Raw genomic sequence first — 72,089 nt, 5'->3', positions numbered from 1 at the left:
TCCGAACAAAGATCTACGTTTACAAACAAATCTTTTCAACTTATGCACTCGGATTTATGCTGCGATGCCACAGATCGCTGTCCGACTCAAAGCACGAAGTATCCAGCGATGGCAACAAATCCTTTCCTTATCTATTGATTATTTGCATCGCTCTAGTCAGCGATGACAAACAATCGTTGTATTTGTCTTCGCCAATACTTTGCGTGCTATTCTTTCGAGGCGAAGACAAATACAGTGATTGCGAGGACAAAGATCTCTGTAATAGTAATTTCAATTGTAATCATTGCATTTTTGGAAAAATGAGAAGCTTGACTTCCGAACAAAGATCTACGTTTACAAACAGATCTTTTCAACTTATGCACTCGGATTTATGCTGCGATGCCACAGATCGCTGTCCGACTCAAAGCACGAAGTATCCAGCGATGGCAACAAATCCTTTCCTTATCTATTGATTATTTGCATCGCTGTAGTCAGCGATGGCAAACAATCGTTGTATTTGTCTTCGCCAATACTTTGCGTGCTATTCTTTCGAGGCGAAGACAAATACAGCGATTGCGAGGACAAAGATCTCTGTAATAGTAATTTCAATTGTAATCATTGCATTTTTGGAAAAATGAGAAGCTTGACTTCCGAACAAAGATCTATGTTTACAAACAGATCTTTTCAACTTGTGCACTCGGATTTATGCTGCGATGCCACAGATCGCTGTCCGACTCAAAGCACGAAGTATCCAGCGATGGCAACAAATCCTTTCCTTATCTATTGATTATTTGCATCGCTGTAGTCAGCGATGGCAAACAATCGCTGTATTTGTCTTCGCCAATACTTTGCGCGCTATTCTTTCGAGGCGAAGACAAATACAACGATTGCGAGGACAAAGATTTCTGTAATAGTAATTTCAATTGCAATCATTGCATTTTTGGAAAAATGAGAAGCTTGATTTCCGAACAAAGATCTACGTTTACAAACAGATCTTTTCAACTTGTGCACTCAGATTTATGCTGCGATGCCACAGATCGCTGTCCGACTCAAAGCACGAAGTATCCAGCGATGGCAACAAATCCTTTCCTTATCTATTGATTATTTGCATCACTGTAGTCAGCGATGGCAAACAATCGTTGTATTTGTCTTCGCCAATAGTTTGCGCGCTATTCTTTCGAGGCGAAGACAAATACAGCGATTGCGAGGACAAAGATCTCTTTAATAGTAATTTCAATTGTAATCATTGCATTTTTGGAAAAATGAGAAGCTTGACTTCCGAACAAAGATCTACGTTTACAAACAGATCTTTTCAACTTGTGCACTCGGATTTATGCTGCGATGCCACAGATCGCTGTCCGACTCAAAGCACGAAGTATCCAGCGATGACAACAAATCCTTTCCTTATCTATTGATTATTTGCATCGCTGTAGTCAGCGATGGCAAACAATCGTTGTATTTGTCTTCGCCAATACTTTGCGCGCTATTCTTTCGAGGCGAAGACAAATACAACGATTGCGAAGACAAAGATCTTTGTAATAATAATTTCAATTGTAATCATTGCATTTTTGAAAAAATGAGAAGTTTGACTTCCGAACAAAGATCTACGTTTACAAACAAATCTTTTCAACTTGTGCACTCGGATTTATGCTGCGATGCCACAGATCGCTGTCTGACTCAAAGCACGAAGTATCCAGCGATGGCAACAAATCCTTTCCTTATCTATTGATTATTTGCATCGCTGTAGTCAGCGATGACAAACAATCGTTGTATTTGTCTTCGCCAATACTTTGCGCGCTATTCTTTCGAGGCGAAGACAAATACAGCGATTGCGAAGACAAAGATCTCTGTAATAGTAATTTCAATTGTAATCATTGCATTTTTGAAAAAATGAAAAGCGTGACTTCCGAACAAAGATCTACGTTTACAAACAAATCTTTTCAACTTATGCACTCGGATTTATGCTGCGATGCCACAGATCGCTGTCTGACTCAAAGCACGAAATATCCAGCGATGACAACAAATCCTTTCCTTATCTATTGATTATTTGCATCGCTGTAGTCAGCGATGGCAAACAATCGCTGTATTTGTCTTCGCCAATACTTTGCGCGCTATTCTTTCGAGGCGAAGACAAATACAGCGATTGCGAAGACAAAGATCTCTTTAATAGTAATTTCAATTGTAATCATTGCATTTTTGGAAAAATGAGAAGCTTGACTTCTGAACAAAGATCTACGTTTACAAACAGATCTTTTCAACTTGTGCACTCGAATTTATGCTGCGATGCCACAGATCGCTGTCCGATTCAAAGCACGAAGTATCCAGCGATGGCAACAAATCCTTTCCTTATCTATTGATTATTTGCATCGCTGTAGTCAGCGATGGCAAACAATCGCTGTATTTGTCTTCGCCAATAGTTTGCGCGTTATTCTTTCGAGGCGAAGACAAATACAGCGATTGCGAGAACAAAGATCTCTGTAATAGTAATTTCAATTGTAATCATTGCATTTTTGGAAAAATGAGAAGCTTGACTTCCGAACAAAGATCTACGTTTACAAACAAATCTTTTCAACTTGTGCACTCGGATTTATGCTGCGATGCCACAGATCGCTGTCCGACTCAAAGCACGAAGTATCCAGCGATGGCAACAAATCCTTTCCTTATCTATTGATTATTTGCATCGCTGTAGTCAACGATGGCAAACAATCGTTGTATTTGTCTTCGCCAATACTTTGCGCGCTATTCTTTCGAGGCGAAGACAAATACAGCGATTGCGAAGACAAAGATCTCTGTAATAGTAATTTTAATTGTAATCATTGCATTTTTGGAAAAATGAGAAGCTTGACTTCCGAACAAAGATCTACGTTTACAAACAGATCTTTTCAACTTGTGCATTCGGATTTATGTTGCGATGCCACAGATCGCTGTCCGACTCAAAGCACGAAGTATTCAGCGATGACAACAAATCCTTTCCTTATCTATTGATTATTTGCATCGCTGTAGTCAGCGATGGCAAACAATCGCTGTATTTGTCTTCGCCAATACTTTGCGCGCTATTCTTTCGAGGCGATTTTGTTGGATATACTACCTTAAACATAAGCATGAAGTCTTTGCATTGTTTAAGACATATCATATGATGATTAAAAATCAATTTAATGATAATTTAAAAATCTTTAGAGTTGATTCCGGAGGAGCGTATCTTTCAAATGATTTTAAAAACTATCTTGAAAACCATAGAATAGTTCATCATAGATCTTGTCCAAAAACACCACAACAAAACAGTCTAGCTGAAAGAAAACATAGGTATATTATTGAAACAACTAGAAGCAAAAACCCGCTATCTATCTATTTTAACAAATTCAACCACGAACCGCAAGTCGTCAATGACAAACGACTATAAACTCTCCAAAAACCTGGCATTGTGGAGATCGGGTCATGCAAAGAGGCATGCCAACTAAGTTAATAGCCCACACGAGATTCCTGTGTCCCAAACCAATCGGTCGACTGCATCGTAGCCTGTCATGAAAGAGAAAATATTAGACACTGAATTAAGTTTCGCAAGAAATGCCTACCTCCTCGCAACATCGATAACATACCAAAAGCCTTGTAAAACTGTAGCGATCGTTGCCGGAAATCTGGTCAGGAGGAATGTAGGTTTGAACGTTTGCCGGTACTTCTGCAGGGTATTGTTGCATGATGGACATTACACGACTTAGCTATTTGACAAGCTTCACGCAATGGGGAGCAATATAATGTTTTACATACCTGTTCATTCGAAGGGCTTTGTTATTTTTTATTACAGGTTGGTTGTTTCTTAGTCCTTTTCTTGCCAACCAATTCTAGTGCACCCTTTGCCCTCCGACGACTGCGATCAGAGGCAGGTTTTCTTTTGATACCCTTTGCTTCATGAATATGTCCATCATAATCAACAACGTTCACTACTGACTTGTTGAAGATAATGTTTACGCTTCGGCGCAACTTCTCGGGAGTGTCAAGCGAGACATGATTTTGACCTACGTTGTTCGATCCCATTTTCTTCGGCTGGTATTCATTCGCTGCAAAAGACTTAATGTGAATTAACTCCACGTTTTCAAGTAACTCCATTGCAGCTTTTCTCGCACATGCATAGCCTTCTTCGCTTCTCGATGCCAAATCAGCAACATGCATGAATGACCTACACAGTTGTTGGTAACGGGAGGCTATGTGGCACTTCTCGTCAACACCAGATTTACTCGCATTGTCCATAACGAGCATTTCAATCTTCGCGCGTCTCGTCCATCTTCGCATTACGTAAGACTCAGGTATTTCTTGTATCTTCTCTTGATTGAGTGCCTTTAATGTATGACAGCATAGGATACCTTTGAATTCATACATTTTGCACGAACATTCTACCCTTCCGTTGTCGACATTGTACGTGACATGCGCTTCTTGCCTTTCCTGATGCTTTTCGCCCTGACAAAAAATATGGTATTTGTGCATATTCTCGGTTTGCACCAGTTCTTCTATTCTGCAATTCATGACATGAAACACCTCTTTCTTGATCCATTCAAATACAGTTAGTGTATACAGAGCTGCAGGTCGCATCAATATTTTCATGCCAAAAGTTAGAGGTCGTGTATTGGAGCATTTCACGTCTTGTTCAAGCTCATTCTGTCTTAGACCGTCTACAAATAATTCATATTGTTCCATGAAACGAAACATTGTTAAACATGAATACAGGGTTTTCTTCAGCGTGGCATGCATAGATTCGGCTCTTTGTGTGCTTATCATACCTGCACAAAAGTATTGTCTTCCATATGCCAATGCCCACTTCTCTTTTTCTGTATATAAATTTTGTAACCACAGACAGTCAGCAAGGTCGTATGTCTTAATCATTTTATCCCAATCTGACTTAAAGGTGACCTCGTCTACGCTATGAAGTACACACCTTGTAAAATGTTTGTCAAACTCTGTATTCTGATTAAATATGTGTCCTATGTTCTTTGCTTCATTTTGAAAGATATGCCACAAACACAGGCGATGATGTGCATTTGGCCACACATGAAGCACTGCAGCCGCAATTGCGTGATCACCATCTGTGAGTACAGTTTCAGGATGCTTCCCGTTCATTGCCTGTGTAAATACTCTGAACAACCACTCAAAGGTTTCCTTGGTCTGGTCATACACAAAAGCACCGCCTAATATACAACTCTGTGTGTGATGGTTCACTCCCACAAACTGCGCAAATGGCCACTGTTCAGTGTTAATCTTTACTGTAGTATCAAACACAAGCACATCATTGAAGCATTCATAATCTAATCTAGACCTTGAATCTGACCAAAACATATTCACGGCATATCCATCTGCGTCCACTTGTATTGCACTAAAGAAACCATGTTCATTGCTTGATTTATTCTGTAAGTAACGAACCAAACAACATATTTCTCCGTTCTTCATGTTATCTGTCCTCTTCCTGCTCAAGTGGTTTCTAAGATCCAAAGGTGTGAATGGCACATTTTCGCGACCACCATCTATACGGGTAAACAAATTGTATGTCTTCCTTGGTGCAATGCCGGCGCTATCGGCTATTTCAGCCATTGCAACATGAGCTACAGTTACTTTACGATGTGACCTTAGCATAGGAGTCATAAATGATGCAGATAAATCATGATTATGATCACTGATTAAAGTACGCACGACAAATTTCCCATTCGGATGTCTTCTCAAAACCAATCTCGACTGACATCCACATCTTGATTCTGGCGTGCTCCTAGTTGGATTTCCCATTGATTTCTTCCAACCTTGCTTGGAACAGACATATGTCTTTCTAACCAAGACACCCTGTGCATTTTTTGACCAAGAAAACCTTCTCACACTGAAGCCAACTTTTAAGGCATAATCATTGTAAAGTTTATATGCATCTTCTTCGTTATTAAAATGCATTCCTTCTACAGGAACATAGTCAAGTGCAATTCCATGTACATTCCCAGTTCCTACGGTTTTCTTAAGTGTACTGACATCAAAATCAGGATCATTACTGAATTGCATTTCTTCTCCTAGAACATTGAAGTCAGGTGTACTTCCGTGTACATTCCCGGTGCATACACTTTTATTATGTGCGCTGTCATGGTAGTCTACCTCATCATTGAATTGCATTTCTTCCACTGGAACATTCAAGTCAATAGTGGGTCTAATGCCTGCACCTTTCTTTTCATGTGCATCGTTAGTGCAGATGTTCAATTCTTCAGTTGGGTCATAAGTATAGATATTCAATTCTCCAGATCTTTCTATTGATTAAGCTACATCGTCTTTATTACAACCTGATGATAAGCTCAATAATGTTTTAAGCAATATATCAATTTGTGTTTGCAGTAACATGGCAAACAAGTCGATATTATCTCACAAAAACGAGAGTCTGTTACTAATACAGCGATTTGAGATACAATGCATATGATGAGTGAATGTAGGATACCTGATGGGGTAGAGGCCCTTCCTAGCATCTGCAAACAAGCATTCCTGTCAACAGGTCCCAGCGTCTTACAAATATCGATAAGTTTCCAACCTTCGTAAGAACAAGATCTACCTGCAATAACCAAACAAAGCCTTAATGACACACAAGACGACATGCCTTCTTCATCGATAGCATGATGCTGGGAAGCTACTCACGCCGCCTTGATGGAACTGGTTGGAATGTTTGTGCATCATTGCTTTCTTCCTTAATGCCTAACAACAACGACAAATAAAAGACGACAGTGGAATGTTTTGTAAGCAATATATCAATTTCCGTTAGCAAGCGGCATAGGTTTACTACGATTTAATCAGGATGCATATAAGAACGGATACCACTAGGGTTACGCAAGTCAAAGCAACAATTTAATGAATGAAAGTATCAAAGCAAGTGCCGTTTGATGTTTGCTTGTGCTGAGCATCGACGTGTCGCTTACCATGCCAATAAAATAAACATGTCGTACATGTGTGTTGACGATAACGCTCTCATAATATCCACGAGGCTCTAAAGCGAGTTCAATAGAAGTCGCTGAGAGAGCAACGATATGCATGCGAAAATTGCCCCGCCATGCGTGCCAAGATGTGTTTCTGCACCCAAACGTTTTCAAAGTCTGTGTACAAATATCTTACAAATACATATTACAAAACATATAATATCTTACAAAACGATATGTATAGCGATTTGTCAGATATTGAAAATCGATACAGCAGTTCAGTTTTTATAACTTATAACTCGACGATACAAAAACATACTATCTAAAAGGTCGATAAATATATCGCACAATAAATTACAAATCGATAAGGAAGAACTTGAACATAATAGCAAACAAATCGATATTAACTAACAAAAATGTATCTCACAAAAACGAGAGTCTTACTAATACAGCGGTTTGAGATACAATGCATATGATGAGTGACTGTAGGATACCTGATGGGGTAGAGGCCCTTCCTAGAATCTGCAAACAAGCGTTCTTGTCAACAGGTCCCAGCGTCTTACAAATATCGATAAGTTTCCAACCTTCGTAATAACAAGATTTACCTGCAATAACCAAACAATGCCTTAATGGCACACAAGACGACGTGCCTTCTTCATCGATAGCATGATGAGAAGAAAAGCTACTCACTGTGCCTTGATGGCACTGGTTGGAATGTTTGTGAATCATTGCTTTCTTCCATGATGCCTAACGACAGCAGTAATGAAGAGAAGACACTGAAATGTTTTGTAACACTGGAACGTTGATAATGAGAGCACCGTTACAGCAGATGGCGCAGGCGAACGTCTCCACTTTAAATGGTTAACATCGAACTTTCTGAAATTTCTGCTTTTTTGTCCTTTTCCCCACCCGTCGTTTCACAACTTTTGAATGGAGGATATTTTTGTCATTTCCTCGAACCGTCATTTCAGGGCAAGAAAAGCAAGTAAGGGTGATTAAGTCTTTGCAACATCACCAGAGTCCGATGCAAAGTTATGTCAACATACACGGGAATACGAGCCCCATGTGCTTGTATACGTGGTGCTCATTCAAAGCCCCGAACACAGACGTGGGATTCAGTGAATCATCGGGGGCGAACATACACAACCCTCTCCAGGAACATGGACGGCAGAACATACTTTAAATATATATATATATATATATATATATATATATATATATATCGGATGAAGGGGTCTCCCCAACCCCCCCCCCTCTCTCTCTCTTCTTATGCATCTATGGATGCACAATGAACCGATCTTGCTTGGGCTTGTTCGTGTTGTAAATAAGTTGAGCTTGAACTTTCGTCTGAAGCTTGAATGACCTGTTGTTGAGCTCGATAAGGCTTGGCTCGTTTGGTATCAGCATTTCGAACCCGACCCACCTCGCTTGGCCCTTTACATCTTCTTGAGGATTCTCGAGACTCATCCCTCAGTCTCTCGTTCTCATCCACATTATTCCTCTTTGTCTCTTCTCTCTCATCCCCCTTCTTTTCTTTCTCTTCTCTTGTTTTCATCCCCTTGTGTTTATCTCTTCTGTGACTCCCACCCCCTCTCTCTCTCCCTCTTCTTTGTAGAGTAGAAGTTGCACCAGAGCACACAACTCCCTCCCATTCGCTCACCCTCACCCACCAGACTCTACATGCCAAACTACCGCTGGACTCTCGGCATCTCAGTCGGTGAAAACCATCCTCCAGACAACTCTCGTGCCAACGCCCTTTGCTGTCCTCCCCCACAATGCCTCCTTCCTCTACGCCAGAGTGACAAGCTCTTTCTGCTGAAAAAGTCCTCCGTCTTGTAGGAGAACGGCCTACTCTGACTCGGCTATAGCACTTCCGCTGCATTGTTGTTTCTTCTCCTTTCCCATTTTTTTCCTTTCTCGCTCTCTTTTTGTGTCAGACCGAGCCCAGGCCAGCTCTGTTGTGTTCATAAGTGTAAAACAATAAGTGACCTGGGCTTGGCTCAGGCTCGGCTAAGCTCGCTTTGTTACACTTAGGACAAGCTTAACAAATCTAGCCAAGCCCAAGTCAGCTTGGTTTGTTGTGCTTAGGACAGTCGAGCTCGGCATGAGTCAAGCCTGAACATGTTAATATTCCTGTTAATATTGGCTCATGTGCATCCCTATGTGCAGCGACCAAAGACAAGGACTGTAGTGAGCTCTCTCTCTCTCTTTGTATCTCTATCGTCTTCTTTTTTCTCCTTCTTCGTTCCTCTCTCCCCTTTTTCTTTGTTATTAGTTTTTGGTTATTCTTTTTTTTTTAGGCTTTTTTTCTTTGATTTTATTTTATTAGGGTTTTGATTTTTCTTTATTTTTTATATTTTTAGGTTTTTTAAAAATAACTAAGATTTTTTCATTTATTAAGGTTTTTTTGTTGATTTTTATTGATTAGGGGGGGGGGGGGGTCTTTGATTGTCATTGATGTTTTTTATTTGATTAGGCTTTGGGTTTTTTTTCTATGATTAGGGCTTTCATTTTTTTTTCTATGATTAGGGCTTTCACTTTTCTTATCTTCTAAAGTTTTTTTTATTGGTTAGGGTTTTTTTCTTTGATTTTTATTGATTAGAGATTTTTTCTTTTGTTTTTTTTATTAGGGCTTTGATTTTTTCATTGATTTTTTTATTATGGATTTGATTTTTTTATTTATTTTTATTTATTTATAGTTTATTTATGATTTATTTTGTTATATTTTAGGATTTTATGATTTTTGCATTTGCATAAAAAATATGAATTCTTGTTTTTCTCAAATTACTCAAAATTAAAAAAATTTCCGTACTTGAATCTAGTTTGAGATCCATATTTGGGGTTAAAATCCATAACTTTTTTTTATAAACTTCCATAATTAGATCCAATAAAATATTGATTAAAGTATTTATATATTAATAAAATATCAACTTTTATTTTTTTAAATTACCAAAATTTTAAATATTTTTTAGTTTTTAAATCCAATATGAAATTCATATCCAAATTTAAAATCCATAATAAACATGTTAAAATACTCATATGGTTGGACCGATCCAGTCGTATAATCCAAAATGAAGTTATCTAACCCATTATCCAAATGTGTTCAAGTTGTCTCCCGCATAAAACCCAAATAATGAACACAAGGAACATAACTTATTGTTCAGTTGAAACTAACTTTAGACGTAGTACAGCTGTGACAGAGCAGATCCAACCTGCATTATATTCGTTAATGTTTGGCTATTCTTTCCAATCTTGGACGCAAGGCCAGCTGGCCTCTTTGATATTTAAGGCCACCGCTTGGCGCTTAGGGCCTCACAACAACAACAACAAACAACAACAACTACGCCTTCATCACATATAATTGGGGTCGGCAATATGAACCAAAAAAGAAAATCATTATGGGTCTTCCACCATTTGGCGCATAGGGCCTCAAATGAAAAAAAAAATATAACCCTTATATTTCACATGCTGAGGGCCTCACAAGGAAACATGTGCATGTGCCTCATGTCCAGGGCCTCCAATGATAAAAAAATATATATAGAGAAACATGGACCACCAATGAAATATACCTAGGGCCTCAAACTTCTCTTGAGCCCGCCGCCTCTGCTTTTGAACGAGCCACCAAACATACCTTAATCATGTCACTTGTAAATAGCTCTGGCATTATTGAAGAATACTGTTTGTTTCAGTGACTTTCTTATAAAAACTGGCCATTTTTTCTCACATAGGGTGGAAACAAACGTCCCCATTAGATAGAAGTAGTGGGGCTCCATCGTTACATGCGAAAATCTCCTTTCCAATAGAGGTAGTGGGGTTCCATCGTTACATGAAAATCTCCTTTTCCTATCAATTGTCTCTAGGGGTGTCAATGAACCGGGTTTGACCCAGACTTGACCCGTACCAGGCCATATAAAGCCATAGTTTGGTGACAATACAAACAATGGTGTCTACCTAAAATCTAGGTGGAACTCTAAGGGTTCGATTAATATATGGAGTCAGGTATGGTTTGTGAAATTTCATACCATACTTGGGCTCGACCCGAGTTCCTATTAACATCCGTTTTTTAACCTAAACAAGATAAAACTATCATTTTACCGTATAAGGTTTGGGTCTCGTTGATGTAATCCTTAGGGCCCTCACGGGCCGGCTATCAAACAGCGGGTGCACGTCATTGGAAATACATTTATTATAAAAGTGTCACATAATCAATGGACATAGTTTCTGCTTCAGTATGATGCGTGTAGACGTGTTATTTCAAAAGACTTGCTTAGTCTAAGACATTGATTGTTTGTAAAATATAGTTTTTTATAATAATAAAAAATTATATGCTCAAAATCTTAAAAAAGGAAATAGCGAATATTTAATCAAAGTAAGACGCAAACTCAAAAACAATATGATTTCAGCATCCATACGGTGGGGTTTGACTCATAGTTTGTTCGTTTTTTGAAAAGCAAGCTGGGGTTAGGCAGACCCCTGCCAGTTATACAACTATACCATTAGATTTTGAACCTGCAACGTCCCAACACAAGGTGACATGCACTAGCTGCTCTTACCAGACAAACGGAGCCCCCAGAGACAGATATGGGTTCGGGTGCGGGTGCGGGTGCGGGTGCGGGTACGGGTATGCAAGGCACTCAAAAGTTTCAGGTACATTTTAAATGAAACGTGACTCTTATAAATTTTGATACAAGTTTCTAATAAGCGTTGATAATAGGTTTTGATATGTAGTTTTCTTAACAATGGTATGAGTTTCTAAAAAATATATAATGTCATTTGCCTTTTAAGAATAATATAATTGGTAGTGTTTAGCCTAACTTAAGCTCGCCGATAAAAAAAATAACAATGATGTCATTTTTATTAAGATTAAGGGAATGCTAAGAACAAAAACACAACCACCCTTCCATTTGTGTGAAATCTTGGCATCCATGGTAGATGGGAAACTAAGTATGAAATCCACATTGGGAGTACCATCAAAATTCGGGCAAGCCCTTACCAAATCTATTTTGAAGTTGTTTAGGAGGATGTGTGGATTTCATAGTTGCATCTTCAGATATCAGTTTCCAACTAGACATGAGAATATGGTATTTTTCTTTCTTGAGAAAAAATATAAAACAAAAAACAGAAAAAATTATATTTTCAGAAATGAAATATAGAAAAACATAAAACAGAAAATCAAAAGAATGTAAAACAAAAAACAAACAAAACTAGATTTTCAGAAATAAATCTCAAAAAGCATAAAAAATAAAAACAAAAAAATATAAAACAGAAAACATAAAAAATTAGATTTTCAAAAATAAAATATCAAAAAAACATAAAAAAAAAAGCTCAAAAAAATAAAACAAAAACAACAACAACAAAAAAAATCTCACAAAAGCATAAAAAAAAAAACTAAAACACAAGATTGATTACTTGGTGACACAAAATGGTAGAGTAGGCAATGTTATGTTCTACCAAACGTGGGTTAGTCGTGACTCAACTTGGGTGGTAATGACTAACTTGTTGTGAGTATAATATTAAGGTATGATAAAAGCATGGACAAGGTATTGGCCATATAGTGTAGGTTCGGATTGCATCTGATACATTTAACATCCAATTCTCCGACTTTATAATTCCCTCGTGCTTGGTAGGTGCTTGCTTGAACTACAAAGAAACTTCTCCACTACTAGGGATGGCAGTGGGGCGGGGCGGGGTGGGACAAGGTCACCACCCCCGCCCCGCCTCAAGATTTTATCCTCCACCCCTGCCTCCATCCCCGGCGGGGATGGATTTTATCCTCCACCCCCACCTTCATCCCCGTTTCATGTCCTCCATCCCCGGTTCAAATGGGGATGAGGTGGGGCGGGGCGGGGATATTGCGGGGAAAAGTGGTCAGGGTGGGGTTGGGGCGGGGATGGGGCGGGGCAGGAAAAAGTGCACGTCCATCCCCGCCTCTACCCCCGAACGGGGATGGAATTTAACCTTCGTCCCCGCCTCCATCCCCGTTTCATACCCTTCATCCCGGTCCACTGCCATCCCTATCCACTACAATGCAATGTGGATGCTTGTATCATATATTAAGCTCTTATTGTTAAGCACAAGACAAGGCCTGATTTACACATCAAATCAAACTGATCTTTGCTTTTTCTAACTTATATTTTATCAATTATAAAATAGAGAGAGAGAATTTGAGGTTTTCTGTTTTTTATGTGTAATGATCTTGGAACAAGGGAGAGCTTTCCTGCTTTTACGTGACCTTTTTTTTTGGGGGGGGGGGGGGAATATTTTAGCTCGTCTAGCTACTTCACATATCTTAGACATCCAAGTCATTGGGTATCGGACAATTTCTTTAGAGAAAGAAAAACGGGAAAACCACAAATGAGAATTTTCGCCAGAGAGAAACGGGGAGGGGGGCTTGGAGCAAGGGAGGCCGAGGGAAGGTTGCTGATGGAGGCCGCCATTGCCTCCTCCATCTGCATGCAGAATGGGAGGTCGAGATCAAACTCTAGGGTTTTGACCATCCTCAGCTCCTCCACCTGGTGTAGGAGGCCAAAGCGCCAGGTTATCCATTTGCGTCCAGTGGACAATGGAACAGGTAAGGAATTGCAATCCCGCAACCAATTCTTAGGCAGAGGCATCTTCAGCACTGTGACAGTGAGCACTCTGTTCTCAGTTGGCCTCCGGCTCCTCCTTCCTCTTCCTCTCCCCGCTTATGTTTAAGATGTTTCTGTTCTCGTCCTGGACATTAAGAAAGAATTCTAAAATTAGGAGCCATAAATGAAGCACTCTTATGCTGATGGTGGTGGCGGTTGGCATTTGAACCATCACCCATGATGACAACCTTCGTTAAAAAGAAATATCTTCTGGAAGAAAACTCTGAGTCAAGGGATCCACACCATTCAGGTGAATCCGCCGATACTATACTCAAGTGAATTGTTCTTAATCGGTCAAAAATAATAAAAGAATATTACGTGTTAATCAGAACGTGACTAATGTTAAAGTCATTAAAAAACTATTAAAATTAGTTTTAAGTAATTTTTTTTGTATTTCAATTCAGGGGTAACTCAGATTTTCTGCCAAAAAAATAATTAACAGATACTGACAACATTGGTCTTAAGTGATCCATTTTAGGGTGTCAACAGGTCGGGTTTACCCGGACCAAACCTTATAAGGTCAGGGTATGATGACAAATAAGAAGAGCCTATTAAGATTCAGATTCAGATTCAGATTCAGATTCAGATTCAGACTCAGACTCGAAGGTAAGTTTATAAAATTTTATAACAGACTCAGGCCCAACCCAAGTTCTAATTAAAACCTGCAAAATTTTCAATATAAAAATGATAAAAAATTATGTAGTTCTTGTCAGGACCGAGTATGGTTTCTCTTATAGTAGACTCGATTAGACCTGTGTCACCGGTACCATCCATCCAGAAAATTCTAGTCCAAGTCTGATTACACTTGAGTCCAAACCAAACTCGACCCGTTGACACCCCTACTAGAATTCTAGCTACGCCCCTGGTAATCATGTAAACAATTTACAGTCTTCACGGTTTGCAGGATACCTCATCCTCAATCTTGTACTCTGTTAATTCTTAATATATATTTTTTTCTCCTTTCCCCCCAAGAAAGAAAAGAAATCACTACAGTTCGTGGCCTTCATCATTGATTGTACAAACGGTGGATCCCACCAAAAACTGCTGATATCATGCTTACACAAAGATCTTATCTCATCTTCTGCTATTCATCCACTCACCCTATGTCATCCCCACGTCTTCGTATCCTTCATAAATCGTATTACGCATGTTTTTGCCTTATTTTTTAATCAAATCTGGCCTTATAAATGGATTCAATATGGTCGATCCCATAAGAATCTCTCTGAGCATGCCTCGTTCTTCCCGACCCTCTCTGAGCTCGCTTTGTTATTCACGATCCTCGAAGCGAGCGATTCTCTCCATCTTTCTCTCTGTGTAACGCCGCACGCTAGAAGGAAGAAGTTTCTGCTTTGAACTGCGAAAAGCCAGAAATCGGGCGGCTTATCTCACGGGATGTGTGCATCGCTCCTTTTCTTCGCCGGGTAATCTTTTTCTCATGCTAATTTCCCACGTTTCCTTGCATCTTGCGGTTTTTTCGACGGGTTTTCACGCTTCTTCCTTGTATTTTTTCTTATCGTCTAGCTCTTCTAAACTCAGGATTTTCTGCGATTAGTTTTCCGTGGATCTTGGTTTCCGCGACGGAGACGACACGGAATTTCTCTAGAAAATCTGGAGTCTTTTGCAAATTGTAATTCCTACTTACTGTGGAGTTTCAGTCAAACGTCATAAATATCGTCCCCGGGATCATATCGGTGAGGGAATATTTCGAGAGCGTAGAAAAAGGAAGTTTTAGCTGGAAAATATAAACAGTATTTAAGAAACAAAGAAAGCTGGAAATACAAAACGAGAAATATCATAAGTCTCTTTTTTCGCCAGACTTCCAACACCGTTTTTTCTTTTGGTTTATGATTTTCTACCGTGAATTTATCTTTTTTACCCCCCCCCCCCCCCCCCCTCTCTCTTTCTCTCTTTTCTCTTTTGATTTTCTGTAAAATTTGAAAGGGCTCTTCTAGCTGTACTTCAATTTCCGGATATTAGCTCATTCAGTAGTTTTGTCGACAGTCAAAATACAGATTTTGACTTTTTTGGTGAAAATTTCAGTTTTTGATGATGTCACTTGGGTAGATCTCGCTGCTTCTAATAACCAGGATATCTTGAGATTTTTACTCAGTTATAAGTGTTTTTTTAAACTATTTTTTCGTTATTCTCCCCCCCCCCCTTCTAATTTGTATGTGTGTGTGCGCCAAACTCTAGAATTAAATAGTTTTGAGCCAAGTTTCTCTTCAGTTTTTATTTGATAATTAGTTACTTGTTTTTTATGCCATTTCGTATCATGCAATTCCTTTGTTGTGGGATCATTTGCCTGTGAGGGGTAATCAGAAGAATTGTAAATTAGATTGCAAACGATGCCTAGATCTTGGATATATGGAAACTTTATTGATTAAACCTCTTCAGTTGCGTAAATATTTGAATCTACTTATGCAAATATTTATGTGTATATCTGTCTGTATATTTGCCTCTCTCTCTCTCTCTATATATACAGAGAGAAAGAGTATATATATTTACAAAGATTATGAGCCATTGATTTTAAAGCCTTAAAAAAATTTCGTTTATGCATCAAAATTGGACAATTCAATAGCAGGTTCTTATAAAACCAAGCATGCAGATCACATCTGTGCGGTTAGATTCAGTTGAAAATAATAAAAAATCCATGAAAATCACAGTTCACACATTTGTTCTCATATTTCCAGTTCTCCTATTCTAGTGATTATATATATATATATATATATATATATATATATATATATATAGAGAGAGAGAGAGAGAGAGAGAGAGAGAGAGAGTTTTCATAAACATTCAAGCATTCAAAAATCACTTTTTTCATCGAGAATAAATGATCCAACAATCAATCCCTAGCAAATGGACCGTGCTGAATACATATGCAGGGCTGGATTTGCATAAAAAGTGTTATAAATGCTAGTTCACACTCGGATTCACATATTCTAGTGGTCATATATATAAAAAGGGGGAGAGCCAAGACTTTAAACTAGTGTGGGCACTCTAATGAAAATGAGAAAAACAATACAAAAGTGTGTCTCTTATGGGCTTACAAGAACACAAGAGCATAAACACAAAGACCACTTATGGGTCAATAGAAAAATACAAGCACAAAGGCTTTTTAGGAGCCAAAAACACAAGTAAAAATAATGTCCTTTATTGGAGCAAATATGCTTGAGAAAGCATAAAAGAATAAGAACAAGAGGTCCCTTTATATAGAGTACAAGAGACCAAGGGAGCTCCCAATAAAGTCGTTCGACAACTATAAATGTGATCGTTGCGGACTCCCAACGACTCTATGGTTTAATGACCATATAGCCCTGAGCCTATATAAAAAGGACAAACATATAAAATAAGAAAATTATAAAACTGTCCCTAGAGGACATGACCTATTACAATTAATAAAAAAGACTAAAATGCTCCTAGAAGAAATTACCGATTACAATACAAAAAAATATAATATATATACATATAAATGTATATATATTCATATACATAATAAACAATATATATAATGCATATATATTCATATACATAATAAACAATATATATATACATACAACTTTAACACTCCCCATCAAACTTATAATGTAATCACCGAAAGTTTGCAAGTAAGAAATGAAACTGAAGAAAAAGAAGTGCTTTTGTGAAGAAATTAGCTAGTTGAAATTTTGATGCTAGAGATGACACGATAGTAGTCTACTTAAGATATTCTTCATGAACATAGTGACAATCCATTTTGATATGCTTGGTGCGTTCATGAAATGTATGATTGCCAGCGATGTACATGACGCTTTTATTGTCACAGCATAACCTTGAGGGTGACTGCATATACACCCCCATGTCTTCTGACAATCTTTTTAACCACAAGAGTTCAGATGTCGTGGTATCCATGGCGCGATACTCTGCATCAGTTGATGATAGAGATATTTTTTGTTGCTTTTTGTGTTTCAAGGATACGAACGAGTCACCTACAAATACACAAAAGCATAAACACAAAGACCACTTAACACTTACCAATGAAGAACATGTACTAAACCCTACAAGGTTTGGTACGGGTTGGGTCCAGGTCAAACCCAACCCATTAACACCCCTAGTGGGCATAAACACACAATAAAAAGAAAACATAGCTACTAATAAACTATATTAGTAATATATTTTCAAAAAAACCAAGCATTAATTATTCATGGATTCATGCTTAACTCAACATTTATGTCATTTTAGAAAACCAAATCAAAACCCTAAATCCTAACAAAATTCATAGATATGTTAAATGAAAAAAAAAACCCTAAAATTTTAACCAAAACCAAGCATACATTCATAGAATTATGTTTAATGTTGATTGGAAAAAATAAAACACAAAAATACCTAGAAAGCCTAATTAAATATTCATGCCATTCGAAAAACCAAAATCAAATGACATGAATATAATCAAATATGGGACCGAAATCGGTTCTACGGTAAGATCTGGCTGGAACTAAAGCTATATAAGTTCGGACTGATTTGATTATGTATTTTTGGAACCGGGTTTGGAGTTGATCTCAGAACTGAATTGCTAAAAAGCGCCATAGTTGGTGCTAGTGAGGGAGGATCAGGTGCAATGTGATTGCACACTTTTAGTCAGCCGCTGCGCCTGATTGCCCTCCATCATTTCTTGGGCCCCACAACTGACAGACCCTATCTCCAAGATGGATGATGATCAGGTGCAGCGTCACACTAAAAGTGTGCAATCATACTGCACCTGATCTTTTTTTGGCACTAGTCGGTTTTGAACACGCAACCTGGAAAAGCCAGCATGTTTATCTTTCGCTTACTTTACACATTTTGTAGGTATTTGTTTCGAACAGTATCCAAAAGAAGTTCTCTTCAATATATTTAGCAGCTTTCTAGGAAAGCCCATGTAGATTAGGTAAAGGGCATGCCTTTCATCCAAGACAATTAATGATAGATCATAACGTTTCTATTCTTCATTTTTAGTATTTGCTCATCTTGTGGCTTCCTAGCTGAAAGTTAGTTCCATATCGACTGTTCCGGGCTTGTGATGGTGTTCAGTTTGCTATATAAATGGGTGAAAGGTGCTTTACTCAAGATGCAGTGTCTGGGCTAAAGCAGCTCAAGGATTGGGTCAGGGTGGGCACAGCCCACCCTGACTAGTTGAGATCAAATGAGCGGTTAAATGACATGGCTTAGTGCCATAGCCAATCACATGACGCATTGCATGGGACCCACAGTTACAGAGTGCAGGCCCCACATGAAATGCTGTCATGTGATTGGCTATGGCACTTAGCCATGTTACATAGCCGCTCCCTGGATCCCTGCTCCACCCTGACCTGACGCTGCTGTTGTGGATTTTTGGGTCAGCATACCTAGCTCCACCCTTATATATATCTCTCTATATATATGCGTGTGTGTGCAACTGTCCACATCTACCAAAATGTGTGTGACACAGTGATGAACTGTTGGAGTTTTTACTGATATTCATGATGCATTGCAGGATGTGCAAACAAGCCTTTGTTTCATGTTTCACTGTGCCTTGGATCTTTAAGCACCTTCAGTATAACATAGGGTCTCGTTCTCTATGTGGCACCGAGAGTTTTTTTATCAGAAAAAACACATTCTGCCTTACATTTTGTTTGAATCATTCATGAGTCGGTTCATCCAGAAAAGTATTTCTTGTTGGCAATTGCATTGGACTCCACAATGCAATTTCCTGAACTGCCCTGCTTTTCTGGAGATCTTGTGATTTGTAATGGCTTAATACGTTGTGGGTCTGCGTACCATGTAAGCTCATGATGTTAAGTTGCTTCAGATTGTCATTTATTAATAGCTATGTTTATGCCTGATCCTTTACATCTTGATTTTCTGTGCAATTCCAAAGCAGCGAGTTTCCTTAATCTATATTTTGGCTGCTGCAATACTGCTTGTCTTATTTTTGATGGAGGAAGAATTGTGTGTTTAGTATGTTTCTTCACCCCTTACATATCTTTGCCAATCATCTAGTTTTCCACAGTGTTTTTGTAGTGTTTGCATTATAAAACAGTTTAAATATCTATTTTTTGGATTAAAATAGACAGGGAAATCCATTTTGCAATCGGCAATTAGAGTTTCAACTTCTTTTTTCATTATTCCAGTAGTATTTGATCAAGATATTCTTACATGTTATGCAGGATCTTTTCTGAATCCATTTCACAGGATGAATTTTAACTTCATCTTTCCAAGGCCTTCTGCATGATTTGGGCTACATCACTTCAGCCCCTTTGTTAAGTTAATTTAGAGTAAATGGAGTCCTCAACACACAAACCTTATGTGTTTGTCTTTTGAATTATGATGAGAATATGATTAGTTTTTGCTGTCTGTCTTTCAAATCGGAACTTGAAAATACGGATTATGTTGTGCTCTGGAGCTACTCATTATTGAGTTAGTGATAAATTGTATTAGCTTTTCATGTGCCCCTCGCTGCAATCCTCTGCCAGTTGCTTCAGTAGATGACCAATATTTTTTCTGCTTTCTACAATTCAACTGGTAGTTACAGATAGTGGTCTAGCTCATTCAAAAAGTTTTGTCCATTTCACCCTCATCCCCTGTTTTGCCTTTTGATCTTTCCTCTGCACCAGTCTTGGTTTAGTCTTGATCAGTTTAAAGTCTTCCAGTGGAAATGAGAAACTTCTTCCCTTTTATATTGAATTTACTTCTCCATTGGCTTTTTCATGTCATCCTTACAACTGCCAGCCCACAAACTGTCCTCTTAAACAAAGGCTGCAGCCAATACAATGTAGCCAACACAGCCAATTTCTTCAAAAACCTCAACTCCTCCGTCAGTGACCTCCGGGCCAAACTGAGTTCAAAAAAGTTTGCTACAGCTCAGCAAGCCCAGGGATCAGACCCAGTCTATGCCTTAGCACAGTGCAGAGACTACCTCTCTACGTCTGACTGCTTGTCTTGTTTCACGACTGCGGAACTTCAAATACGCAACTGCTCATCTGCAAATGGTGCTAGAGTCATCTATGATGGTTGTTTTATTAGATATGAAAGCAATTACTTCTTTGACCAAACAACATTACCGGGAAATGTTCCATTATGCGGAAACCAGACCGTTACCCAGACAGGGTTATTTACTAAACTTGCTGGTGGAGTTTTAAGTGATTTAGCATCTGCTACTCCAAGAATTCCAGGTTATTTTGCAGCTGTAAAGTCTGAAGGAAGTGGGAATTCTATTGTGTATGCTGTTGCTCAATGCATAGAGACTGCTTCTGAAAGTGGATGTGCAAATTGCTTGACTGTTGCTTATACCAATATACAAAGTTGTCCACCTGAAGCTGATGGAAGAGCTGTGGATGCTGGGTGTTTTCTGAGATACTCGGATTCAGCCTTCTTTTTGGACAACCAGACTATTGATATCGCAGCATTTCTTGGCAAAAGTAAGTAGGAGAATGGCCCTTTTATTTCCAACGAGCATTATTTATGGTTACACATGGATCTGAATCTGACGTGTGACCACAAAGAGCTGTTACGACAGTCCCATTCACATAACAAGACTGAGAATTAGACATAGCATTCCTGGTTGGTTGCTTCATTGCTGTAACTCCATTAAAGATTTGACTAGCATGTGTGCGTTAGGCCCATTGGGCGCTTGTGGGTCATGTCAAAACTTGGCAGGGCATACAGTTTGCCGTTCATGCTTAGGGCCTATCATTCACTAAATGGCCAACATGTTTGCTAGTTCCAGTAGGCCTAGCCTCTTTAATAAAACAGCCAATAGTTTAGGCCTTGCCAAGCCCATTAGATCTGCATTTCCAGCACAAACCTGGTACAGAAAGGGACATTTTGCTTATCCATCCCTGTTTTTTTCACAATTAGCCTCTCATCGCATTCTAATAAATTAGTGAACTATATGAAAGGCACTAGTTACAATACCTTCACGTGTGTATTTATCTTGGTGCAATTATGAGTTCTGTACTTCTGTCTCATAGGCGGGTAAGAGCTCTTATCTGGTAGATGCATTTGCTGGATTACCTTTATGTTTTCCATTGCGCGAGAATATGCTTATGTGACGTGTATCTTGGAAGATGTGAAACTAACATGGGCTTGTCTGCAGGGGCTTTTCACATTGTCAGTTGTGACTGAGCTGAGGCAAAATATTTGTCACTCATTTTGAGAAGTTGTGATTTTTGCAAAATAATGAATTTGGTAAAAACAGTGAACATCTGCAACATTTTTAATATATTGTGATCTTATTACAAAAAATGATAAAGGCCTGATAAAATCGCAATTTAAGACTTTTAAGTTTTTTCAGTACATGACAATATTATTGAGATTGAACAGGTTTCTAATGTTTCTTTATACTTTTTCTTTTATATATTTCTAGCTTTCTATCTTTTTCCTGTAAAAATGAAAATTTTCAATTTGTCAAATATTTTTCTTTGCTGAGAAATCCTGATACCAAGATCTGTGCCATTGATAATTACCAGATATCCTTATGGTTTGTTAGTACAATCAGTTTTGGGCTACATTAGTCATGTGCTAGAGAGGTTACCTTTTCCAACATGGGAAACAAATCTCTATTTTAAAGAAAATATGTTATGAAAAACAAGATTAGACAACAATCTCTAAGGAATGATCCCCCCAAAAAGAAGGAAAACAAATTTCTTCTTTATTTTTCTTGGGAAGCATGTGATATCATGAGGTCTTCCATGTTACCATTCTTCTCTATTATACTTTGGAGTCTTTGAGGGAGTCAGTCCAGTAGTGTAACTGCTATAAGGTTTTAAAAAAGTGTAAAAAGAAGAGCAGAAGTCGAATTGTCTCCTATATTTGACACTTGAACTTAGATGTGTAGTGAAGATCTTGTTTCTTGTTAAGAAAAAAATTGTTTACATGACAACAGTAGTTTGAATATTGCAGAAGGCTCAAGCAAGAAATATATTATTGGAGGTGTCCTTGGGGGAGCAGCTCTATTTGTTCTTCTAGCTCTTTTGTTTGTTATGCTTTGGCAGCGATCGAGAAAGGCAACTACTACAAAGGGTAAGTAAACTATCTCATTTAAGGATGCCATTGCATTAGATAATTGAAATCGAAGTTATCAATACGCCTGCAATGCATTTAATGTCTTTCTATATATGCAGTATTGCATTATCCTCAATAATTATGCTTCATTGTGCAGTGTCTTCAATTTTGTTATTTTATCCACTACAATCCCATTTCATGTTTGTTATTGGATAATGTTGTGATTATTAACCTATAACTGTGCTCATTGTTTGTCATTCCCTTCTACATCTCCAAATTGATATGAACTATAAAGAAAACTTGTTACATAAAATTTGAATAACTTTTCTAGAAATAATGGCAATTTTTTTCAAATGTTCTGTTATTTCAAACATAAAAAAAGATTTAATAGTTACACTCAGGCCAGATATAGGTTCAACAAATTAGTTGAGTCCTAGCTTTCTTGGTTGCTCTTAAACAAGTCAAGACCAGGCACGTTGTTATCTAAGTGTTGGCTTTGCTTGGGTTTTCCCTGTGGGCTTAATAGGACTGGTGTATTTCTATACAATGTATTAGTTGTGCTTGGTGGAATTCTGAAAAATTATGAAGGAAACTGTAGGAGGAGGTTGTAGGAAGAAAAGCAAATTGCCATGGCCCCTAATGTTCTTCTTAGGTGCGAGGTGGGACCTTAATTCTGTCATTTACATGATGAGAGCCCTAATCAGGGCAGTACAAACTGGGTTTAGAATACATAGAAAGTATAACTATGCCACTCAGTGGCATGACAAAATAAATAAATGAATAAAAAAATGATTGTTTCCTACTGGTAAGTAATGCCACAATAAACAATGATAAACTATATATTATAACAATACCAGGAACCTAACACTACCAGAAGTTTTGCGTTATGTTTAAACATTCACAACTTGTCTTTTTAATTTTTATGATATGTCTTGTGAAACCTGATATTCTGTACCAATAAATTTGATATCAACTTCTTTTGTTTTTTCTTTCATGGACAAAGTATTAATCAATTGATTTTTATGATTTTCTTTGTTGGTTCATATCGCCGACCCCAATTGTTTTGGGATGAAGGCGTAGTTGTAGTTGTTGTTGTTGGACAAAGTATTAATCAATTGAAAAGTATTTGAAACTTTCATGTAAAATTGGGTTAGATGCCAATGATGTAGCACTCTTGTTATCATAGTAGGTCTTGAACCTATTTATCTTTATCTTCAACACATTCATCAAGCTCCTTATCCATATGATTTTAGCCACTATGCTTGTGAGAGCTTGGTACTCTAGTCTCTTAGCTAAATAAACGTTATTTTGGCTTTGAAGTTGAACTAATTCTTTTAATGGAAATATAGTTCTTTTCTTGATCTGGTGCAATATATGGTTTGCATTATAGGATTGTCCTTTTATTCACTGGTGGAAATCATCGATATTTCTGAAGTTAAGATTCACTTTTCAGCTTGCAAAATTTTATAAACTTGAAAGAATTAAGTCCATCAATGGAGAATCAAATTGACTTTGAGAGTTGCAAGTTGGTGAAAAAATAAAAGGATTAAAGTATCTAGAATGAAAATTTTGGACGCTTGATGGTTTTCGTTCCATTGATTCCTTAATTCTATTAATTTTGCCTGCAAAGTTTTCAATTCTTTTCATATGTTTTGGAATTGGGTTTATTGTTGCAGGAGATATATTAGGCGCAACTGAACTACGTGGTCCAATGAGTTTCCATTATTCTGATCTGAAATCTGCCACAAATAATTTTAGCCAAGGGAACAAGCTTGGTGAAGGAGGTTTTGGGGAGGTTTATAAGGTAACTTTTGTTTTGAACAACACATTATTTCTGTATACAACATATTCCTGAGACTTGTCTATCTTTGTTTATTTCATGTTCAAAATCAGTTGTAGTTCCCACAAGTTTTTCCTGTTTCTTATTCTTGAAAATTAGTATCTATTTCCAATAAATAATTGTAGAGGGCCTATGCAGCCAAAAAGTGAGATAGGTTACCTAAATGTGACATTTCAAAGAGATTACCTTGTTTGGTTGGAAACAGTTGACTCTATCACAGGTGGGTCATGACTCGTGACTATCTATTCCCATTCCATGGTACATGATGCAACGAGACAACCCAGTGTCACGTATGTGGTCTTGGTATACGAGAACATTACCCACACGATCGTGCGCTACTCAGCGATGAGAAGGACAACCACCACTTGACGCATTTGTGGAAGTTGCAACCTTCACGTACGGGCGTTGACGAGAAGCCTGCTGGTGTAGTGAGGATGTCAATAGCCTTGTTAATGAAAAGACGTAGGTTGTATCTTCCCAATGCACGATTATGCAACACGATAATCCAATGGCAGCGTGAAGACAAGAAGGCTCAGATCAATGTATTCGACCCACAATGCATTAAAAAAAACTTGTAACGTTTGCAAACTGAGGATACTAACAATGAAAGAAGACAAGACAGACAAAGACTGACAGAAATTAAACAGACTGATTCAAAAAAAGAGGAATAAAGAAATAAACAATCAGTAATAACGTGCGCCTGAAGCAAAAATGACAACAAAGCTTTTGCTGAATGTAAAGAAATAAAGGCAAGCAACATGAAAGAAACCTACGGCTGCAATGAGCCAACCGAAAGAAGCCAAAACAGAAAAAAATAAAAAAGGCTGACAAAAAGTAAAGGCTGTTGCAAACAAAGCAATAATAACAAAAGGAAAACAGCAAAGGGCGTCAGACTGTAAAAGAAATCAATAAAAAGGTGAGGAAAAGAAAACTGTTGAAGAAAGGAAAGTTGCGGCTGTGATTTTTGAAGCTTCTCTGCCATGCGCACACAACCCTAGAGGGGTTTTGAAGGCTTCTGCCGGATCTGGGTATCGGTCCGGACCCGGACCCGAAACAACGTCTGCGTGTTGTTGGGTCTGTGACGCCTGGGATGTTTTGGGCCTGCCCTGCATCACGTGTTGTTGGGTCTGTGACGCCTGGGATGTTCTGGGCCTGGTCTGCATCATTCTCCTCGGGTTGGGAAGAAGTCGGCTCCGACGACTGATCTTCCCCTCAGTAAGCATATAGATCAGACACACCGAAGTTAGGCGCTTCCATTTAAAATTGTGAACTGCTCCTGACTCTACAAATTTACCAATGACCACATCTCCAACTGGCAAGTGTGCACCAATAAGTGGGATTCCCTCATCATTGATATCGGCTATTACTAGAGTGCACAAAATGTGGGAATCTATCTTCACAAAATTTTCTTTCTCTTCATGTTTCTTCTCTGTCCACTCCTCCATACCCCACATTGAGTCATCAACATAAATAGTCATAGTTGTAGTTATCAGCTTGCTCTCCATCACCTTCTCAGAATAAATCAAAAGAGGAATCAACATCTTTTTCCAGATTTTCATTGTTCCCTCCGGTGAATTTGTTTGTGCCAATATCATCTTTAGCATTAATATTGGATTTAGAACCATGAATCTCAGGCCCCTTTGAATCAGGATCTTCAAGAAGACGCATAAGAGATTGTGTCACACCCCCGGACTTGCTATTATTTTCAGGATAGACATTCACACCCTTATTATCCATTTTTGGCAACTCAAGATGGTCTACTGTTTGAGTACCATTCTCCTTTCCTTCATTTACTTTTGAACTGTGGAGCAGGGCATGGTTATCTGTTGTTAGATGGGATTCACGCTGAGGGTGCATCGGTTGGACTGTTTTCGCGAAGATGGGATTCACGCGAGCCGCTGCGCTGTCAACCGGACCTGCTACCGGCGTTGGTGTTGGAACTGCGCGTTGTTCCATTGTTGATTCAAGAACGACCAACCGATCTTCGATTCTATCCATTCGTTTTGACAGACCGACTACCTCATTTTCTAGGCATAACATATCTTCCTGCATCTCCGTCAACTTATTGAGTAGCCGGTTCATGATCTCCTCTCACACCTTTCCGTTCATAGGACCGTTCCTCATTTCTTGCGTCATGCCATTGACGAAGGAGGAGGGGCTGGGCTCTGATACCATTTGATGCAGCGAGACAACTCAGTGTCACGTATGTGGTCTTGGTAAACGAGAACATGACCCACACGACCGTGCGCTACTCAGCGATGAGAAGGACAACCACCACTTGATGCAATGGTGGAAGTTGCAACCTTCACGTATTGGCGTTGACGAGAAGCCTGCTGGTATAGTGAGGATGCCAATAGCCTTGTTAATGAAAAGACGTAGGTTGTATCTTCCCAATGCACGACTATACAACACGATAATCCAATGGCAGCGTGAAGACAAGAAGGCTCAGATCAATGTATTCAATCCACAATGCATTAAAAAAAAACTGGTAACGTTTGCAAACTGAGGATACTAACAATGAAAGAAGACAAGACAGACAAAGACTGACAGAAATTAAATAGACTGATTCAGAAAAAGAGGAATAAAGAAATAAACAAACAGTAATAACGTGCGGCTGAAGCAAAAATGACAGCAAAGCTTTTGTTGAATGTAAAGAAATAAAGGCAACCAACATGAAAGAAACTTACGGTTGCAATGAGCCAACCGGAAGAAGACAAAACATAAAAAAATAAAAAGGCTGACAAAAAGTAAAGGCTGCTGCAAACAACTGACAGAGCAATAATAACAAAAGGAAAACAGCAAAGGGCGTTAGACGGTAAAGGAAATCAATAAAAAGGTGAGGAAAAGAAAACTGCTGAAGAAAGGAAAGCTGCGGCTATAATTTTTGAAGCTTCTCTGCCCTGTGCACGCAACCCTAGAGGGGTTTTAAAGGCTTCAGCCGGATCCGGGTATCGAGTCCGGACCCGGACCTGAAACAATGCATGTGTGTTGTTGGGTCTGTGACGCTTGGGATGTTCTGGGCCTGCCTTGCATCACGTGTTGTTGGGTCTGTGACGCCTGGGATGTTCTGGGCCTGCCCTGCATCAGTACATAACAATACAAGTAGAGAGGTACATATTAATTAATGCAAGGTGCTCAAATAAACATTGCATGCTATAAAAACTAATGATGCGCAATTTTTTCTGCCATCATCTAATATACAAGTATGGTTGTCAATCAGTCAGGCCTGTATCGGGTATCTGACCTGATCGGGTATCTGACCTGAACTGAATCCAAATTTCCAGTTATGGGCATAAAAATGCTGATACAACTCCATATCCATCCCTTGTAGGTTTCTTCCAAATCCATCCTTGCCTTGTGAGCTAATCCCAAATCCATCCCTGCCTTATATCGAATCTCAAATATGTTCCTGCCTTTTGCTTAACCATTCCAAATACACCCGTCAGAGAAGTTGATGGAAACCGTTTAGGCATAGGGAAATGACACTTTTTTCCATTATGAAGGGATTATTTTGAGATAAACAATGAGGTAAAGATGATTTTGAGAAAACTTATTAAGACCAACTACTGAATGACTCCTTCCCCTTCCACTCACAACAAACACCACAGTCCTTGGATCTTAGAGTCTGTTCAAGATACAGATCACCTATGCACTAAGACTCTTTTCAAATAGAACACAAAGGCATCTTTGTGACATCATAACCCAATAATATAGTACTTTTTTTTATCCTCCTATATGCAGAGACTACATGCTCAATGGCAACTTCCTAAAATTAGGATCAAGACTTACCACTCTAAACTGTAGCCCAACACTAATCTACCAAAACCTCCTCCTCTAATGATCTTTACATGACCTCTTGAAATCTTTCATAAAGCTGAGTTCTCAATAAGTAAGCATCATGTGTGCTTACATATTGACAATGCTTGTCATGTTGTAATTGCTTCTCTGGTTTTAGAATGGAAATCATAGCCTCAACAACTGGCTCTATATTTTATGGGTTCACTTTAATGGCTCCACTTAAAAGATGGGGAGCATCCAATGAATTCAGGGACAACAATTATTATTTATGCTCTTTTTGGGTTTTCCAAATCCCACTCCTTACAGTCTGCATTCAAGATTATGCCCATCTCTTATAGTTGTGGCAATAGCACATTTACCCTTCCCCTTTTGCAGGAAGGACAATTTGAACTGAAACGATCTTGTTTCACCATCTTGAGTGCTGTGTGAGGAGCCATTCCTAGGCTGAAACATCGAGATTTATCCCAAAAGAAATGAGAGGCGATTGCAACTAGCACATGGGGCACATGTAGAATCTGGCATTGAAAGAGTCCAAGAGAGAGCGAGAGAAGGGTTAGGGGAGATAGAATGACATGTGGGTAATTTTTAAACAAAATAAGTTTATTGTTGTGACAACATAACTATGGTAAGCTGCTAACCACGATTAAACAAACAGCACTTAACAGAAGGATGGATTTGTCTTGAGGGAGCAAAAGGTAGGGATGAATTTGGGATTCAATGTAAGGCAGGGATGCATTTGAGATCAGCCTATAAGGTAGGGATGACTTTGGAAAAAAACCAATATTGTTTGGTGTGCACAAAACCTGGCCCGAATAATACATGGGTCAGGTTTGAGCTACGAACTTGGTCGTGTGTCCAAACTGACCTGACTTGACCCAAGTATCCTGTATATATTTTTAAGGGAGAATATAATTGTAAATACTATTTAAATTATGTGGTTTGTGTTTCTCAACCTGACATACCTAAACCCCCAACCCAAACTCCACAGCAAGTTTTCTGGGGAGGTTTGGGCGCACCTCGAATGAGGTGGGAGAAGGGATTAAATACATAGGAGAAAGGGAGAGCTTGCAAATTTTTATTTATCAATGGATGCTCAACTTGTTCACAACCCTAGTTACTTTGATAAAGTTTCAAGTATATAATTGATCTCGTTGTTGATCAAGTGCCCCAAGGATAATGTTACTTTAGTAGTTTTGCTATTGGAGTTGACTTGTTCCAAATTATTTTGAGCCCACAAACTATTTTAACACATATACACCTTCCTGTTACTGCATTAGACGATTATGATCTGTCTGCAGGTTTTCCATGATCACTTTCTTTTCAACTCATATTTTTTTTAAAACAAATATCACTTTACAATGTGCTTGATAGTTTATTTTGGCTGGTCCCATCCTATTCCACAAGATCCTCTACCTGTTTAAATTTTTGTTATCTTATCCAGAGATGACAAGCTCAACTATTTCTTGTGTATTGCAAAAATGTAGTGTAACGACCCTAACTAATCCCTGTAAAAATAGTGGATTTAAAAAAAAAATTTGCAGAAACAACCCAAGGATCTGGGGTCTCACCGATTTAATATACCAAACCACAAATAGACTGTGCATTGAATCAAAAAAAGAATAATCAAACTTTATTAATCAATGAATAAATATCAAATAGTTTAAAATAAAAAATTGTCTATCACATAAGAGCCACTTTGTCAAAGAACACAGAAACTAGTCACACATGGATCACAGTCTCCAATCAGCCAAACATCACTGAGCATCCGATCCTGTAAAATAGTTTTATGAAAATGGGTAAGAACCAAAATCCTTTGTACGAAATCCTCAAAAAGTCCAAAGAGTAAAGGAATAGCATAAACCAAATTCATGTATAAATTTCAAAGGAATATCATCGTAATAATTCACTACAATCAACTTACCATTCAAGCATTTAAACAAATATCATGCAATTATAATTATCATACGAAACAGAATAAGCATGAATGCATGAAGTAATGCTGAACAGTAAAGATGCATTATTCAATGCACATGTATGAATAACTTATTAAGTTATTTATCAGAGCTACTTTTGCATGCATGTCCCTATTAAATGCACACGGTTTTAGTTTTCACTCTTTCTTAAACCAGCAAATACTCAAAACATGCATAAATTCTCGAAGTTCAAGCTAGGTTCCCAGTTGTAGTTTTACACATAATTTGTATTTTATTATTGGGTTGAACTTATTCCTCGACCGATATCAGGAATCAACATCATCCATTGGGATATTAGAAATCAACATCTAATGTCAGGACATCAAGAAAATCAGCATCCACCGATGCTATTTTCTTGGTATACCAATAAGTACAGCTGAGTCAACAACACCACCCTGAGGCAAAGTGACTGAATCTCCCTAAAACCATGACCCTACCAATATTCTCACACTGTGGAAGGGACATCAATGAAGAGATTAATTACATTATTTGGTCTCTTTTATCTTTTTCAAAGAATTTCAAGTTCTTTACACAAGAACCATTTTGCAAATCAACATGCAAAACCAATTTTGGGTCGTAGCCCACACAAATTTAACAGTACAATTAATTTGAAAAAACAATAATTTTCATAAATAGTTTTGCAATACATAAACAAAACCAACAGGTAGAGCAACACCTGCTCCTGACCTATACTACCCATAGTGATTCACATCTGACCACCACATCTCAAAAGTGATTTATGCATCTTTTGCAAAATTTTAATGAACATGCAATACACACCTTGTTTCAAAACATGTTCACAATGCACATTCGAACACACAACATGAATGCACATAAAGCCAAGCGCATACACATGTGAAGAGATGCTTGCAATACTTATTATCACGATTAATTTTATGCATAAACACCCAAACATGCACATGATCATAGCTATGCAAATATCAAAATAAACTTCAGATTTCATGCATATGATATGCATATTTTCAACATGATATTCGAATGCATAAGCATACATAACCAAATCAAACATATAATTAGATATATAATCCTTTAGTTAACATGAATGTGAGTTTGAACATGATAAAATTGTTCAGATTTAACGTACACTATATAATAGCAAATCTGATCAGATTGCACATCAACACACATTGGCAAATCTGATCAGATTGCTCAAATCTCACATATCGACGGTTTGATCAGATTGCTCATGCACACATCCATCGAGAGCCTGAGCAGATTGCACATGTACACAAACTGCCAAATCTGATCAACTTGCACAAATTCAAAACCTTGGCAAATCTGATCAGAATGCATAAGTTCTCATATTGCCAAATCTGATCAGATTGCACAAGCACAAGACATTTGCAAATCTGATCAGAATATGCAAGCACACACATAGGCAGTTTGCTTAGATTTTACATGCATACACATCAGCAATCTAATAAGATTGCACATGTACAAACATTGGCAAATCTTATCATATTGCACCTGCACAAACAGTGGCAAATCTGATAAGATTGTACCTACACAAACAATTGCAAATCTCATCAGATTGCACACGCACAAACAATGGCAAATTTGATCAGATTGCACACACTCAACATGGTGACAAATATGATCAAATTGCATACACACAACACGGTTCAAATATGATTAGATTGCACATTCACACACACATTGGTAGATCTGATAAGATGGCACACACACAATATATGCGAATCTGGTAACAATATCAAAATAACACATATAAGCAAATCTGATAATAGTTATAAAAAAGAACATATAAGCAAATCTAATAACAATTATAAAAAAGAACATATAGTCAAGTCTTATAACAATTATAAAAAATAATATATAGTTAAATCTGATAACAGTCATCAAAATAACATATAATAAAGTCTGATGAAAAAAAAAATATCATATAAGCAAGTCTGATCAGACTGCACATATGCAACGCGTAGGCAAGTTTGATCGGATTGCTCACACATCACATAATGGCAGATCTAATCAGACTGCTCACAAATCACATAATGACAGATTTGATCAGACATTTTACAAATCACATAATGACAGATCTGATTAGACTACTCACGAATCACATAATGACAAATCTAATCAGACTGCTCACCAATACAAATCGACAGATCTAATCAGACTGCTCATATGCTGAAATCGCCAATTCTAATAAGATAAAAATTTGATCCAATATATATATATATATATATATATATATATATATATATATATATATATGTATGTTCAGCATGCTTGTTTAAAAAAAAATCGATAGCATGTATCTATGCATATTAAAAATCAACAAAAATTGGCCACATGCTTAAGCAGGGAAACATCGATGGCTTACTCATATCAAACCAAGTAAAATCGATATCTATGAATGCCAAAAACCATGATATTTCAGAACTTAATATTCTAAGAAAATCGAAACCTCAAGAAATAATCACATACATGTGCATGAAAGCGTCACCTTATACATGTACATATATATATTTTTGAATCATATTTCCCTTTTCCATCTAAAATTAGACATAAAGTTAGTTTATACGTATTTCTTTTCGTAGGAATTGAGAGAGAAACATGTACCTTAATCGAAGCGTAGAAAAAAGATCAGAAATCGACAGATATATGGTGAAAAAAACTAAATTTTCTTCTTCCTTTTCCTTTTTTCTTTTCTCTTCTCTTCTATTTCTTTTTCTTTTTTTTTCCTTCCTTTCTTTTCCCTCTTTTCTTCTTCTCTCTCTCACATGAGTTTGGGTACCCCCTTTTTTTCCAACTCACTCTCTCTCTAACTCTTTGTAACGCCCCAAAATTTTTAACCTTAATTATAGTTCAAATATTGAAATTTCGAGAACAATTTATTTTTTTATAAGTATAAGTAAATCAGATCGTATAATGCAGAAACAAATTTTAAAAATGGGTAAGACTTTGGACGTGGTTACACTAAAGATAACAATCAAATCAAAATGTACGGGATATACACATTTCAAACCACGTACAATATAAGACTGAAATATAAAGAGTTTTAATTTTATTTCAAATCAAAGTATGAAAACAATACTTCAGTCTCTACGTGATCAAGTACTTAAAATGAAAAGATCATGAATACCAAGATTGCAAGGTAAGAGTGGACCCTTGAGGATGCAGCTTGACCAACCCTTCGCTCTAACTACTCATCATACTTTACCTACATTACCTGTCTCCTATAAAACAGTGTCAGACTCGCTAAAGTCTGGTAAAGCAGCCCAAACTCAAACTTAAAGAAAACATATCAAGCATTTAAAGGTAAAGATATATTATTCATCCATCGTCAAGTGATAAACAAAGGAACAACGTCCTATGAATCATTTATTTCAAGCATTCAAACATAAAGCATTTCATCACTTAATATTCTATTCAACCTTAACTCACGTAATAAAGCATAATCTATATGCATTCAAGTCATACAAGTCATCTCATAAATAAATAAATAAATAAATAAATAAATATATATATATATATATATATATATATATATATATATGCATCTAAGATATTCAGATCATTGCATCATTTTCATATGCATTCATAATTCTTATAAACAATAAGTCAGATCACATTTGACCTTTCCAACGTTAAACACACGCACATACCTTATAAGTAATTTAGTTAGATATTCATGATACACATCAATCATGATACATAGGTGTGATATATTTACTCAGACAATCATAATGCAATCATCTGCAATGAAACTATGTAGGCGTGATGTATCATTCACCTAATAAGTCAAAACCAGTCATTTGTAGGCGTGATGTGTCATTCACCTATACGCTAACATAAGCGTCACAATCATAACCTCATATCAAAATCTAAAATCAATAAGGATCTGATTATCATATATGAGTTTAATATATAATCATGCTATAATAGAAAAGCCAAATTTATAGATTCATAACTGACTATCTCAATCAACTCAAAAGATTATCATAATTCATCATAACATTTCATTTATTCATAATAAAGATTTACAAAATCCACGTTGGATCACCTGGTCTGGGAAATGTACAACTTCACAAGGAGTAACCGCCCTAGACGGATGGTCTGCCTGGTTTTAGACAATGCACTTCCTCACAGGAATATACCGTCTTCGCGAGCTACCCGCTCTTGGACAATGCACTCCCTCACAGAGACTTACTGCTCTAGCCGGATTACCTGATCTGGTCATGCACACTCTCACAGAGAATCCTTTGAGAGCAATTCCTCAACGGGTACCATATCCAGTGAAAATTATTGTGATACATGCATCAATACAATTGACCACTCTCAAGGTCGATACCCATCAACACGGGCATAAGCATGTATACAATCAAAGCATCACATCATACATCATTTCATATGGCATTAAAATTATAAAATCACACATTTAACCAATAAGGCTTTATGAACCAAAGTTTAAACATTTATCGCATGCATTCATAATTTCATTTCACGTGGCATTTAAATCATATTATACATAAGCATATTATCTTACGCATCATATCATCGCCACAAAGAACATTGCACTTCGTAAATTAAACCTCGAAGCATGCATAAACAAAACATGAGTTCTATGCATACATACGTGAACATGCATATTTCATAATACGAAGCAACTAAACCTCAACATACGTAACTCCTATGTAGTTCGAGATTTGCACACATGATAAAAGTCATATGCATTTTTTACCACATGAATCAATATAGCACCTTAGATATAATTGTGTAAAGGTTGGTCAAAATCTCATTGACCATCCTACCGTACATCATACACATATATTTTTCAAGCAAACAAGACATACAAATCAAAACAATTTATAGCATTCACATGCATTCTTCTATACAAGAATAAATGAGTTCATCATATGACATGACAATATACATAACATCCACAATATGTATCGAACACAACTTATACATATCCGTAGTAGTTATATGTGCACCATGTATCAAATTCATACAAACACACAAAGCAACATAGTATGCGCAAACCAAAGTATGATGACACATATTGCGTACATATTATACATTCATAAGTGCACATACATTCAAACCCACACACAGGTGTACCTGTAGCAAACACACTCCATATTCCGCTAACTACAACCATAACAAACATGATCTCCGAACTACAATCACAAGAGTCCTAGATATTCACAACTAAGTGAAGTGTGTGAGCATAACTTGTATTTACAATTTGTTTAGATATTCAGTGCAACATCATGCTTACACAATTAGTGCCTAAACATGCTCTCTATAAGTTCAGTTAAGGTATCTTACCTTAATAATGTGAAGAACAATGAATCGAAACTCAAAAGACCGAGGAGTTTTGAAGTTCGCAAAGACCGCTACCCAAGCAATACAACAAATCCTTCGTGTGCGATCGCAAATACCAAAAACTCAAAAAATGTCAATTATAACAAGATTGGCCAAAAATAACAAATTACCCTATAAATCATTACCAAAAGCCAAATAACACACAAATACACTCCAATAATTTACAAACTCTATCAAAAATATATTTAAATATAATATATATATATATATAAATAGTAATTTATAGCCCAAAATAGTTCTATAAATGCAAATTATACCTTGATTGGCTTGAATGAACAAATGAATATGTAATAAATAAATAAATGAAATTCAAAAGCTAGAAACACATTTCTAATTTAGAGATAAAAAAAATGAGTTCTTTATTTATTAATAATCCTTAAAAATTACGGGTTTTACACTCTCCCTCTCTCTCTCTAGAATCACGATTTCTAGAGAGAGGGAGAGATCTACCCTCTTTATATGTTTTCTAAAATTCTTATCTTCTTATTTTCATTTTACTTTTTTTTCTTTTAGATAAATCTAGAGGGGGGACGTCCCCTCTAGAGAAGTTTGACTTAAGTAGAGTTCTACATCACCTAGAACTCTACATTATCCTCTATTTTTAATTAATTATTTTATTTAATATTTAATTATTAAATATTATATTCTAAGAATATTTCAGAGGGTGCCGCCACCCTTTGGAAGTCTACCTAGAGTAGAGTTCTACTCCATATAAAACTCTATCTACCCAACTTAACTTTTAAATTGATTTTAAAGTTTTTAATTGGATATATATGGATTTCAGATCTAGATCTGAATCCAAGATCCAAATCTATATCCAAAACCCATATGTATCCTAGCTGGACCAGATCCTAGTTAATATGGGTCATGGACTGGGTCCAGATCCATATCTACTTGGATCAAACGATGCAGATCCAATCTAGAAAAAGGCAAAAGTAGAGGAGGGTCATTTTTTGAAAATATGATTTTTGAGCCAACCGTAACTCAATTTCAGAAAATAGGGCACCAAACACATCTAACGGTATACATACCCAATTTTTGCCTCAGAATTTTGCTCGAATTTAAAGGTTAAAAAAAAAAATTTCTCAAATTTTAATTTTTTCATCTAGGTCTTATCAGTGGGCTTTGGGACATGCCTAGACCCGACTGACGTCACCTATATTTAAATATAATTTTCATAAATTTTATCAATTTAATTAAATAATAAATTAAAAATTCATATTTTTTTAAATTAAAATTCATGAAAAAGTATGCGATATTACATCCCTACACCCTTAAAAGAATTTTTTTCACGAAATAAAAAACGTACTGAATAAATGTGGGTAGTGGTTACGCATATCGGCCTCGGGCTTTCAGGTGCACTCGTCTAGTCCGTGATGCTGCCAACGCATATTGACGAACGAGATCGTTCTATTACGAAGTGTCCTCTCCTAGCAATCCACAATCTCCACTGGTCTCTTCTTTATCGTCATGTCAGGCTATACCTCAACCGCCTCATAGTGGATCACGTGTGAGGGGTCAGACACATACTTTCTCAACATCGAGAGGTGGAAGACGTGAATCTGAGAAAACTGGGAAGAAGCGCCACACGGTAAGCTAACTCGCCAATGCGCTCAAGAATCTCGAAAGGTCCAACAAACCGCGGGCTTAACTTTCCCTTCTCAAACCTGAAAACACTCTTTGTAGGCGAGATCCGAACAAACACGTGATCGCCTATGATAAAATTAAGCTCTCTACGCCACTGATCGGCGTAACTCTTCTACCTGCTCTACACTGCAACCAAACGTTGTCGAATCAACCGTACCTAGTCCGAGTAGCGCTGGATAGCCTCTGGAGACTGTACTGTTGGCACTTTAACCTAATCCCAACACATCGGGGATCTGCATGGTCTACCATAAAGAGCTTCGTACAGGGTCATACCAGTACTGCCATGGTAGTTGTTGCATGAGAATTATGCTAGCTTCATATGCCTATCCCACTTTTCTGCCCAATCCAGCGCTCACACTCTAAGCATATCCTTAAGTGTGTATTGTGCGCTTTGTTTGCCCATTAGTTTGTGGGTGTAATATCGTGTTGAACTTCAAGGTGGTACTTAGGGCTTTTTGCAACTGGCACCAAAATTGAGACGTGAAACGTGAGTCTTGGTGTGACACAATCGAACGTGGCACTCCGTGAAGTCGGATAATCTCATCCACATAAAAATCCGCTAAGCTCTCCAGACTCTGACTCATCCTAATAGGCAGAAAATTGGCACTCTTCATCAAACAATCCACAATCATCCAGATGACATTGTGCTGACTACGGGTACTCGACAAACCTAAGAAGAAATCCATTGAGATGTTGTCCCACTTCTACTCAAGAATGACCAACGACTGAAGAAGTCCACCAGGTTTTTGATGCTCGATCTTCACCTGGTGGCAGGTGAGACACCAAGACACAAACTCCACAATATCTCGCTTTATCCCGTTGCACTAATAAGTTCACTGGAGATCCTTGAACATCGTGGTAGAACCAGGGTGAACAAAATAATTAGAGTGAGGCTCACTCATCAGCGCCTCCCGTAGTGCCTTCGGAACTACCATCTGTCTCCAAACATAATGGTCCCATCCTCCTCACGGCAGAACTGTGCATCAAGCTTTTGGGCACTCATGTATAACCTGTCGAAATTCGGATTGGCCAACTGAAGCTCCTCGATATGGTCTATGATCTCACATCGCGCCTTTGTCCCCGCACAAAATGTGTTTGGAATCGTCTCCAAACGACTTTCACTTGACGAAATCCTCAATCAAATCCCAACTGCGACCAATCAAACTGGCAGCCGTGACTGAAGTCTTCTTGTTTAGCGCGTCTGACACTATATTTGCCTTACCAGGGTGGTAGGCGATTGTGAACTCATAGTCCTTGAGGAACTCCAACTACCTGCGCTGCCTCAATTTCAGATCTCGTTGAGTGAAAATGTACTTGAGGCTCTTGTGATCATAAAGAACCTCGAACTGTCACGTCTAATTGCTCCAAAGGTGTTGCCTGACTGTCCGTAGTGGACACATTGGCCAAGAACACCATACAACCTTACTTGTGATACTTGAAGATCTTCATAATCGAGACGATCTTTACCTCACTCACAGGCGTAGTCGCCTGAAACACCAACGCAGACAAGTCGAGGCACTCCAACAAAACCTTTTTCCCTTGACACTGAAGAGTGGCATTTGTAAAATTGTCTATGAAGAGACAATACTCATACAAGCACAAATACTCTATAAAAGAAGTGCACGAAAGCACTCTCACAACACTTAGAACAAAATACGCAAAAAGCATATAAATAATAAACATGCAATAATGCATGTATTTCATAAATAAAAGCAAATGCTTGAGACTCTCAAGCTTGGGGAATTACAAGGGAGAACACCCCTATTTATACAAGAAATGAGAGGTGCAAGGGGGCTCCCCAACGACTCTATTGGGGAGACCCCCAAGGCACCTTTTTGTAATTACAAAAAGGAAAAATATAAAAATAAAAGAAATTAAAAAATAAAGAAAAAGGTACAACATATTCCAAGTGGAATATGCGCAAAATGTAAAAGGACAAAAATACCCTTTTCGGGTAAAAAGGGAAAAATGTATAAATATATATACTTATATATAGAGATATGTATACATATATTATATGTATACGTATCTCTATGTATATAAGTATATATATTTATACTTACAATAAGGTTTTTGAGTATACATTTTAACACCCCCCTTCAAACTTACGGTGTGATAACCGCAAGTTTGTCAAGAAGGAAATGAAATCTAGGTGAACAAAGTGCTTTTGTGAAGAAGTCTGCAAGTTGATACTCAGACGTCACGTATGGTAGATCAATGACCTTCTTCAAGTATTCTTCCCTGACATAATGGCAGTCCATCTCTATATGCTTTGTTCGCTCGTGAAATGTGTGGTTCTTGGCAATGTAGATTGCACTTTTATTGTCACAGCAAAGCTTTGTTGGTTCTTTGACAACTACTCCCATATCTTCCAAAAGACGTCTAATCCATACTATTTCCATGGTAGTAGATGCCATGACTCTGTATTCGGCTTCAGTGGATGATAAGGAGACCTTCTGTTGCTTTTTACAACGCCATGAGATCAAAGATTCTCCTAAGAAAATACAAAAACCAGTGGTGGAGTGACGGTTACTAGGGTCACCTCCCCAATCTGAGTCAGTATAAGCAAGCAATTTTAATTCAGAAGAAGAGGATAGGAATACTCCCTTATTTACCGTTCCCTTCAAATATCTGATGATGCGAAGCACAACACTCATATGAACGGTTGTAGGAGCATGCTGAAACTGGCTGGCTATGTGTATAGCATGGGACAAATCGGGTCGAGTAATGCTGAGATACATTAAAGAACCTACCAACTGTCTGTAAGGAGTAGGATCGATTAGAGGAACACCGTCGTCAATCTTCATTTTTGCTCCCACGACTTCAGGGGTTTCACATACTTTGTCGTCAGAGATTCCTGATCTGTCAATAATCTCACAAGCAAGCTTAGACTGAGATAAAAAATAACCACGTTGCGAATAGGCAACCTCAATTCCAAGAAAATATGTCAGAAAACCCAAGTCTGACATCTCAAATTTTGAAGTCAAGACGGACTTAATACCCTTGACTCCTTGAACGTCATCACCTGTAATTAACATGTCATCAACATATAGTAATAATATTACAATTCCTGCCTTAGATTTTCTAGTAAATAGAGCAGGGTCAGTATAACAGGAGGAGAAACCATTTTCCAGCATTACACTGGTAAATCTGTCATACCAGGCTTTGGGGGCCTGTTTCAAACCATAAATGGCCTTTCGAAGATGAAAGACTTTATCTTTAGGGATCTCCATGCCTGGTGGAGCATCCATGTACACTTTTTCATTAAGATCACCATTTAAAAAAGCATTTTTTACATCCATTTGAAAGATATTCCAATTTTTAATAGATACAATAGTGATAAGACATCTAACTGTAGCCATTCGTGCTACAGGAGCAAAAGTTTCTTCATAATCAATTCCATACTCTTGCCCATACCCTTTTGCAACTAAGCGAGCCTTATACCTTTCAAGGGATCCGTCGCTCTTAGTTTTAATCTTAAAAACCCATCGACAACCTATAGTTTTCTTTCCTATGGGTAGAGTTTGGAAATCCCAAGTTTCAGCCTTTTTAAGAGCATTAAGTTCATTTTGCATAGCTTCTTGCCATTCTATACATTTTTTTGCTTCTTCAAAATTTCTTGGTTCAAAATAAGAGTGAATGGCACTAAGACAAGCCCTATATCGGGGTGAGAAGGAATCAAAGGAGACAAAACGAGTGGGAGGTCTCCTATTCCTCTCCGATCTTCGGTGATCGAGAACAGGAACAAGTTCACTATATTGATCTATAGCACTTCTAAAGGTGTCTTGGTTTCTACGAGAGTATGTTATAGGATCACTTGAAATCCTGCCTTCTTGTTGGTTATGTTCTTCGACATTACTTTCAATGTTCTCATCATGGTTTGATGATACATCATCATCACTAGATGTATCATCATTACTAGATAATAAGTCAAAAAGGAAAGAATAATCAAAATTTTCTTGTTGAGAAACATTTTTTTCAAATCCACTTTCATTTTCCAAAAAAGTTACATTTCTAGAGACATATAATTTATCTTCTCGAGGATTATAGCATCGAAACCCCTTTTGAGTATCAGAATATCCAAGAAAAGCGCAGGGAATAGCCTTGGGAGATAGTTTGTCATTCTTATCTGTAAGTATGAAACACTTACACCCGAAGACTCGTAACCTATTATAATCTGGTTCGAGTTTATATAAAATCTCAAAAGGGGATATTTTCCCTAATATTCTAGAAGGCAAGCGATTTATCAGATAAACAGAAGCAAGAGCTGCTTCAGCCCAAAAATTTTTAGGGATGTTTTGGGAAATAAGAAGGGTTCTAGTGGTCTCAATGATATGCCTATGTTTTCTTTCGGCCAACCTATTTTGTTGTGGGGTTTTAGGACAAGATCTTTGGTGAATGATTCCTTGATCTTCAAGATATATTTTAAATTGGTTGGAGAGATATTCTCCTCCAGAATCACTTCTAAAAATCTTTATGTTACTATTAAATTGATTCTTGATCATTGAATGGAAAGTTCTAAAGCATGAAAAAACTTCATGTTTGAATTTAAGAAAAAAGATCTATAAATATCTAGAGAAATCATCCACAAAAATAACATAATAAGAAAAGCCTCCTTTTGAGACTACAGGTGCGGGTCCCCAAACATCGGAATGAACAATTTCAAAGGGCTTTGATACCAACATAGTTCTTTGCTCAAAAGGTAAACTTTGCATTTTTTCGAGAATACAGTCATTACAAGAAAAAGAACTTTTACATAGGTCCTTTGCAAAATGTAAATAAGATAACTTGGTGATATTAGGATGGCCAAGTCTTTTATGCCACACATTTATATATTTGTTTCGGGCAACATTACAAAAAGATTTTGGAACTTGAAGAGATTCCATATAGTATAAATTGCCTTTTCTAAAACCTTCCCCAATCAATTTCCCGGACAGGCGATCCTGTATTAAACATTTATCACATGAGAATTTAATATCACAACCATGGTCCGAGAGTTGAGAAACAGAGAGAAGATTTAAGTTAAGTTTAGGTATAAATCTAATTTTAGGAATAAAAAAATCTTGAGTTTCAAAATTGCCTATTCCTTTAATTTCAAGAGAGGTTCCATCCGCAGTGGAAACAAAGGATGGAGAAACATTTTTTGAATAATCGGAAAGTGAAAACATGTTTGGGGACATATGAAAAGATGCACCTGAGTCCAAAAGCCAAGAGACTTTACCTGGAATGGAAGAAGTAGATACGGCGGCACCGGATGTAGCTCCCTTGAGAAGAGGTTGAAGGGCTTCCATTATTTGGTTCAACGAGAGTGACCCACTTGATGATGCCTCTTCCTTTTGTGGTGCACCGGTGGTGGCCATAGCGAGAAGTTTCTTCCATTTGGGACATACGGGCTTGATATGCCCCGGTTCTTTACAAAAATGACATATAGTCTTGCTATAGTCTCTCTTTCCTCTTTGTTCACTATCTCCTCCTTGATTTTGGAATTTAAAATGAGGGGGACGATAGGTCTTTACATTATTTCCGGGTCTTGATACGGTATTAACCTCATTGTTTTCTTCATGATTACAAGGAACCATAAGAACACTTGGTCCTTGTTTGCATAAGCTCATACGAGTCTCCTCACCACTTAATTTGGTGAGAACATCTTCAAGAGAGGGAGGAGAAAATGAGGATAGAAGTGATGACCTTATTTGCTCAAATTCCGGTCTCAACCCATTCAAAAAATTGAAGAAACGATCTTCTTCAAGTTGCTTGTGGCGAAGTTCAATGGCCTCTCCACTCCATTTTGGTTCGAGCATAGAGAGCTCATCCCAAATAGAGGAAAGATCGGCAAAATATTCCCTAATCGACATTTCACCTTGAGTAAGAGAGAGGACCTTCTTTTGAAGGTAATACTTATGGGATAGATCTCTTGATGTATACATTTTCTCGAGATAATGCCAAGCTTCCGATGCTCTTTTGAATTTGATAATGTTGGCATTAATCTTTGTTTCGACGGATGCGAAGAACCAAGAAAGAATCTTGAAGTTCTTCATTTCCCATTCGTTGTGTTTCTTGGAGTATTCCTCAAGAGCTTTGATTCTTTCCTCTCCCTAAAGAATCTTGATATCGCTTCCGTCCATTACGGTTATCTTGGGTTCCGGTTCCGGAATCGTTCCTTGCACATAACCCCACAATCCTTTTCCTTTTATGTGGGCTTCCATATTCCCGGCCCAAATATGATAGTTGGACCCATTCAACTTGAAGCCAAGGGCAAAGTGAGACTCTTTCTCACCCATTAAGGCATAAAGAGAAGGAGAAAAAAGACGTACCAATACAATGTTTCAACTTCTACTTTGCAAAAGATCCTTCTAAAATATTTGAGAAGCAAGATCCACCACTTCAATCTCTAAAGATCCGAAGGCACGGTTTTCGAGGCACTCGAACAAGAGAGGATCCCACGATCTTCAATCACCAACCGAGCTCTGATACCATGTAAAATTGTCTATGAAGAGACAATACTCATATAAGCACAAATACTTTATAAAAGAAGTGCACGAAAGCACTCTCACAACACTTGAACAAAATATGCAAAAAGCATATAAATAATAAACATGCAATAATGCATGTATTTCATAAATAAAAGCAAATGCTTGAGACTCTCAAGCTTGGGGAATTACAAGGGGGAACACCCCTATTTATACAAGAAATGAGAGGTGCAAGGGGGCTCCCCAAAGGAGTCGTTGGGGAGCTCCCAACGGTCACAATTGTGACCGTTGGGGGCTCCCCAGCGACTCTATTGGGGAGACCCCCAAGGCACCTTTTTGTAATTACAAAAAGGAAAAATATAAAAATAAAAGAAATTAAAAAATAAAGAAAAAGGTACAACATATTCCAAGTGGAATATGCGCAAAATGTAAAAGGACAAAAATACCCTTTTCGGGTAAAAAGGGAAAAATGTATAAATATATATACTTATATATAGAGATACGTATACATATATTATATGTATACGTATCTCTATTTAGTTTATACTTACAATAAGGTTTTTGAGTATACATTTTAACAACATTATGTCTAGACAACTAGTCTATATCTAGAATGACATCGTAGAATGTCATGTCTAGTATGACTAGGTCGACAGACAACTCATGCCCCTTGATGACCACTTGAACTGTATGAAGGTACTTTTCATAGCGAGTAGACATGCCCATAGGAGGCATAACGTCGAGAGTCTTCTCTAGGCTAGACGGAACGAGGTCAAGCAATCTCGCAAAAGATGATGAAATAAATGAGTGGATAGCCCCTGAATCAAACATAACACAAGCAAGATGGTCAACGACTACGAATATACCTTCGATCTGGTTTGCCTGATCGCCCTGCTCAGTGGTCGTGACATCGTAAACTCTCTCATTCATCTTTCGATGCGCCTGCTGCTGCTGACTGCCCTGAGCCGCCGGCTTGTTCGCGCAATAAGAGGCGATGTGCCTGGGCTGCTGAAATAAAAAAATATCATATAGGCAAGTCTGATCAGACTGCACAGACAATGCGTAGGCAAGTCTGATCGGACTGCCCGCACATCAGATAATGGCAGATCTGATCAGACTGCTCACAAATCACATAATGGCAGATCTGATCAGACTGCTCACTAATACAAATTGGCAGATCTGATCAAATTGCTCATATGTTGAAATTGCCAATTCTAATCAGATAAAAATATGATCCAATCAATATATATATATATATATATATATATATATATATATATATGTGTGTGTTCAACATACTTGGCTAAAAAAAAATCGACAGCATGTATCTATGCATATAAAAAATCAACAAAAATTGGCCACATGCTTAAGCAGGAAAAAATCGATGTCATGCTCATATCAAACCAAGTAAAATTGATATCTATGCATGCCAAAAACCATGATATTTTAGAACTTAATATTCTAAGAAAATCGAAACCTCAAGAAATAATCACACATATGTGCATGAAAACGTCATCACTTATATATATATATATATATATATATATATTTGAATCAGATTTTCCTTTTCCATCTAAACTTAGACATAAAGTTAGTTTATACATATTTCTTTATGTACAAATTGAGAGAAAAACCTCTACCTTAATCGAAGCGTAGGAAAAAGATCGGAAATCGACAGATGTATGGTGAGAATTGGATTTCCTTCCTTTTTTCTTTTTTCTCTTTCCCTTTTTTTTCCTTCTTTTCTTTTCCCTCTTTTCTTTCTCTCTCCCACACGAGTTTGGGTATCCCCTTTTTTTTAATTCACTCTCTCTCTCTAACTCTCCCCCCTCTCTCTCTAGAATCACGATTTCTAGAGAGAGGAGGAGATCTACCCTCTTTATATGTTTTCTAAAATTCTTATCTTCTTATTTTTATTTTTAATTTTTTTTCTTTCAGATAAATCTAGAGGGAGACATCCCCTCTAAAGAAGTTTGACTTAAGTAGAGTTCTATATCATGTAGAACTCTATATTATCCTCTCTTTTTAATTAATTTATTATTTTATTTAATATTTAATTACTAAATATTATATTCTAAGAATATTCCAGAGGGTATTGCCTCCCTCTGGAAGTCTCCCTAGAGTAGAGTTTTACTCAGAGTTACCGAAAACACCTAGGCAAGTGGGGAAGCATGCTTCCCCAAAGCGCATTTCAGAAGCGCGAAACGTCGCGCTTCCGAAATACGCTGGGAAGTGCCAATTTATTTTGGGAAGCGTGTTTCCCATTTATGTTAAACACGCTTCCCCCTCACTTTTCCCCTTTTTTTCATTTTTTATAATAAATCAAGCTCAAGCTCATTTCCAGTAAGCTTGAGCAGAGCCAAGCCAGATGTAACATATTACTCGATAAGGTGGAGGAAATGAGATTGGAACCTGTCATCTCTCATTTAAAATGAAATGTCCTTGCACTATGATTCAAAACACTTTATAGACTAATTTACTCTAAACAAGTTTAACGAACCAGGCTCAAGCTTGAGTTTATTGAGCTTGTTTATTAAATGAAAGAGGATGAAGCCATGCCTGAGCTTCTTGCAAGAAGATCAGCACCACCTTTTTTGCAGCAAGACACCCATTTGATTTTTACTCAGTAAGCAATCACCTCAAAACTAACCATAATAGTTTAGATGGTAGTCACTGTCTCACTATCGTGGAAAAGAAAACGAAAAAAAAAGAGCCATGGAGAAACATTACACACACATATATATAGTTAGAGAGAGACTATAGGATTACACTCTATTAAAGACCTTTAGACAACATACACCATCAGAGATTGGGCATTGTGAGATCAAAAGTGGGATCTGTGTGACATTCAGTTGTAACCAATAATAAAAAAGAAGTATAACAAAGTGAATAATAAAAGAAACAAAGAGATATCGGGGCTATTATCACATATATCAGTGGTAGTTTGCCTGTATCAGCTATCATAATACACACTGAACAGTAAGTTCTTCGACCAGCATGTGAATCAAGTACCACCAAGTAATCAACAGACAACAAATTCCATATGACAGTAGCCAGAAACAGACATAGAGGCAGTAGGGTATATCATCTAAAGGTTGAAAACACAAATCAAACGGGAATATATTCACAACTAAGATATGTGCCACCAAGCAAACAAAACAACCATTATACACAATTCACTAGCTGTCAAAACAATGTTTTATCAAATGGAATCTGATATGAAAAAAGTGATTACTTTCACTAGACAATGTTTTTTCCATTTTTTTTGTATTTTTATTTTTTTTCTCTTTTTTCACTTCCCCCTCGCTTCCTAGGTCGCTTTCGGTTCGCTTCCTAGGTCGCTTCTGAGACGATTCCTGATTCGCTTCTAAGTCGTCCCACGCTTCTCGCTTCCTAAAATTTTGAAAGTATCGCTTCCCGTATCGCTTCCAGCTCCCGCTTCCTTGACTGGCAACCGTGGTTTTACTCCAGGTAGAACTCTACCTAATCAACTTAAAATGTAAATTGATTTTAAAGTTTTAAATTGGCTATATATGGATTTCAGATGTAGATTCAGATCAAATATCCAAATCCATATCCGAAATCTATATGAATCCTACCTGAACCAGATCTTAGTTAATATGGGTCTTGGACTGGATCTAGATCCATATCAACTTGGATCAAACACAGTGGATCCAGTCTGATCCAATCTAGAAAAAGGCAAAAATAGAGGTTATTTTGAAAAACGCGATTTTCGGGCCAACCGTAACTCAATTTAAAAAAACAGGACACCGACGTGCTCAGAATTACGAGACACATTTAACAAAATACATACTTGATTTTTGCCTCCGAATTTTGTCTGAATTTAACTTGAATTTCGCTCGATTTTTGCTCGAATTTAAAGGTTAAAAACAAAAAATTTCTCAAATTTTAATTGGCTCATCTAGGTCTTGTCAGTGGCCTCTGAGCCACACTCATATCCAGCTGATGCCACATATATTTAAATATATTTTTTTTATGATTTTTATCAATTTAATTAAATATTAAATTTAAAATTCATATTTTTGAAATTAAAAATCATGAAAAAATACACAATATTACATGTAGTGAGGTGGTTATTGGAATTTGTGATTTTTTTATAATTGCTATGAGCTGAATTATATAAAATGAAATTAATTATATGCATCCTAACAAATTTCGGTTCAATATTATAGCAAATTATTAGAGATTGGCTATATAAATTAACAACTTTGTAGTGTTAAGCACACCATTTGCTTTTCGTACATGTCAGATATGAATTGCACACTTTATGATGCTTACTTAACAGGCTTCCTTATAGCTTTCATATATACTCAGACTTATATTTTTTGCTTATCACTGACCCTGTTGCTTTTCAAGCCATGAGCTTAACTACTGTAAGACAGAGTTACCTATGATAATGGATCTATTATCAAATTCAATTGATCTTTGAGTTTTGGGATTTGTGTGTGTCCGTCTGCATGCATGAGCACATGCGTGGACGCGTGTTGTAGTCCTTGTGGTGTCACTCATGTCTATGATGTGTCTCCTTTTCATTTCATATCCTATGATATGTCTCCTTTTTATATCATATCTTGGTAATATAATATGTAGTATATTAGGAAAAGTAAATGTTCAACTAGATGTGGCAATTGCAAAGGCTTATTTCTATTCTGTTATTGCCAATTTTAGATCTCTATTATAGCCATGCTCTTTTCCCTTTTTAGATTACAACAACATTAATACTTAGGCAACACTAGGTGCAAAATTTTGATTTTCTATCATTGGTTTAATTTGTGACAGGGTGTCCTTGAGAATGGGAAGGTGGTTGCTGTCAAGAGGCTAGCAATAGAACAATCACAAAAGACAAAGGAGTCGTTTCTGGGTGAAGTGAAGCTTATTAGCAATGTGCATCACAGAAATCTTGTTCGGCTGCTTGGTTGTTGCAGCAAAGTCCCTGATATGCTGCTTGTGTATGAATACATGCCAAATAAAAGTCTTGACAGATTCTTATTTGGTATTTGCTTCAAACTTTTCCTGTAATTCCATTTTTGTCAAGAGAGATTTAAACCAATGTATTAAAACCCAGTGAATCGTCACTCGGCTCTTCCTTGAGTGACTCGTGACTCGTCCGGGTCATGTTAAAATATATAAATATATGTAGATATTATCTATATTTTATAGTATTTTACCAATATATTATATATAACATACATTCTATGATATTTTTTATAATATATTTAATGTAGAATTGTATTAATACATGTATAATCATATTTTTATGTATAGTATACATAATATTTATATTATATTTCATATAATATATGTAATTATATATAAAATATATTATATATGTATATATATGCATGACTCGCCCATGATTCGGCCGAGGCAGCCCATGACTCGGCCGAGTTTTGTTAAAGTCGGGTCACACCTGGTTTTTGACCCGGTGACTGGGCAATCCGGGCCGAGTCAACCCGGCGAGTTTTTAAACCATGATTTAAACTGATAACCTTTGATTAAGATGTGGCAAGCTTTTCCATTTAGCTGTTACACATCATGTGTTTTGGTTGATTGTTGGTGTATAAGTTCATCAAATAATTTTGTAAAATCTCTAAAATCTTAAGTTTTAGGATGATTGTGCATAGTCAATTGTTTTCATAACTATACTGTGCCTCTTTAGGAAGCATTAATGTGAGAAATCATAGGTCAGATTGAAGGGAATTTCATCACCGTTTGACGCCAAAGCTGACAGTTTCACATTTTAGGTCCAAGATGCATAGATAGAAATTTCTTGTCTAAAGCATTTGATTGGTGCTGTGAATAGTATACATCAGTCTGAATAATGACTTTCTTCCTCTTTGTCTGTCTGTGTGTATATGCATGTTTATGTGTGTGTTCTATTATTTTAGATTAAGGGACTTCTGTTTTTAGAAGCAGGGTTATGGACAGTTATTTAAGTTGGGTTTTGTTGTTTGCCTCAAAATCTTCCTTTATTATGCTATGGTGAATCTCTCTCTGCATCCGTGAGTGTGTGGTATATATATATATATATATATATATATATATATATATATATATATGGGTGCCTACAAATGCTTTCAGTATTGTCAGGCTTAGTCCCTTTCATAATTTCTGCAGGTGACAAGCAAGGAACACTGAATTGGAAGCAGCGGTTTAACATAATTGTTGGAACCGCAAGGGGTCTTGCATACTTGCATGAGGAGTTCCATGTATGTATAATACATCGTGACATAAAGTCAAGTAATATACTCCTCGATGATGATTTTCAGCCTAAGATTGCCGATTTTGGACTTGCAAGGCTTCTCCCTGAAGGCCAAAGCCATCTCAGCACCAGATTTGCAGGAACTCTGTAAGTAATTTGAACACTCACACTCACCTCACACACTTCCTTTTGCTTTTAAGGCTCTGTCTTTCTGCCATTCAATATTACTCTGCTCAGTCTCCGCTAGGTCTAATCTCATACTGAAGAATTTACAATTATTATTTCAGTATAGGATTTTCTTGTAGCTACATCCCTGCCAGTCACATCTAGGGCACTGTAGTAGTACCATGACTTGCCCATGCATGGACATTGGTGTGGAAGCATAAAGCATAATATATGGGGCTGTGAAGTGCATTCTGTGTTGCTTATCCATCACACAGAACTCCTACCAGTCCACTGGCTTCTTTTTGTTCAGTGATTTATGAAATTTTAAGTTTCTGTTGTCCCTCTCTAATAGTGGTTAGTGTACAAAGTTTTCTTGCATCTACAGAAAATAGTGTCCCATGTAGTACAGAATAGAACTACTATTTTTTTGTTTCTTTATGTTTTAAAAAGCTACTGTCTTCATAAAAAAGAAAAAACTATGTAATATGGATACTTCTGGGAGGCTCCCCTGCCTGTGTCAACAGTCAACACTATACCAAATGTGTATAGTTGCTGGTGCGTCGAATACCGATCAGACAAGTTTTGGATCTGGACCATATGCAAACTGTACCCGTTTTTCTGATTTATAAGCAGTAAATGTCTGGTCAAACATGAGGGGTTATTTTTGTCCATTTTTACATATGGTTGTTTTCATCCATTCGGGTATGGTGTTTTGTGTAACGCCCGTGAAAAAAAAAATCGCGTCCGACTCGTGTCAGACACGTGCCCTGCACGTGTCGGACACGTGTCAGGGTCTGAACCCCGGTGTCGGGCCCGGATCCGGGCTGGACCCGAGCTCGAGCCGACCCGCGCCCTGGCTTCTCGAATTCTCGAGAAGTCGGTGTCCTTAAAAGGACAGCGTCTCGGGCGAGGGTTCAAAACCCTCACCCCTTCTCTCTCATCTGCTCCCCCCCCCTCACGCCGCTGCCGCCGACGATCGGAGACGTCGACGAGCGATTCTGTCCGGCCGCCTCCCCCTTGCTGTCTCCTGAGTCGCGTGACGCCGGCGACTCAGTCGCCGACCACCACTGCTCCCTTCTGCTGCCAAACGGCACCGCCTCCACCTCTTCGCTTCCTCCACTTCCCCTGGGGCCATCGGCGACCAGCGATCCTCCCTGCAACCGCCATTGGGAGGCACTATCTCCCCTTCAGCCACCGACGATCGTCGCCATTGGCCGCCCTTCTCTTTCCCCCTTTTTCTCTACTGCGATCGGTTGACGACCTCGCTACCCCGTCGACAACGACCTTCGGCAGTCGGCATCCTCAGCCACCGATGTCCTCTTAGCTCCGACTTCCCTGCTCGCCACTCTCCACCTCTCAACCCTCCCTGTCTGGCTGTCGGTTGTGCCAGGGACCTCGTGCGCCGGCGACCTTCGAGCCCAGCCCTGCCGGCCATCGACGTCGCCACCCTTGTCAAGGCAGCTCAGCCGACAGTGGCCCTCGACCTTCCAGCCCTGACGACGCGAGATCCCCTCCTCTTCGTCCCGTGTGCTGCAGGAGGCCAACCACCTGTTCGTCTCCCGTTTCCCCTTACGCCATCGTCTCCTCGGCGACACCTGCGTCATCGCTGTTGACCCCAACCCTTCGATCGACGGCCTCCCATTCCTTCCAGCCCGACGACTCCCCCGTGGCCGTGGTCTCCCGAGGTATAAACCCCTTCTCACTTCTTCTTTTCTTTCCTATGTGAGGAGTCGGTCGACAGGGGGACTGAGCCCCCTGTCGTCGACGCTTGTCGGCAGGGGGTTCCATTCCCCCTGTCCTTGCTAGTTCGGCAGGGGGGGCTCCGTTTTCCCCCTTCCCTTACTGTGTCGGCAGGGGGCTCAGTGTGAAAATATCTCAAAAATGAGATAAAGTGTGCGATGAGCACAACACCACCAATGTGCACAAATGCACAAGAACACTTAGAACAAATGTACACAAAGGTACAATAAAGAAACTCAAATGCACAAAGGCATACAAAATATAAAGAATTTTATTAAGAAAATTGGAGAACAAAAGCTCCAAGAAGTGAGGATTACAAAGGGGGAACTCCCCTATTTATAATAAGAAAAGGAGCCTTGGAGGGGCTCCACTAGCTGTTGGAGCCCCTCCAACGGTTAGAATTCTAACTGTTGGAGAGGCTCAACAGCTAGTGTTGAGCCCTCCAAGTTGACTTTGAGTCAACAAAAAATAAGGACAAAAAACAAAAAAGAAAAAAAACAAAGAAGAAAAGTGAAAAAGCAAAAAGAATTACAGCATATTCATAATTATGAATATGCGCAAAAGAGGAATGACTAAAATACCCTTGCGGGTTTTACAAGAAAAGAAACAAAAAGAAACATACATATTTACATATATATATATATATATAAAGATAGATACATATACATATATACATGATATATATATGTATATGTATCTCTCTCTATATATATATGTAAATATTTACATAAAGAGAGATACATTTTAACACCCTCCCTCAAACTTAGGGCACAATGACCGAAAGTTTGCTAAGGAGAAAGTTGAATCTTGGAGAGCAAAGCGCCTTGGTGAAGAAATCTGCCAACTGATATTCTGACGTTACATAAGGAAGGTCGATGACTTTTTGTAGATATGCCTCTCGGACATAATGGCAGTCCATCTCAATATGCTTTGTCCGCTCATGAAACGTGTGATTCTTAGCAATATAGATTGCACTCTTATTATCACAACACAACTTTGTGGGTTCTTTAATTGGAATCCCCATGTCTTGCAGCAACTGATGAATCCAGACAATCTCCATAGTTGTAGACGCCATGGCTCGATATTCTGCTTCGGTGGATGATAGAGACACCTTCTGTTGCTTCTTACATCTCCATGAGATCAGGGATTCACCTAAAAAAATGCAAAAGCCTATAGTGGAGTGACGGTTATTTGGGTCACCTCCCCAATCAGAGTCAGTATATGCAATTAAATTCAACTCAGAAGAAGAGGAAAGGAAAACTCCCTTGTTTAAAGTTCCCTTTAAGTATCTGACAACTCGAAGAACGACACTCATATGAACGGATGTAGGAGCATGCTGAAATTGGCTTGCAGTATGCACGACATGAGAGATGTCCGGCCTTGTGATGCTAAGATACATTAGAGATCCCATAAGTTGCCGGTAGGGGGTAGGATCCTCCAAAGGTTTCCCATCATCGATCTTCATTTTTGATCCCACAATTTCAGGGGTCTCACAGATTTTATCATCAGTAATACCTGATCTGTCAAGAATCTCACAGGCAAGTTTAGTTTGAGACAAAAAATAGCCTCTATGAGAGTAGGCTACCTCGATACCAAGAAAGTAAGTCAGATACCCCAGGTCTGACATTTCAAACCTTTCTTTTAAAGTGGTTTTAATGTTTCTGATGCCCTTTATGTCACTACCTGTTATCAACATATCATCAACATACAACAGTAAAATCACAATTCCTGCATCAGACTTTTTGACAAACAGAGCAGTGTCAGTGTAGCATGAGGAAAAACCATTTTGAACCATTACATCATTAAATCGATCATACCAAGCCTTAGGGGCTTGTTTTAAACCATAAAGCGCTTTTTGCAAACAAAGGACTTTCCCCTTTGGTATGTTCATACCAGGAGGAGCATCCATGTAGACTTCTTCATTAAGGTCCCCATTTAGAAATGCATTTTTAACATCCATTTGGTAAATATTCCATTTTTTAATAGATGCAATGGTGATCAAACACCTTACAGTAACCATTCGTGCAACAGGAGCAAAGGTTTCTTCGTAATCGATGCCGTATTCTTGACTATATCCTTTTGCGACAAGACGGGCTTTATATCTTTCGAGAGTGCCATCACTCTTGGTTTTGACTTTAAAAACCCATCTACATCCTATTGTTTTTTTTCCTTCTGGAAGACATTGAAAAATCCACGTTTTGGCTTTGTTGAGGGCTCTAAGTTCGTTGTCCATGGCATCCCTCCATTCAATCATTTCCTTAGCTTCTTTAAAATTTCTAGGTTCTTGATATGAATGAATGGCACTAAGACATGCCCTATGTTTTGGAGAAAAAGACTCATAGGATATAAATCTAGAAGGATTTTTCCTAGATCTTTCAGTTCTTCGAGAGTTGTTGGAAGATTCACTAAGATCACTATATTTCTCTATTGCACTTCTAAAAGTGCTTTTATCTCTATGAGTATAGGTAATTGGTTCATTTATCATTTCTTCTTCATCATGAATGGTTTGAGGAATACTTTCACTTATATCCTCATTCTCTTTTAATTCATCATCGCTAAAAAAAACTTCATTTCTAGATAATAGTTCAAACAAAAAGGAATAATCGGCATTATCTTCATGAGTTTTGTGTTCTTCAAAACCACTTATGTTTTCTAAAAAGGTTACATTTCTTGAAACATATAGTTTATCATTTTTAATATCATAACACCTAAAACCTTTTTGGGTTTCCGAATATCCTAAAAACGCACAAGGAATAGCTTTGGGAGATAATTTATCATTCTTATCGGTGAGAACAAAACATTTACAACAAAAAATTCTTAACCTATTGTAGTCGGGTTCTTTTTTATACAAGATTTCATATGGAGATATTTGATTCAAGTTTTTGGATGGAAGTCGGTTGATGAGATAAACCGATGCAAGAGCCGCTTCGGCCCAAAATCTTTTTGGATTTTTTTGAGAAATTAGCAAAGTTCTTGTAGTTTCAATTATGTGTCTATGTTTTCGTTCGGTCAACCCATTTTGTTGGGGAGTTTTGGGACAAGACCTTTGATGAACAATCCCATTATTTTCAATATAACTTTTGAAATCATTTGAGAAATATTCTCCCCCGGAGTCGGTTCTAAAAATTTGTAATTTACTATTGAATTCATTTTGTATTAACATGTGAAAGATCTTGAAAGTAGAGAAAACCTCATGTTTATGTTTGAGGAAGTATATCCAACTATACCTTGAAAAATCATCCACATAAATAACATAATATGAAAAACCTCCCTTAGACACAACGGGTGCCGGTCTCCATACATCCGAATGCACAATTTCGAAAGGTTTGGTTGAAAACATAGTTCTTTGTCCAAAAGGTAAGCTTCTCATTTTACCAAGAATACAATCATTACAATTGAAATTGTCTTTACATAAGGTTTTAGCAAAATGTAAATACGAAAGCTTGACAATATTTGGATGCCCAAGGCGTTTATGCCAAACATTTATATCCTTATGTTGGGCTACATTACAAAAAGAGGTTTTTGGAATTTGAAGAAATTCCATGAGATAAAGATCTCCCTTCCTAGAGCCTTCCCCAATCAACTTCTCGGACCGGCGATTCTGTATCCGACATTTATTTGATGAGAATTTGATATCACACCCATGATCCGATAGTTGAGAGACGAAAAACAAATTTAAATTTAGTTTTGGTATAAATCTAACTTTTGGAATAAAAAAACCTTGCCTTTCAAAATCACCAATTCCTTTTATTTCAAGAGAAGCCCCATCCGCGGTGGAGACAAAAGAGGGTGACAAATTTTTTGAGTATTTAGAAAGTGAAAAAACATTTGGAGTCATATGAAAGGATGCACCCGAGTCTAAGAGCCAAAGAGTCTTACCGGGAGGAGAGAAGGTGGTCATGGCGGCTCCGGAAACGGATCCCTTGAGGAGTGGTTGAAGAGCTTCCATGATTTGATTGAGAGCCAAAGTAGCATGATTGGAAGTAGAAGGACCTTCCTCCTTGGTTGATTGGAAAGTAGTAGACATAGCCACCATCTTCTTCCATTTAGGGCATACCGGTTTAATGTGACCCGGTTCTTTGCAAAAATGGCATATGATCTTACTATAATCTCTCCTTCCATAATGCCTACTATTTTCTCTTCCTCCTTGATTTTTGTTAAAATGAGGGGGTTTATAGGTTTTAACATTATTCCCCGGTCTTGAGACGGCATAAGCACCCTCATCCTCATCTTTAGAGGGAACGACCAACACACTTAGATTGGTTTTATTCATTCCCAATCTAGTTTCTTCTCCACTTAATTTGGTAAGCACATCTTCCAACGGAGGGGAAGAGAAAGAAGATAAGAGAGAGGATCTAGTTTGTTCAAACTCGGGTCTAAGCCCATTTAAAAAATTAAAGAAATGATCTTCTTCTAATTGTTTGGCTCTCAATTCAATAGCCTCACCGCTCCATTTAGGTTCTTGGAGGGCAAGCTCATCCCAAATAGTGGATAACTAGGCGAAATACTCTCTAACGGACATTTCTCCTTGTTGAAGGGTTAAGGCCTTCTTTTGGAGATAATATTTATGGGACAAATCTCTTGAAGTATACATTCTTTCAAGATATTCCCATACTTGACATGCCTTTTTGAACTTTAGAATATTGACATTAATTTTGGTCTCAACCGAAGAGAAGAACCATGAGAGTATTTTGTAGTTTTTCATTTCTCATTCTTCATGCTTCTTATTGTAATCTTCAAAAGCCTTTTCTCTTTCTTCTCCCTCAAGAACCTTGATCTCCCCTTTGTCAAGGGTAGTAATTTTTGGTACGGGTTCGGGAATAGTTCCTTGAACATATCCCCAAAGACCCTTTCCTTTTATATGGGCCTCCATATTCCCGGCCCATACATGATAATTCGTTCCATTCAATTTGAAGCCAAGAGAGAAGTGAGAATCCTTTTCGCCCATTAGAGAGGATACAAAGAGAAATAAATGCGTACCACAATGCGAAATGAGTCCCTTCTTGATGTAGGAAGCTTCCAAAACATAGAATGAAGAGCCGAGTTTTCACTTCAACCACCACAACTCACGATCTTCTTTTCCTTTAAGTCTAGCTCTGATACCATGTGAAAATATCTCAAAAATGAGATAAAGTGTGCGATGAGCACACCACCACCAATGTGCACAAATGCACAAGAACACTTAGAACAAATGTACACAAAGGTACAATAAAGAAACTCAAATGCACAAAGGCATACAAAATATAAAGAATTTTATTGAGAAGATTGGAGAACAAAAGCTCCAAGAAGTGAGGATTACAAAGGGGGAACTCCCCTATTTATAATAAGAAAAGGAGCCTTGGAGGGGCTCCACTAGCTGTTGGAGCCCCTCCAACGGTTAGAATTCTAACCGTTGGAGAGGCTCAACAGCTAGTGTTGAGCCCTCCAAGTTGACTTTGAGTCAACAAAAAATAAGGACAAAAAACGAAAAAGAAAAAAGACAGAAGAAAAGTGAAAAAGCAAAAAGAATTACAACATATTCATAATTATGAATATGTGCAAAAGAGGAATGACTAAAATACCCTTGCGAGTTTTACAAGAAAAGAAAGAAACAAAAAGAAACATACATATTTACATATATATATATATATAAAGATAGATACATATACATATATACATGATATACATATACATATATACATGATATATATATGTATATGTATCTCTCTTTATATATATATGTAAATATTTACATAAAGAGAGATACATTTTAACACTCGGTCCCCCTGCCATTCGCTTTGCCGGCAGGGGGCTCTGTCCCCTTGCCATTTCTTTTGTCGGTAGGGGGCTCTGTCCCCCTGCCATTTGCCTTTCGACAGGGGGTTCCCCCCCCTCCCCTGTCCCTTTTCTTTGCTCTTGATGTCCCAGCAGGGGGCGGAGCCCCCCTGCTCTCTTGTTCCTTCTCGGCAGGGGGTTCTGTCCCCCTGCCTCTTGCGTTGTGCCGGCAGGGGGCGAGGCCCCCCTGCCTCCTGCGTTGTGCCAGCAGGGGGCGAAGCCCCCCCTGCTTTCCTGTTTTCGAGCAGGGGCTTGCCCCCTGCATCTCTGTGATTCTCTGGCAAGGGACTTTGCCCCCTTGCCTTGTTCTTGCTGCCGGCAGGGGGTTGCGCCCCTGTCTCGTGTTATGACAGGGGGTGTTTCCCCCCTGCCTTGTTGTGGCAGGGAGCTTCTGCTCCCTCCCCTGCCTTTCTTTGTGCTAGCAGACAGGGAGCTTCTGCTCCCTACCTCTGCTGCTGTTGCCAGGCAGGGCTGAAGCCCCTGCCTCTAGCACCCTTGTAGGATGCAGAGTTCCTGCATCTGCCTCCTGCAGGCAAGAGGCCTCGCTTTCTTTGTTGCTTCTTGTTTATCTTCGGCATATACTAATGTTCCAAGCTCTCCAGGTTGAACGGTGGATCCAGCTCGCCCTCTGTGGCTCGAGCTCTTGTTTGCCTACGCTGCATGCGTACGAGGACCCGCAACCCCTTAAGATAGGGGATTCTTGCGTGAAAGGACAATGAACTGATAAATGTTAAAATAAGGAAGATAACTAAAAGAGAATGATATATGTATACGTATAATATATATACGTATGTCTTTACCTTCAAGGACACGGTTTTGCGATCCTTGTCCTCTTTACTTTCTCGCACTTTCCTTTCTGTCGCCGCCGTGCTATATGTGCCTAGGCTTTTCATTCCTGTCTTTACATTTCCTGTCTTTTAACTTAAGGACGCGGTTTTGCGATCCTTGTCCTCTTCACTTTCTCGCACTTTACTTTTCTGCTGCCCCGCGCTTTGCGCCCTGACATTTACTTGCTTATGTCTGCCTTGTTCTACAGGATGTAATCCTGGTCCTCCTTTACGTTCTTGCACTTTACTTTCTTGCATTTACTTGTTGCCCCGCGCTTTATGCGCCATGGCCTTGCTTCTGCTTTTCTTTTCGTACTTTACCTTCCTGTGTTGTCGTGCTTGCTCTTGCACTTACCTTTTGCATATGTTCGTCCTTACCTTGCTGTTGCCCTTCGTGCATGTATTCTTATCATTGTCGTATGCTTCTTTACTTGCTTACATTTATCGTTTAATCGAGGTGCAACCCCCATACCTCGTGAGTCATCCTTTACACTTGCGTAGTTAGTATAGGATCTCCTACCTCACGAGTTGCTTACGTAGTTGCCTGCTTGTGTGTTACGATGATCGAGGTATGATCCCATACCTAGTGTGGAGCTCTAGCGTTCTACCCTCGCGGTGCAGCTTCGCCCATCGAGTCTTGCCTCTCGATTTGCCATTGTATTGGTATGTGCACGGGTTTGCCCCTTGTCAGCTTGCACTCCCTGAGTGCAGCTTCGAGTGTATAGTGTATATCGTTTCACTTGTCTTACAAGCCACGACACACACTTATGCACTTCGGTTCTCCAAAGACATCGTCTTAGGTGCAAACCTATTTTCAAGATGTATAGCTTCGTAAAGCAGAGATAACAGTTGAATCTCTCAAATCGATGTATTTGGGATAGGTGTGTTAACAACCTTAGTTCACTTATCCGATACGACTCAGATAGCCTTGTTCATAAGCCTATGCACGAGTAGGGCAGGGATCCTAGCGAGGTACTTGCGCCATCGCTAGATCGACGTTACCTTGCCTCTGATGCGAGACCTAGTTTCTAGGCTTTCTGGTTCAACCATGATTGTAGCGCCTTCCTTCCTTTGTGGAGGTATTGTTGGATCTCTTACGAGGGATCCATGTTCCTCCTCTTGTAGTTGTACCTTTAGTTACGTACGATATGTTTGGACTACGAAGAGCAGGACAAAAAGTCTATAGTAACCTCTAAGCGTGTATTGACACATTAAGCTAAATCCTGCTATTTTGATATGCGCCTAATAGGCAGAATGCTTGCGATTGTCTAAAGGACCCGAGCACGATAAGTTGGAACTTGAATGAGTTCACTGTAGGCTTTTGTAAAGCAGAAGTGTTGGGATTTCCTGCGAGAGATCCATACCCCTCTTATCGTGGTTGTACTTTTGAACAGGTACGTTGCGTACTACGATGAGTAGGATGAGAGGTCTATGTCTGCCTCGAACATGCAATGGCATGTGTTTGAGATCACAAGAGTGATGTTTCTACCCTCACTACGGACTGACCCTTTTCATCGTGGTTGTACATTTGAATAGGTACGTTGCGTACTGCAGTGAGTAGGATGAAAAGTGTGTGGTTGCCTCGAACGCGCAATGACGCGTATAATTCACCTAAATAATAATCATGCGCCTTCATAGGCAAGATGCTCGATTGGGTTGAAAGACCAGAGTATGTAGAATGGGACGACGGTTAAGAAACCCTCCGTCGTGCTCATTCGGGACGGTTCATCAAGAGAGAGGATGGATGGTATAAAACTTCGATAGACAGTCATTAATGGCAATCTCGGGCAAAGATCCGACCTTCCCCAGTCATCGGAGGTTAGGAGAAATCCTTCAGGCCAGTTCTGCAGAAGTTCGGATGCGCATCCATTGGGCCTTTGTTTGCCTTTGGGGATTTACTCTCTTGGTCACTGGCCGTCCCCTTAGGAAGCGGACTCAGTCAGTCATTCGGGGTATAATAAAATACATAGCATAATGGACCCTTGAATCGATCTCGGCTGTTTCTACATTTTGCCTTGTGCGTACCCACAACGGCCTGCTCAATAATGAGACAAGATATAACTTATACACATGATCATGAGATATGCGTGTTGTGACGTGCACTGCTTGCTTGCTTGTTAGCTCGGTAGTTCTGTACGCTACTCGTTGAGCTATGAACGCCTATCGAGACATTACTCTAGTTGGTTAAACTGCTTGTGCAGTTCTGCTAAGTAATGACTAGCTTCTCATACTAGTCAAATTACTTATAATACTAGCATTATGCTAGTTGTTGCATATTGTGATATAACTGCTACATGATTGCTTGTGATGCAATAGCTTGTGCCTTATAATTAAGGTAGCTACTTGCCGATGGACTGAGCCATCCAATGATACTTGTATATGTATTACGAGCGTTGTTATGAATGCTTGTCTTATGCAATTGCTTTGCTTGACTGATGGATAGAGTTAGTTATTCTTCACCTATTATATCTGTGTGATTGCTACAGTTGCTTGTTTAGCACTATAATCCTTATTGCTCTTGTATGTAGCTGTTTGCCTGACTAGAGCCTTGCTTACTCTACAACATGTTTGGTTAGATCTGCTAGTCTTGCTTGTTCCTGCTAGAGCTAGCGTTTATCTTACTTATTGCAGCTTTTGTTCTTTCTTGTCCTTTGCACCCCTACTAGTCTGTTGTGAGACTGACCCATTTAATGGGCAGGTGCTGGACAAGTTGAGACAGCTTGCGATGGCACGATGACGTGATGCATTCAAGGCAAGGCCCTTTCCTGACGTTGCGCTTCTGGGACACTTTTGATAAATGTGGTATAAAGTTTCTTTGAAAGCATCTCTTTTGATTAGAACTCTGGATTTCTAAATCTGTATTACTAAAACTTGGTTCTTTATTTCATTTCAATAAAATATATAGTTGAACTGCAAATCGGTTTGTAAGGGGAAGTCTACATTTATGTTGTAATGCGCCCAAGGTCTAGGGAATTGCTGTTTTGAACCTGATCTTCCGCTGAACTTCTGTTTTAAACTCTGATAAATGATTGATTTCAAAGCTTTCAACCTTTTTCATAAAAGGTTTCAAGTCCACGATTTTGGGGCGTTACATTTTGTGTGCGTGATAATAATAATAATAAAAAGAAGAAGAAGAATAAATAAATAAATAAAGATAAGTACGTGCCCGCACCCATTCTTGTACACACACATGCACATAAATAAAGATAACAGTAAATCTCTCTCTCTCTCTCTCACATGCACACACAAGTACACATGCATATATGATGTATCCATGTACCCATACTTTTGGAAATTCCTGTATCACAGGTACATGCCCGCACCCATACTTGTACTCATAGTCACATATATCTGCGATATTTTTAAAATATTATGATATTATTGTTGTATTTTTAGTGAATGATATTAAAGATAAAATATCGTGATAATTTGAAAATATCGCCAATTTAATTATATCGCGATATTATCATGACAATACCATGATATTCTCTTGATAACATGACATTATCAATTATTTTTACTTATTTATTTATTTGTTATTGATTTTCTACATCTTAAATATGTTTTTTGTCTTTTTTATATTTTTACTTATTTATTTTATTATATATTTTATTGTCTAAACATGATATTTCTAACTTATTTTTGTTATTTTTATATTTTAAATTTTTTTAAGCCCAAGATTTTCCTGATATTTTTCAACCTAACCTATAATATCACGAGAAATTGCCTCACTGAGATATAGCCGAGACTGATATGTGTGACTATGACCTGTACCCATGCATATGTGATGGAAAACAGAAGTCCATAAATAAAATGAATGTTATTCAAAGTTGGCCTTTTGTTTGGAGCAAACAAGTTATTGTCCCTTGCAGTAGGAATGCAGACCTTCTGAACTTGGGTGGTTATCTGACCGACCTGAGCATTTTAGTTGGATTTGCTGAACCACTATGATGCAGGGAACGTCAACTGTTGCGGCTCTTGGGTGCTGAATGGAAGAACTCGGCTCCCACGTTGTGCAAGGCACAAAGATAGCAAACAACAACCACAGAAACTCGGCTTGATCACTCCTTGACGTCGACTGACAGAGCACGATTCTAGTGTTCATGCAATATGCAGAAAGAGAAAGGTAAAGGCCCACCGAAAACGACCTCATGTCGTTTAACACACATGAACGACCACTTGAATGCCACCGACAAAAAAGGTGAAACTTTATTTCAATGAAAACCTTGATTGAAACAAATGGTTGAATTTAAACAATGATAATACCACTAACGACAATGCAAAACAGTCTAATATAATTAAACTACTGACAGGAAGAAAACAAAGAAGGGAAAAAGTTGCTGAAAGGGGAAAATTGTCAGAAGAAAGGCTGTAAACAAAAAAATAAAGAATAAAAGAACTGCAGGAAAGGAAAAAACTGCTGTTGCGGTTTCTCAATTTTCTCTGTCCTCCGCATGAAACCCTAGAGGGGTTTTTAAAGGCTTTTGGCTGGATCCGAGTATCGGGTCCGGCCCGGACCCGATGCCGCTCTGGTGTGCTGTTGGATCTGGAGTTGTTCGTCCCGTACTCTCTGGGCTCATGATCTGGAATTGGCACACAATAGGACCTCTTTCCCATGTCTTGGAACCAATATCTGGATTGGATCCGTTGCTTGGATCCGATTCCCAGAGTGTAGATCCGGTCCCTGGCTTGGGTCACGCTGTATGGATCCGGGTCTATTCCTGCTCTACATCATTCTCCCCTGGTTGGGAAAAGTCGGCTCTGACGACTTGTTGTCTCCACAGTAAGCAATTAGATCAAACATAGTAGATATAGGAGAATGGTGCCAATCTTCGGGCAGCTCAAGAAGGTAAGACCAGTCAAATAGGCCTGCGAGCCGGGGAAACCCGGTCTCCTTGGTGGGAAGAAGAACTATCTTATGACCCTTAAAGATAAATGTGTACATGTTCCTACGGCCATTATGGATGGTCTTAAGGTCAAACTGCCAAGGACGCCCCACAAAGATGTGACACACACTCATAGGGGCCACATCACACTACACTTTATCGTGGTAATGCTCCCTCATGAAAAACCGAACTAGACAACGCAGGGTGTTAGGTACCTCGTTTCCTTTCTTGAACCATGCCATCTTATAAGGTTGGGATAATTTTTTCGTTTTTAGGTTCAAGGTGGATACGACACTTTCGAACACCGCCCCGGTATCAATGATAACATCACACGCGCGCCTCTCACAGTTGCACCGGGTTCTAAAAATATTATTCCGCAACCAGTTTGTCGGTGTTGACTCTCGGGATGTGGTCAAAATATGACGAATGGTTAACAAATTTTCGATGCTGCCATCAAACTCTACGACTTTCATCCCATCATCTCCCTCAACAGGCGACTCACCCTCGCTCTCACTATCGGACGCAGACTCAACAATGCCCTCTGCTAGATGGGTGTTCTTACTCATGGTAGGACACTTGAACGCAACATGACCTGACTCTTGGCACCTAAAACAACGAATGGTAGACTCAGTGGGTTTACTTTTGGATCTGGTGTGGTATGCGGGTCCAGACTGATCGGGTTTGCTAGGGTCGTCTCCTGGGGTGGACTTTGAGTCTTCTTTCCTAGGGGAGTTCGCTCCCCTGGTTGGGAAACTCGACTTAGGTTGACTGGACTGATCACTACGGGATGTCCTATGTTCCTGCCTTCTTTTCAGTTTCTCCTCCACATTCATGGCATAACTACTTGCCTGATCCAATGACTCCACTGTGATGCAACTGAAGTCAGAAATAGCATAACGTAGACCAGAAATATACCTCGTGACCCGCTGGCGGGCGGTCTCCTTGATCTGCACTCGTAGGGAAAGATGATGGAACTTAGCAGTGTAATCCGCCATAGTATTGGTGCCTTGACGTATGGTCAGGTACTCCTTGTAGGCTTTCTCGGCTTGATCTGACGGCACAAATTTAGACTGCATCAACCGCTGCATCTCTTCACTAGTCTGTACGTGCTCTAATCCTTGTTGCTCTCTCGACCTTTGCAGCTCAACCCACCATGTCTGTGCTAGGCCTCTTAACCGGGTAGAGGCTAGGGAGACACGACGGTGCTTGGCGACATCGTGGTAGTCGAAGAAGAATTGGACGACATATGACCAATCGAAGAACTACTCCGCATCAAACCGACCTGCGAACTCTGGAAGCTCCAACTTCACCCCATACGTGGAGGGGCGCTCTGGTGCTCTCTGTTGTCGGGCCTCCACCATTCCTGTAGGATGCTCGTTCCAGAAGGTGTCATCATCCCACACTGCTTCATCTCTGTGATCCTGTTCGCCTGGCTGCTAGAGTTGGCGAATTCTGACGACCTGTTGTCGGTGCTCTGGTCGCGTCGGTCCTCGCTGAATCTGCGTCGGCCTGGCTGGCCCGTGGGAGGGAGCCATCTGTGGCCGGCGTTGTGGTACCGGTATGACAAGAGGTCCAAGGTAAGGGGGATGGGGTTGTCGGGTCTCAGGCTCTAAGTGGGTAGGGACTGGATAGTTCAGGTCTGGATTATGGGTTGGATTAGGGTAGGGGCAGTGGATTGGGTTTGGTACGGGATTTTGGATCTGGGTTGGGTTAAAGGCTTGGGCCTGGTAAGGGTATTGGGTTTGGGTAGTGTAGTACTGGGACGAATTACCCGATTGGATCTGGATCGGGTCAAGTCCTAAACTACTGGTCGGACCCAGATTTTGATAGGTTGGATCAAGGATCTAGTTGTGGGGATAAAAGGCTTGGTCTGAACTCGATCTACGATCCATATGATTATGGGTTTGGTTTTGACTCGACTCAAATTCAAACTAGAGCTCGGTCTGATATGGGTTTGGGTCGGTACGAAATCCATTTTGTGGGTCAAAACTAACGGGTTGGGTCTGGTTCGGGGTGAACCGCGAACCAAACCCAATTGGGCAGTCCGGGTGATGAGGTTCGGGGCTTGGACCCATTCCCTGGAACCCGAAAAATGGTTCCCGAGAACCGGGTCTGGGCTCTGCTGAAATGAACTCAGGTTCGGCCCAATGTAGTGGGACCCACCTGCTCCCGCTCGCGGAGGTGCTGCCACAGGGCATGGGGGCCCCTTTTCGGGACGAGCCGACAAGGCTGGGTCCTGTAGTCCCGACCCGGCTTGTGGCGGGACCCCCGCGACGCGGGGCCATGAGCCCACCTGGTCGGCAGGACCGAGCGTGACACTGGGACTTTGTTGGCCAGGTCTGGCTAGCGACGGGGTTCCAGTGGCCCGAGTCCACGAACCATGGCCTGCGACTGGACCTAGCGTGACGTTGGGGCCCAGTAGGCCCGGGTCGACCCGCGACGCCAGGGCAGATGGGTGTCGGCTGCCCAGATTCATCGGAGGTGGATCAGTTGTGCGAACCACAGCCGATTCAGAGTGTTGAGGAGGTACCGAGGTCGCGGTGATGGCACAGACAGGTTGACGGATCTACTGGTCTGAGTCGACTGCCGCAACTTCAATGAGGACGACAGCTTCGTCGACCAGTCCCGAACCCCTTTGACGTGGGGTCGTCGTGTGGAGCTCCATCCGCGACTCGATGACCGTGATCCGAGTTTCAACCCCATCGAGTCGTTTCGACATGCTGGCCACGTCTCGGTTGACACACAACAGATTTTCGTCCATTCAGGTCATCATTTCTATCATACGCGACATTTGACCGTCGCTGCCAGTGTCCTCCTGCTCCTTTTCCTTCGCCGGATCGTTCCTCACGTTTGGTGGCATGCTGCCGGCGACAGAGGATGCCCGGTGCTCTGATACCATTTGATGCAGGGGACGTCAACTGTTGCGGCTCTTGGGTGCTGAATGGAAGAACTCGACTCACACGTCGTGCAAGGCACAAAGATAGCAAACGGCAACCACAAAAACTCTGCTTGATCGTTCCTTGACGTCGACTGACAGAACACGATTCTAGTGTTCGTGCAATATGCAGAAAAAGAAAGGTAAAGGCCCACCGAAAACGACCTCATGTCGTTTAACACACATGAACGACCACTTGAATGCCACCGACCAAAAAGCTGAAACTTTATTTCAATGAAAACCTTGATTGAAACAAATGGTTGAATTTAAACAATGATAATACCACCAACGACAATGCAAAACAGTCTAATGTAATTAAACTACTGACAAAAAGAAAACAAAGGGAAAAGCTGCTGAAAGGGGAAAACTGTCAGAAGAAAGGTTGCAAACAAAAAAATAAAGAATAAAAGAACTGCAAGAAAGGAAAAAGCTGCTGCTGCGGTTTCTCAAATTTCTCTGTCCTCCGCACGAAACCCTAGAGGGGTTTTTAAAGGCTTTTGGCTGGATCGGAGTATCAGGTCCGGCCCCGGACCGGATGCCGCTCCGGTGTGCTACTGGATCTGGAGCTGTCCGTCCTGTACTCTCTGGGCTCATGATCTGGAATTGGCACGCAACGGGGCCTCTTTCCCATGTCTTGGAACCAATATCTGGATTGGATCCGCTGCTTGGATCCGATTCCCAGAGTGTAGATTCGCTCCTCGGCTTGGGTCACGCAATATGGATCCGGGTCCATTCCTGCTCTGCATCACACTATCAGAACCAGTGTTATTAAAAGCGAGCCTCGCCTCAAGGTGAGGGGCTTTGTGCCTTGAGGTGCAGGCATAAGGCGCAAAAGCCCTGAGGCGCACACGCCCTCAGGCGCGCCTCAAGGTGAGGCGTACGCGCCTCATGCTTTCCAAATCTACTGCATCAGCGAGCTTCGAAACGTCGACACCATAGGAAACATCAGCAATGGCCTCATCATTCCGAGTGTAGAGAACAACGACCTGGCTGTTTCTGCTGCTGAGATTATGCAAATGGATTAGTCGATGACTGTCGACAACGAAAACCCGAGCCAGCGGCCCCAGATTTAGAATCCGCCGCAGGTTACGGTGGCACCCCCAATTAATCAAGAGGATGGAGATGGGCTGATCATCAGATCGAAGGCTAGATCCAACCAGTCGGTCAACCTCAGCAAAGGATGAGACAGGGTAGCAGGAATACCGAACTGAATCGGAGGTCAAAACATGGGTTACGATCTTCAGGGAACAGAGAGAATCAACATTGGAGGTTGAGGGGAAGATCAACGACGAAGATGATGACAAGGACGCCAATTCGCACAGTCGCTTGTAGAACGACACGGGATCTGATTCCCTGACCATATTTTCTTAGATGGGCAGTCTGAATTTCGATAGAAATGGTGATTTTGTGATCGGAAAACTCATGGGTGACTGATAATAACTTTTGGGCGATCGATTATAGAGAACTACATGAACTAAATTCGAAGGAAATAAAAATTTATGTTGTCTCTAGATGAACCGACGTACCTTGAAATCTGAAGAAGGGTTTTTGGGAGAAGAAGGAAATGATTTTCCGGTTCTTCCTCTGTAGAAGAATGGCGAGTAACCGAGACCCAGAGCGAGAGAGATTTTATCTGGATTTTGATAACACTTATGCTTCGGTTTTGCGTCAGTTAACTTCATTGCTTGCTGAAATTGGATTGAACACTGAAGAGGCCCATGCTTTTTCTACTACATATGGCTATTCTCTAGATGTTTTTTTAGCTCTGTTTTTTTCCTGCAAATGCAGCAAGAGATCAATTTAATTAAAGAGAATTTTGGTTTCTAATGTTTGAAAAACAACATAAATAAAAAGATCTCATGCTGTGAGAGAATTTTAGTTTCTTAGATACTTATGTAGATCAAGTTGTTGCATTAATGTTACTTTTACATGTTAATCTCATAATTTTTCAGTATTTATTTGAGATTTTTTATTTCTTGTTGGTTGTTGCTTTATCAATAAAGCATTTTTTATTTATTTATAATTTTAGATATTTTTATAGTTTTTTTTAAGTTTTCAATTTTTTTTTAGGCTTACGCTTTACGCCTTGCCTCAGATTTTGGTGGAGCGCCTCACTACGCCTCAACGCTTTTCACAACACTGATCAGAACTAATCAGGTTGTCAGTTAGATACTAAATTCCAATAAAGGGTTTTCTATTGAGTTCAACAATGATCCAAAGACTCTTACACATGTATTCGGATCTGATGAAGGTAGGGTCTAATATCACTTTGATTTAGTTGGTAGTCTCCCAACCGAGTCTTGAGAATGAAAAACGATCCTGTAATACTTGGTCAGAATAGGATGTGTCCATTAATCCTAAGGTTGAACCAAATTTAACACACTTAATCTAATGTCTCCTAATGCCTATACACTTTTAAGGCCTTGAGTCTTTGGCGACCCTCTCTGAATCTGTTGAACTATCATTTTGTTCAGGTGTATACAACCTTGGGAAGATCCATTGATGAAGACCGAGACTAGAGTGGTCTGTCTGAGGGGCATTTTTATCTTTTAGTGACTGAAAACCATTTTTGAAATGACAAGATTTTATAGATAATCACAAAAGAATCCTATGTCTGGACATAATGTCAGAAGCTGTTTTGTAATTCAAAATTTTGTTGAGCAGGGGTTATACTGCACCTGAATATGCAATCCACGGGCAACTATCAGAAAAAGTGGACACATATAGCTTTGGTGTGGTGGTCCTGGAGATCATAAGTGGCCGAAAGAGCAATGACATAAAGCTCGAACCCATTACTCAATACCTGCTTGAATGGGTAAGCATTTTTTTAGATTCCATTTTATGTAAGATTGCTAAATTTTGAGTGAAGTTTTTCATCGAGCAAGAAATTATCACAGTTTCTGATGCTGAAAGCGCTCATTTCTGTTCACAAAGAGTCATTTTAGTACATGGTGGATGCATGTTCATTAATTTTTGCCGTCATTGTGTGAAAGTTGTGTATTTCTTGCTTTTGACCAAGAACACAAGTAAATTTGGCCACTTTAAAAAGCAAGATGAGTACTTTATTAGCATTATGCAGAAGTGATGATGGTAAGACGCTGTTTTTGGCATTATTCAACAGGAACCTTCCTTTGGAATGAATGAAGGTTGTCATCATTAGTTATCCTGTTGTGGATGTGAATTAGATGCATCTTCAAACTTGAAAACTTTATCAATTTCCTCCTTATTAGAAGCAGATTTTGGCCATGTTTGCTTGCATCCCATGTGATTCCGAATGACAGGTTATATGATGTGATTTCAAATCATGAGAAGCGAGTAAAATGGCCCCTAATGTGATTTCGAATCTCACTGCTTCATTTTCTCACGTTTGCTTGCATGTGAGAAATGGGGCAAATGAGAATCGTTCTCTCATGAAATGTCGGCATGTTTGATATCTTTGACTACCTTTTATATAGAATATACTTGACCTGGACCCTGGTCATCCCAAATCTGTCTTAGTTTTCTATTCAGCCCTCTGATATCCAGTTTATGCTTTCTAATGATTTCATTCTATTCATTCTTTTGTCCATTCAGGCATGGAGATTGTATGAGTCGAACTCACTACTAGAACTAGTGGATCAGCACTTGGACGCGAAAGAATACACACCAGAAGAAATGATAAAAGTGATAAAAATAGCACTTCTTTGCACCCAGTCTACTGTCTCTTTAAGGCCAACCATGTCTGAGGTGGTTGTCATGCTCCTAAGCAAAGGGGAATCCACACTGAGCAAGCCAACCAAGCCAACTTTCATAGATGCCACAAACAGGGTCCGCGGTGATACGGCCTCATCGAGCACCTCGTCCAAATCTAATGCCACTATGTCGATGTCCCTCGCCGCTCGCTGAGTTCTCTTCCTCCATTTGCATGTACTAGGCGGGCGGTAACCTAGTTGAAGAAATGGAAGCCTTCAGTTAAATAAAGCACCATTTATCCTTGTTCTCTCTTCTTCTCAATGCTTCATATTCTTAACAGCATATTTTGTTCTATTAACTTGTATGATTATTGCTGTTTGTTGGTCTTGAGTTTCATCTATCTCAAAGGATGAATGGTGGCTATGGGATAAGTGCCTCTTGATCTCTTGAAAAATTGATCAGTGGATGTCATATCAAGATAATGCGGGTAATTATTTGTGTATTCTCCAATGCAACTCGGACTTGGAGCTTAAACTGGATGTAAAAAATTGGGGATCTTTATTAAAATCCTTCATTAGCATATTTAGCAGCCATTGTGAAAAAAACTCGAGATATTTCTCTAATTTCTTCTCAGTTGTAAATATAGCATGTGCAAAATTTATATGTATCTGTATCTATATGACGAGACCTCTTCGTCTATGCTGTTTGAATTCTAATAAAATCTTTTTTCATTCTCAGAAAAAAAAGACATCCCACAAGAAGAGTTGCAAAGAACTCTCTCTCTCTCTCTCTCTCTCTCTACCTTTCTAGGGACAGGGTTCATTTAGTGGGCCTGCCTCCACATGAAGTAAACCCCGGGCAATCCAACGTCACCCATGGCTCATAGGGGACTAGCCTGAGAAAGCAACAGGTTACATCCTGGTAGCAGTAGGGTTCGATCTGGTGTCCATCTCGAGCATCTCTGTGCACCCCCTGCTGGCCAGGTGTAGTGCAACGAACTCGTTACTATAAGATTTTTGTCTTGGACTGACCAGAGAAAGCGACAGGGTACGTCTTAGTAGCAGTAGGGTTCGATCTGTGTGCTTCATCGCGAGCATCTTCGTGCACTCCTTGCTGGCTAGGTGTTGAATCGTTTGGCCAACGATTCAGCTGTATCGGCCGGATACCAATACTCAAGTGAATCGTTCTGTATCAGCCAAAGATGATAAAAAAAAAAACTATATGTGTCAATCATAACATGACACGTTAAAACCATTAAAATAATATTAAATTTTCTTATTTTTTTACATTTATTAAAATTTAGCCGATTAAGGGGTGATTCCTATTGATATTCTGCCGATACGATACGTACGGCCTATACAGACTGATACTGACAACATCGATATAACGTTTGCACCTCAGACTGACAGGAGAAAGTGACGGTACAATCCTGGTAGCAGTGGGGTTCGATCTGGTGTCCATCTTGAGCATCCTCTTGCTGGCCAGGTGTAGTTGCAAAGAACCTATTATGATTTTTTTTTTTTACCTCGGATGTATAAAGAAGTTTTTTTTTTAAGGACGTATAGTGAAGTATTAAATACACGTTTTGGCCTTTGCCTGGTGGAAATATTCCTCGAGCTTTCTTGCTAAAGACAACATTTTGGGAACTTGTTTATGGATGTGGATTTTGCCTCTGCAATCCAATCATGATTAATTAGTATTTTGGATTCTGGTTTGTAAAACTCAAAATCCACAAAACATTGATTTGGACACATGGAGGCGTATTTACAACCAGTTGTAACTAGTTGGATGTCCGATTTGAATCTGACAAGTTATTTCCAGATTTGGATCCTTAAAGTAAGATCTGGATATGCATTTGGATGACATATAGATTTAGATTGGGTTCAAATCAGTATTCTAGGTTGTTCCTAATTCAGATTTGGATCATAATCTGATTTGGTTGTGATTTTTACATGTAAATTCTTTGGCTTTAATCAGTTTTTTACTAGATCCAGTATCACCAATATTTTGGATCCAGAGTTAAACTTCTCTCATTGAATCTGATTCAGATCCACATTTGGATTTGGTTCTAATGTTTGAATTTTGGATTCAGATTCTGATCTAGCGTGATCCATCCTGTATTCTGATAGGTTTGCACCATTAACCGAGATCCAAACTATCAACTGCTCTACAGAGAAACTCCCAACCACATTTAAACTGCA

The 72,089-nt window shown here is 39.1% G+C and overlaps 1 protein-coding gene across 1 annotated transcript; it reads left to right on the top strand.

Moving 5' to 3' along the window:
* Window positions 1–14,742: 14,742 nt before the first annotated feature.
* Window positions 14,743–70,278, top strand: LOC149835698 (cysteine-rich receptor-like protein kinase 2). The gene is made up of 8 exons (XM_090008691.1): window positions 14,743–14,949; window positions 19,693–20,943; window positions 22,427–22,546; window positions 24,205–24,332; window positions 48,427–48,640; window positions 49,765–49,996; window positions 68,881–69,031; window positions 69,790–70,278. The coding sequence occupies exons 2-8, from the start codon at window positions 20,181–20,183 to the stop codon at window positions 70,099–70,101; spliced, it is 1,920 nt and encodes a 639-aa protein (XP_089864817.1). The 5' UTR covers window positions 14,743–14,949; window positions 19,693–20,180; the 3' UTR covers window positions 70,102–70,278.
* The last annotated feature ends 1,811 nt before the right edge of the window (window positions 70,279–72,089 follow it).

The sequence above is a fragment of the Nuphar pumila genome, chromosome 6, assembly GCF_984573655.1.
Source record: "Nuphar pumila chromosome 6, dmNupPumi1.hap1.1, whole genome shotgun sequence".
In the NCBI taxonomy this organism is placed as follows: Eukaryota; Viridiplantae; Streptophyta; class Magnoliopsida; order Nymphaeales; family Nymphaeaceae; genus Nuphar; species Nuphar pumila.
This window is presented reverse-complemented; position numbering and strand designations above follow the sequence as displayed.

Excerpts from the sequence above, each read along its gene's own strand:
- LOC149835698 (XM_090008691.1), top strand. The coding sequence starts at position 20,181 with ATGAGAAACTTCTTCCCTTTTATATTGAATTTACTTCTCCATTGGCTT. Across the intron at positions 49,997-68,880 it reads ACCAGATTTGCAGGAACTCT|GGGTTATACTGCACCTGAAT; the intron begins GTAAGTAATTTG and ends TTTGTTGAGCAG. Across the intron at positions 69,032-69,789 it reads CTCAATACCTGCTTGAATGG|GCATGGAGATTGTATGAGTC; the intron begins GTAAGCATTTTT and ends TTGTCCATTCAG.